General features: G+C 36.5%; 1 protein-coding gene and 2 long non-coding RNA genes across 4 annotated transcripts; 2 read left to right on the top strand and 1 right to left on the bottom strand.

The window, feature by feature from the left end:
• Positions 1–12,729: 12,729 nt before the first annotated feature.
• LOC121421354 lies at positions 12,730–14,071 on the bottom strand. The gene is made up of 2 exons (XR_005970958.1): positions 13,347–14,071; positions 12,730–12,968 (listed from the first exon to the last, which is right to left on the bottom strand). It is a non-coding gene; the product is annotated as an uncharacterized LOC121421354 (long non-coding RNA).
• Positions 14,072–17,940: 3,869 nt separating this feature from the next.
• On the top strand, positions 17,941–20,761 carry LOC121422106. Of its 2 annotated transcripts, none has more exons than XR_005971117.1 (3): positions 17,941–18,170; positions 19,365–19,569; positions 20,590–20,761. It is a non-coding gene; the product is annotated as an uncharacterized LOC121422106 (long non-coding RNA). The 2 variants fall into 2 exon arrangements; XR_005971116.1 differs by lacking the exon at positions 17,941–18,170 and adding an exon at positions 19,054–19,100.
• An 8,259-nt stretch (positions 20,762–29,020) lies between these two features.
• LOC121421294 lies at positions 29,021–44,406 on the top strand. The gene is made up of 10 exons (XM_041615965.1): positions 29,021–29,596; positions 31,121–31,226; positions 31,662–31,745; positions 34,836–34,952; positions 38,022–38,268; positions 39,834–40,107; positions 41,499–41,620; positions 42,041–42,095; positions 43,609–43,771; positions 44,012–44,406. The coding sequence occupies exons 6-9, from the start codon at positions 40,009–40,011 to the stop codon at positions 43,723–43,725; spliced, it is 393 nt and encodes a 130-aa protein (XP_041471899.1). The 5' UTR covers positions 29,021–29,596; positions 31,121–31,226; positions 31,662–31,745; positions 34,836–34,952; positions 38,022–38,268; positions 39,834–40,008; the 3' UTR covers positions 43,726–43,771; positions 44,012–44,406.
• The last annotated feature ends 27,683 nt before the right edge of the window (positions 44,407–72,089 follow it).

The raw sequence follows: 72,089 nt of genomic DNA on the forward strand, positions 1-72,089 counted from the left end.
CCGTCGTCTGCTTACGACCAGCTACTACGTCTGTTCAGTACAGCAACCACGTCTGAATTCCCGTACTGCAACCACGTCTGTTCAGTACGCGACCACGTCTGATACCGCACTGCAACCACGTCTGTTCAGTACCACGACCACGTCTGAGTCCGTACTGCAACCACCGACATCTGTTCAGTACTGCAATTAACCACGTCTGTTCAGTACCACGACCACGTCTGAGTCCGTACTGCAACCACTGACATCTGTTCAGTACTGCAATTAAGCACGTCTGATTCCGTACTGCAACCACGTCTGTTCAGTACCGCAACCTCGTCTGTTACCGTACTGCAACCAGGGACCTCTGTTCAGTACCGGAACGACGTCTGGTTCTTCGACTATATGTATGGGTCCTTCTGCAGTCAGGCTCCCACGACCACACCCATTGGCTCTGCTCTACTTGTAGTTTTCCCCGTTGTCTGCTCCGGACTCCCGACCGTCTGCTTCCAGACCAGCAACCATCCGCCTCAGACCAACCCGTCTGCTCCAGACTCCGAACCGTCCGCCTCCAGACCAACCAGACTACCAAAAGAGCAAGCCCTGGTATAGTCTCTTGCTGGCGTGCAAAAGACCCAACATACAAGGAAATCTAACCACAGTCGTCGCCTAGGATTCTAGGTTTCCCCGTGGAAAGACATGCGAACGATCATATAAATCATTTCGATCGCATCCACCAACTTTATTTATTGGATAGCGATCCAAATCGATCTGCATACTTTACGTGCAATGCACCCCGTGGGCGCCGTATTTCAACAGATCATCGGCAAAGCCTCACGAGTACACTAACTTACTGTACTTATGCATTAATTATACAATATCTGTTATAGTTAACCTCTATAACAATCTTAAAACAGCTATAACTTTACTCTCCGAAACCGGATATGCATGAAGGACATATCAAATTAAAGCTTCCATTTAGATCAAGCTAGTGATAACCATAATAATCAGTTAAGCATCTCCAGAAAATTGTTATTCCACAAAAACGGTTCAAAACATGCATAACTTTCAATGTCTTATCTACGTCATTATTACCGTAGAAACATGCATGTAATATCGCCAGCTACGACAAAATCATTATAAATCAACCAAATATAATTTTCTAACACGAAATAAAACCCATTTCGTGACACAACTCCCTTATTTTTCAAAGCTCGGCCCCCGAGCGTCATTTAACAACATCAGACACTGTAGCACGAAAAGATAACTCTTCAACAATGCGGCATGAAAAATAATGTCCAAAGTACATGGTGACATGCTGTCATATAGTGTCCTTGTATTAACAACATAACTCCAGAGAACACGAGAGATACTGTTCAAGACGACTCCTTCTAGAGTTCCACTGTCATTCTAACAGTTCTCCTTCCTTAGTGATGTATTGCTCCGTGGTACGAACAAAGCTAGGTGACATCTGGTGGAATCTGGAATGTGTCGGTTGACTTGTTCAGGGTCACCTTCTCTTCTGATCTGCAGGCTGTCGTCTCTTGTAAGAATGCCTGAATTCTCTGGCAGGGGTTGTCAGTCTGCATCTCAGCATCCTTACTGGTGCATTCTATCCAGTCACTGGTAGACGGCATTTCCGACACCACTTTCCTAGAAGCGTATCTCAAATCAAGCGGTGAAGGCGGTGTCTCATCATAGTCCAGGTCCTCTGGTTCAGGGGTAGAATTCCGACCATCCCATGGAGATACTTCTGGTCGGTCAGGTTGAGGAGACTTTGGACAATCTGGAATGGATGATTTAGGTATGTCCCTTTGTGGTATCCTGGACCTCCGTCTTGGTGATCGGGAACGGGAGTATCTAGCCAAGCTACCACGTTCTGACCGACGTGGTGACCTCTTCAGAGATCGACTCAGTCGTGGTTCCTTATCTTCCCGGTCCGGTGGCACAGGGTCTATTCGAAGAAGACGGCATGTAGAATCTTCCTTCAGTTCTAAGGCATCCCAATATTCCAGTAGATGTCTAGAAGCCATGGAACACGTGCATGCTTCATCTTGATTAGGCCTGTTGATAAGTTTCTTGGCCGTGTAGACAGGACGTATGTCCTTGTCTTCTTGCCAGTCAGCTTTTTCCTGTGAGCTCCGGTCAGTGATGGTTTCATCCAGTTGTACCTGTTCCTGAACGTTGTCAATTCTAGGCAGCGGATAGGCATCTTTAATCGTCTCTGCATTGAGTTGACGGTAGTCAAAACACAATCTTTGGCTGCCATCTTTCTTTTTGACCAGTACGATGTTGGATGCCCATGGGCTGGTCACTGGCTCAATCAGGCCTTGAGCTAGTAGATTCTTTACTTGCTCGTCTATTTCTTTCCTCTGCGTCAGGGGATGTCTCCTCTGGGCTTGACGTATTGGTTTCGCAGTACCAGTATCTATGCCATGTTGGACAAAACTGGTCTGTCCAAGATCCGAAGGTCCTGTAGAGAAAACATCTGCATTCTCAACCAACAGTTCTTTTATCAAGTCATGGCATTGGGCTGGCACTTCGTCAGTACTGCGAACAAAGAGGTCCTTCAAATGTTCTGGTATGTCTTTGTTGGTATTGGTCTCAGTTGGCTCGGCAAGGTTACACATTTCCATGCTTACTTCTTCCAGCCCTGACAATGAAGCAATGGCAGTGCCTGCCTTTATGATCCTTTGTTCCTTTGTTGGGTTGAAAACCCGTACAGGTAGTACATCTTCGTCTGCCTTCACAACAGATCTGGCGACGATGAGTCCTTTCTTGATTAGTTCTGTTGAATTTACAGGTGGTTCTACTAATCCATCACCTAGTGACACTTCTCTGCCTGTAACTTTACCTGCTAATACCATCTCGTGTCCTGGAGGAATTGAATAATCTTCTCCCGCTACTATCCTCCTGCAGAATGATTCTCCGTTACTATCTAGGCATGGAATTATGCCATAATTGGTCCTCAATTCCATCTTTTGGCAGTCTAATACAGCATTGATTTTGACTAGAAAATCTAGTCCTAAAATGCCCTCATTCTTTAGACTAGCCACTGTAGCCATTGTAGTGACGACTATATCTCCAATCTGCACTTCCAACATTGACTTTCCTCTGATTCTCAATTGAGATCCATCTGCTTGTAGTACAACACTTGTCACTGGTAGTAATTCTGGTCTTCTGATTTCCTCTATCTGGTCAAACACTTTCTCTCCAATGAGAGTGTTGGTAGCTCCAGTGTCGACCAGTAATTTCAATTCTTGTCCATTTACTTTGCCTTGAAGGTAAAGCCCTTTTCTCTTGGTATCTAGAGTCGCTCCGACTCTGGTTTGTTCCTCTTTCTTTTGTCCTCTTTTATTTTGTTCATCTAGAGTCACTCCGACTCTTGTTTGCTCCTCTTTTTCTTGTTCCTTTGTTCCTCTTTTCTCTTGTCCATCTAGAGTAGCTTCGACTCTGATTTGTTCATCTGTTTCTTGTTCTCTTGTTCCTTTCTTGTCTTGTCCATCTAGAGTCGTTCTGACTCTGATTTGTTCCTCTTTTCCTTTTATTTCGTTCATCATTTCCCTTTCGGGTACTTGAAAAGCTGCTGTTCTTCCTTTTATTTTCTTTGGATATGGGCAGTTGTTCCTCCAATGCCCCGATCCATTGCAGTTGAAACATCTTTGTTCCTCTTGTTCATCAATCCTTGATTTATTTGGTTCCTCTCTTTTTCCTTTTGGCTCAAAGCCATCTTTTCTTGATTCCTGATATTTGGTCCTGATTTTTGTTTCCTTTTTCTTGTCTTTTTCATCCAAGGCGTCTATGACAGCCTTTACTATCTTGTCGATAGTTGGATTTCTTGGTTGCTTTTCCTCCACTGCTGCAACCTCACACTCCTGCTCTTCCACAGCTCGGCTGTACCTTATGGCCCGCTTCACTTCATTCCTCTGACCCTCCATTCTCAGAAAGGCCTCTGTGTTTAAAGCAGCTTCCACAGCATCGTCCAATGTGCGAGGTTGAGCACGGAACAATCCCTCTCTTATTTCTGGTGTTACTATGGCATCTAGAAAATGCCCTCGGGCAAGCCGATCTTGCCCCTTTTCGTCGAATTCGGGATATGCCAATCCACACAGCTCCCGTATTCTTTGTCCTAACTCCTGGAGGCTTTCCTTTGGTTGGCGACGACGTTGCCTCAACTCCGCCAGGTATACCTCAGCTTTGCCTCCTAGGCCAAACCTGTTTCTGAGCCTGTATACCAACTCGTCGTATGTCAACACCACTCCAGGTTGTTGGGTCAACAACTTCACAGCAGGGCCCCTTAGACTTGCCGCAAGAAACTGAACTGCTTCCCTTTTTGTCCATCCGTTTACTCCAGCACAGGCCTCAAAGTGATGCAAATAATCTTCGACAGGTGTGCGTCCATCAAATCTGTCCGGTACCAGATGTGGTCGTCTGCCAATCATAGCATCAAAATTTGCCATCCCCGCATCCTGAATATGTGGGGAAAACTGTGGGGGTGTAAATTGAACACCGGGTCTTGCAGTAGATGTTCGTCTCATCTGCTCTCTGGGCGTTGAGCTGAATCCAGCCTGCTGTGCCCCTTCCATCTGTGAGTCATTCCTTGGTCTTCTATCCACTTGTCCACTCACAGTTGGGGGAATATCCTGTCCACTTGATTCTGCACCGGGTGCTTGTCTTATGGACAATCTTAAATGCTCCATCATTTGCTCAATCTCTGTCATGCTCCTCTCTAAGTGCGCCATCATCTCTCCTGGCGTCGGTCGATACTGCATATTTCCTTGTTGTGCCATTGTCACTGGATCCCACTTCTGACACCACTTGTGACGGAACCGCTGGGCGGCGGCGTGGGTTCGGTCCGCCGGCAGCTCGCTCTTGTCAGGATGCCTGCCGCCGGCGGGTGTGTCGCCACGTCGATTTCCAAACTTTAAGTCGTGGATCCGTTTGGCAGAGATATACTGCCGCAGTTGACACTTGCACACGCCTCGATCCTGTCAGTACCACCACCAGGCAACTTCCAGACGGCTACACTCTTTATTATCAGCTCCAACAGCTCACCCGACCATATGCATCTGATTCCTGTAGTTAAGCTCCTACGACCATATGCATCTGATTCCTGTAGTTAAGCTCTCTCGACCATAGGTATGGGTTTCTCTGTAGTTAAACTCATACGACCATACCCATGGACCCTGTTAATTTCCTCCGTCGTCTGCTTACGACCAGCTACTACGTCTGTTCAGTACAGCAACCACGTCTGAATTCCCGTACTGCAACCACGTCTGTTCAGTACGCGACCACGTCTGATACCGCACTGCAACCACGTCTGTTCAGTACCACGACCACGTCTGAGTCCGTACTGCAACCACCGACATCTGTTCAGTACTGCAATTAACCACGTCTGTTCAGTACCACGACCACGTCTGAGTCCGTACTGCAACCACTGACATCTGTTCAGTACTGCAATTAAGCACGTCTGATTCCGTACTGCAACCACGTCTGTTCAGTACCGCAACCTCGTCTGTTACCGTACTGCAACCAGGGACCTCTGTTCAGTACCGGAACGACGTCTGGTTCTTCGACTATATGTATGGGTCCTTCTGCAGTCAGGCTCCCACGACCACACCCATTGGCTCTGCTCTACTTGTAGTTTTCCCCGTTGTCTGCTCCGGACTCCCGACCGTCTGCTTCCAGACCAGCAACCATCCGCCTCAGACCAACCCGTCTGCTCCAGGCCAACCAGACTACCAAAAGAGCAAGCCCTGGTATAGTCTCTTGCTGGCGTGCAAAAGACCCAACATACAAGGAAATCTAACCACAGTCGTCGCCTAGGATTCTAGGTTTCCCCGTGGAAAGACATGCGAACGATCATATAAATCATTTCGATCGCATCCACCAACTTTATTTATTGGATAGCGAATCCAAATCGATCTGCATACTTTACGTGCAATGCACCCCGTGGGCGCCGTATTTCAACAGATCATCGGCAAAGCCTCACGAGTACACTAACTTACTGTACTTATGCATTAATTATACAATATCTGTTATAGTTAACCTCTATAACAATCTTAAAACAGCTATAACTTTACTCTCCGAAACCGGATATGCATGAAGGACATATCAAATTAAAGCTTCCATTTAGATCAAGCTAGTGATAACCATAATAATCAGTTAAGCATCTCCAGAAAATTGTTATTCCACAAAAACGGTTCAAAACATGCATAACTTTCAATGTCTTATCTACGTCATTATTACCGTAGAAACATGCATGTAATATCGCCAGCTACGACAAAATCATTATAAATCAACCAAATATAATTTTCTAACACGAAATAAAACCCATTTCGTGACAGTACTTACATTGTAAAGGTAACACATTTAATACAATTTCATTTATTTCCCTATTCAATTAAAAAACACACATAATCCTCAAATCACAAACAAGAATATATATATATATATATATATATATATATATATATATATATATATATATATATATTGTGACAGAATCGCTCGGCGGGGCGGGTTGTTCCGGTCTGCCGGCAGCTTGCTCTTGTCAGGATGCCTGCCGCCGGCGGGTGTTTCGCCACGTCAATTTCCTAACTTTAAGTCGTGGATCCGTTTGGCAGAGATATACTGCCGCAGTTGACACTTACACAAGCCTTGTTCCTCCCAGTACCACCACCAGGCAACCTCCAGACGGCTATACACTTTGTTATCAGCTCCAACAGCTCACCCAACCATATGCATCTGATTCCTGTAGTTAAGCTCCTACGACCATATGCATCTGATTCCTGTAGTTAAGCTCCTACGACCATATGCATCTGATTCCTGTAGTTAAGCTCTCTCGACCATAGGTATGGGTCTCTGTAATTAAACTCCTACGACCATACCCATGGAATCTGTTAATTTCCTCCGTCGTCTGCTTACGACCAGCTACTACGTATGTTCAGTACAGCAACCACGTCTGCTCCCTACTGCAACCACGTCTGAATTCCTTACTGCAACTACGTCTGTTCAGTACGCGACCACGTCTGATACCGTACTGCAACAACGTCTGTTCAGCACTGCAACCACGTCTGTTCAGTACCACGACCACGTCTGAGTACGTACTGCAACCACTGACATCTGTTCAGTACTGCAACCACGTCTGTTCAGTACCACGACCACGTCTGAGTCAGTACTGCAACCACTGACATCTGTTCAGTACTGCAACCACGTCTGTTCAGTACCACGACCACGTCTGAGTCCGTACTGCAACCACTGACATCTGTTCAGTACTGCAACCAAGCACGTCTGATTCCGTACTGCAGCCACGTCTGTTCAGTACCGCAACCTCGTCTGTTACCGTACTGCAAGCGGGAACATCTGTTCAGTACCGGAAACTACGTCTGGTTTTTCGACCATATGTATGGGTCCTTCTGCAGTCAGGCTCCCACGACCATACCCATTGGCTCTGCTCTACTTGTAGTTTTCCCCGTTGTCTGCTCCGGACCTCCGACCGTCTGCTTCCAGACCAGCAACCATCCGCTTCAGACCAACCCGTCTGCTCCGGACCACCAGCCATCTGCTCCAGACTCCAAACCGTCCGCCTCCAGACCAACCAGACTACTAAAAGAGCAAGCCCTGGTATAGTCTCTTGCTGGCGTGCAAAAGACCCAACATGCGACGAAATCTAACCACAGTCGTCGCCTAAGATTCAAGGTTTCCCCGTGGAAAGACATGCGAATGGTCATATAAATCATTTCGATCGCATCCATCAACTGTATTTATTGGATAGCGAATCCAAATCGATGTGCATACCTTACGTGTAATGCACCCCGTGGGCGCCATAGTTCAATAGACCATTGGCCAAGCCTAATGATTTTACCAACTTTCTGTACTTATTCATTAATTATACAATATCTGTTATAGTTAACCTCTGTTACAATCTTAGAACAGCTATAACTTTGGTCTCCAAAACCGGATATGCATGAATGACATATAAAATTAAAGCATTTATTTAGATCAAGCTAGTGATAACGAATTTAACCAGTTAAAGATCTCCAGGAAATTGTTATTCCAGAAAAACGGTTCAAAACATGCATGTGATATCGCCAGCTACGACAAAATCATTATAAATCAACCAAATATAATTTTCTAACACGAAATAAAACCCATTTCGTGACAATATATATATATATATATATATATATATAAATGTGTGAAGTTATACATGTACTGCAGTTTTGGCAACTCTTTTTATTTGAATATTGTGTGAAAGAAATGGATGAAGAGAACAATGGTAGGCGTAGCATATATCAAACTTCCCAAGAGCTATCTACCCTTAGAAAAAAATTGGTGATGCTGAAAAAATGTCTCTGCCGGGAATCAAACCCGGGCTCCCAGCTTTGAACGCCAGTGCCTTAAGCACTAGACCACAGAAACGGGTTAGTGGCTAGGGCGACCCCGATCCGACTGACCGTCAGATAGATTTTCTACACCATACCAATCATAATTTCCTTTGTCTGGTGAAGGTGGTTTTGAACAATGACAAGCCGCCATGCCTCAGCTGGATCAAAGATATTGCTTTGATACAGTACACGTATGGGAGAAAGTATACAAATGTGCGAAGCTTTGAACGCCGGTGCCTTAACCACTAGACCACAGAGATGGGTTAGTGGCTAGGGCGACCCCGATCCGACTGACCGTCAGATAGACAGATTTTCAACACCATACCAATTATAATTTTGTTTGTCGGGTGAAGGTGGGTTTTGATCAATGACAAGCCGCCATGCCTCAGCTGGATCTCTCCATCAATTTCCTTCACACAATATTTAAATAAAAGAGTTGCCAAAGCTGTAGTACATGTAACAGTAAATCTTTTCAAAATGAATGAATCTTTGTTCATTTTTCTTCAAATATTCATCATGTTCACTCCACAATATTTATTTCACATTTTTGCACGTAACAACCACTTTTATGACTTGTTCTCTCATCTACACATTCTCTCCAATCACTCTATTTAATGACTATTGGCAATTCAATGTATGTTTGCAAGTCTATAACAATAAAAGAAACAAACGGAAACAGCATTTCAATTAATACAACCATTTAATAGGAAAAACAGATCAAATAAATATATCATACAAATCTATTTCAATTGTACGGATTAGTTCATCCTGCTGATACAAGGATTAATTTATCTTCATTTTAAAACTACATTAGGATAAATTTATCTTAATTTCAAGGCCACATGAGGATAAATTTATCTTAATTTCAAGGCTACATGAGGATAAATTTATCCTAATTTCAAGGCTACATGAGGATAAATTTATCTTAATTTCAAACCTACATGAGGATAAATTTATCCTAATTTCAAACCTACATGAGGATAAATTTATCCTAATATCAAGGCTACATGAGGATTAATTCATCCTAATTTAAAACCTACATGAGGATAAATTTATCCTAATTTAAAACCTACATGAGGATAAATTTATCTTAATTTCAAGGCTACACAAGGATAAATTTATCCTAACTTCAAGGCTACACGAGGATAAATTTATCTTAATTTCAAGACTACATGAGGATAAATTTATCTTAATTTCAAACCTACATGAGGATAAATTTATCCTAATTTCAAACCTACATGAGGATAAATTTATCCTAATATCAAGGCTACATGAGGATAAATTTATCTTAATATCAAGGCTACATGAGGATTAATTTATCCTAATTTAAATTCTACATGAGGATAAATTTATCCTAATTTAAAACCTACATGAGGATAAATTTATCTTAATTTCAAGGCTACACGAGGATAAATTTATCCTAATTACAAGGATACACGAGGATAAATTTATCCTAATTACAAGGATACACGAGGATAAATTTATCCTAATTACAAGGATACACGAGGATAAATTTATCCTAATTTCAAACCTACATGAGGATAAATTTATCTTAATATCAAGGCTACATGAGGATTAATTTATCCTAATTTAAAACCTACATGAGGATAAATTTATCTTAATTTCAAGGCTACACGAGGATAAATTTATCCTAACTTCAAGGCTACACGAGGATAAATTTATCTTAATATCAAGGCTGCATGAGGATAAATTTATCCTAATTACAAGGATACACGAGGATAAATTTATCCTAATTACAAGGATACACGAGGATAAATTTATCCTAATTACAAGGATACACGAGGATAAATTTATCCTAATTTCAAGGCTACATGAGGATAAATTTATCCTAATTTAAAACCTACATGAGGATAAATTTATCTTAATTTCAAGGCTACATGAGGATAAATTTATCCTAACTTCAAGGCTACACGAGGATAAATTTATCTTAATATCAAGGCTGCATGAGGATAAATTTATCCTAATTACAAGGATACACGAGGATAAATTTATCCTAATTACAAGGATACACGAGGATAAATTTATCCTAATTCCAAGGATACACGAGGATAAATTTATCCTAATTTCAAGGCTACATGAGGATAAATTTATCCTAATTTAAAACCTACATGAGGATAAATTTATCTTAATTTCAAGGCTACACGAGGATAAATTTATCCTAACTTCAAGGCTACACGAGGATAAATTTATCTTAATTTCAAGACTACATGAGGATAAATTTATCTTAATTTCAAACCTACATGAGGATAAATTTATCCTAATTTCAAACCTACATGAGGATAAATTTATCCTAATATCAAGGCTACATGAGGATAAATATATCCTAATTTAAAACCTACATGAGGATAAATTTATCTTAATTTCAAGGCTATACGAGGATAAATTTATCCTAATTTCAAGGCTACATGAGGATAAATTTATCTTAATATCAAGGCTACATGAGGATAAATTTATCCTAATTTCAAACCTACATGAGGATAAATTTATCTTAATATCAAGGCTACATGAGGATTAATTTATCCTAATTTAAAACCTACATGAGGATAAATTTATCCTAATATCAAACCTACATGAGGATAAATTTATCTTAATTTCAAGGCTACACGAGGATAAATTTATCCTAACTTCAAGGCTACACGAGGATAAATTTATCTTAATATCAAGGCTGCATGAGGATAAATTTATCCTAATTACAAGGATACACGAGGATAAATTTATCCTAATTACAAGGATACACGAGGATAAATTTATCCTAATTACAAGGATACACGAGGATAAATTTATCCTAATTTCAAGGCTACATGAGGATAAATTTATCCTAATTTAAAACCTACATGAGGATAAATTTATCCTTATTTCAAGGCCACATGAGGATAAATTTATCCTAATTTCAAGGCTACATGAGGATAAATTTATCCTAATTTAAAACCTACATGAGGATAAATTTATCCTAATTTCAAGGCTACACAAGGATAAATTTATCCTAATTTCAAGGCTAAACGAGGATAAATTTATCCTAATTACAAGGATACACGAGGATTAATTTATCTTAATTTCAAGGCTGCATGAGGATAAATTTATCCTAATTACAAGGATACACGAGGATAAATTTATCCTAATTACAAGGATACACGAGGATAAATTTATCCTAATTACAAGGATACACGAGGATAAATTTATCCTAATTTCAAGGCTACGCAAGGATAAATTTATCCTAATTTCAAGGCTACACGAGGATAAATTTATCCTAATTACAAGGCTACAGGAGGATAAATTTATCCTTTTTTCAAGGCTACAAAGGATAAATTTATCTTAATTTCAAGGCTATATGAGGATAAATTTATCTTAATTCCAAGGGTACACAAGGATAAATTTATCCTAATTTCAAGGCTACACGAGGATTAATTTATCTTAATTTCAAAACTGCAAGAGGATAAATTTATCCTAATTTCAAAGCTATAGGAGGATAAATTAGCTACACGATAAATTTATCTAAATTTCAAAGCTACACAAGGATAAATTGATCTTAATTTCAAAGCGGCAAGAAGATAAATTAATCTCATTAAAATTTCAAGGCTACACAAGGATAAATTATCTTAATTTCAAAGCCACAGCAATTACACAATTCACCTTAAAATATTTGACAATTGGTTATGTTATTGGGTGGCAACTGACATTTATGATTAAATTTGCATTGGATTTGTAGACAAGAGTAAGTTTTTTATTAAAGGTTAAGTCTAACCCACGAAAAATGCTGACTTGAATCAATAGAGAAAAATCAAACTAGCATAGTGCTGAAAATTTCATAAAAATCGGAAGGAAAATAAGAAATCTATGACATTTAAAGTTTTGCTTATTTTTTACAAAACAGTGATATGCACGACTAGGTGAGTCAGTCGATGATGTCCATCCATTATACAATATTTCTTTTTTTTAGATTTGACAATAAGGACCAACTTGACTGAACCATAAACAGTGCTAATTCCACATGTTGACAATGAGAAAATTAGAATATTTCATATAATAAAATACAAAAGAATAGTGAGTGGATGACATCATGGTCTCCTCACTTGCATACCCGCCAGGATGTGCATATAACTGTTTTTGTGAAATTAAGCTAAACTTTCAAATGTCGTAACTTTTTTTATTTTACATCCAAAAGATGAAATTTTCAATGTTATGCTTGTTGGATTTTTCTCGTTTTATACAAACAACTTAATTCCTCCCTGTAGGGATGGACTTGTCGTTTAACTTGTGGCCTGTGGTGCATGTTCAAAATTATGTAAACAACATGAATGCAGCTAGTTCAGTACCTGGGATAACAAATTTGTAAAATAATATGACAGCTCTCCTGTCCTGGGCGTTGTGGCTTGCACCTGTAATCCAAGCTGTGGGGAAGTTACAAATTGATGCAGAGTTTCGAGCCCTGGTCACGTCTTTCAGATTGTGATGTAAAAGGTCGGTCCCAGACGTAAATAATCTGATTGATACACATCTGACAAAACTCAAATGCACACACATCTCCTGTCCTCCAGAGACTTCTCACTGTCCTTCCCAATTCAGTTGTTGTACTTCTGGGTTCTGCAATGACATTTAAGAAAAAAAAAATATTTTAACTCTATACAGCAATTAGTTTTTGTGTCAAATTTTGAAATGAAAAGGTTTTTCATGATCTGTACTGATGGTAATCAATTTTATTTACATCACATTCACTGTTATTAGTGTTAACCTTAAGATGGGCTCTTGTGGCTACTCCATGGCCAGATGTTTGTATACCCCACCCCCCCCCCCCCCCAAAAGAAATGCAGTTGAACGAGCACAAAATTTCAACAACGGTAGTGTGAGATGAATTCTGCAAAGCGATTTTTATAAACTAAGACAATGCATAATATTAATACAGGCGATTTTGTGTCTCACATTATCATCACACATTATCATTAAAAATGTACAATAACTCACCTCCATGATCTCTTTGTTTCGCCGGACGGAAACGACAGGCCTGTTGTACACTTCCCCAGTCCTCTTCGATTGAGCAAGTTGCCCGTTGACTTGTAGAAACAAAGTGTAGACTCCGAGTTCATTGTCCCTTTATGGTGTACTCGTCGCTTTCACTCGAACTGCTTGGCTGGCTCTGCAGCTGGGACGGCCGCGCCCGGGTCCCGGGCGGGAGCGAGTAACCACGGACAGTGAACGAGTACGGCACTACGTACCACTACCAACTGAAGAAGATGAAACTCCTAGTTTTAACTCGTAATTAAAAATGTCAATAATAACGCGTAAGAGAACTTCTGAAGAGAGAAACACTCAAACAGTAGCCAAAACGTGATCCAAAACAAAAACAATGTCGAGAAGAGCTATTTTGGCTTAAACAAAGACCTGGTTATCGAGAGCGGTTTGTAATGTCACGATCGATGTGAAAAGGCAAACAACGTGTAGCTAGCTAGGCGTTCTTGCGTGACACATCCCCTATTGTTAGAGCGAGAAGGGCTATTATTCTGCTGGTCTCAATAAACTTTTAATCTCCATTCCCTGACTGTGGCTTTTGTTTTGCAATTGCAATGCTACTGCTAGGGTTGCAGCTATTCTACGAACCGAGACCCTTAAGTAATTACAGTATGTCAAATTATTTCTGATATTGCAAAAAATATATACGGTATATACATGTATAGCGATATTCCTTTGCTAATGACTGAGTATATCCCGAAATCATAATGTGATCCAGGGAAAATGAATTAATATAATATCAACTAAACTACAAGTTTGGGTAACAGTTATAGGCTATCGGCCTATAGCATGGTGCGCCAGAAGAAATTAATATAAGAAATTTACCTTTGGAAAATCATGATATAATATATCATTATTTTCCAATTTCCAAAGGGAAATCTAGTACGAGACATGTTTTGCATATGGCATAATTCGCGGGCGCGTTCAAAATTTTGGGGAAAATTTTGCTTTTAACGCCTAGGCTCGATCGAGAACCCATAGTCGTTGTATGATCTGCATCATAAAGATGACATGCGTATATATACGTAGATAGGCCTATGAGCTGTATACATTCTTTGTATTTGAATGTCCGGCTAACTGGCCTACTTTTCACAGTAACATTTTGTTTTACCTAAATACATGCATGAGGCACTAGCGTACCTACGGGGGGGGGGTCGAGCCGGGGGCACTCTGCCACCCTGACGAGTCACAGCCCATGCAAAGGACGTATCCCTGCCCCCCCCCCCCCCATCCTCTGACGGCTTGATCGAAAACCTTTTTGGCCCCCTGACGAGCTTAAAACCTTTTTTTTTTTGCTTGTCAATTTTTTTTTCTGGTACGAAATCCTTTGAAATCCTTTATTTGTGATTGAAGACATTTTTATTTGCTTGTCAACTTTTGTGGCGGACGGTTTTGCCCCCCTGTGGAAAATCCTAGGTACGCCACATGTTTTGTGGATGATCTGGAATAAATAATTTAACGGCAATTCGCTTGTGCTCGAGTATAAATGCGTCTGTGTATACATCATACTACTAGTATTGTCAATGTGCCCCGAACTTGTGTTCATGATAGATAGCATATATGACCGTGAGTATGGAAAATGAAATACTGGGCATTAATATTGACCTGTCCTTGAAAAAAAATGGCACTGGTAAAAAAAAGGGTTGGTTCAAAAGAGTAAATCCGTGGTCTTGTGATGTTTAAGGATGATATCTATCATCTCTGACATTAACGTTTTATCATTTTTTATTGTTATTAAAACAAACCTGTGCCACTATTACTTTAGTCATGCAAATTACATGACATTGTCAATCTTCCATATTTTGCCTTTATTCCTTACAATCGAATGGATAAAACCACGGAGTTGGAGTAGATGAACTGCTATATAGCTAGCCTATACTTTAAAATCTAAATTGTTGACTCGTCCTTCTACATTCAGATCTTTGCATGGGTGTCGATCCCGGAGGTGTGGGTATATTAACCCCCCCCCCGTTGTATATCATATACAACGGGGGGGGGGCTATCTTGTAGTCTTATAAGGATTGCAACCTCTACAGGCGTGCATGATGTTGGGCTATATATTAGGGACCATGGAAGAAAAGGGGTGAATTTGATCAATATAGGCCCTATATGTTTATGTCAAAATTTGTTACAAAATTAAATTCTTGCAGCAAAAAGGTGATGTTTGCTCGCTCGCTTCGCCTTCTCATTGTTTTCTAAAATAGATTTTGCCTCATAATGTTATGTCTGGACCGCGCAAAATTTACGCATCCCCCCCCCCGGCTCTATCAAACTAACAAAAAATCCCTCACAGAGAACAAAAGTTTGGTCTGTCATTCCATTTGCCAGCTAAGCAGTGGAGGGGGGGGGGGGGTACTTCCTCGATCCCTACAAAAATGAATATAGGGCCTACAGAAAATTTTCTACTTAGAAAATTGGAAATTGAAACAAAATCAATCATAATAATGTGAACAAATACCTTCGATTTCTTTTAGACAATGCCAGAGCGCCCCATGGCATGGACCTAGTCTGCTGGGCAAACCCTTCACTTGAGATAAGGGTCTGAATGTGCAGCCTACTCATGCCTTGTGTACTGAAGGCTGTCTCGCCCTGTATTGGAACAGCAAGTTTTGTATGTGCCAGTCTTTGCGTGGGGACACACTTGTTGATCAAAGTTCCAATCAGGGTCTGTGCCTGCAGACTAGCATGGACCTATCCACGGAGGATTATCTATTGTTACTGGGGGTGATGTGACAATGCTCAGCACCCCAGTAACAATAGAATACTCCTCCATGGATAGGTCCATGCCCCGTGGCAAGCTCATTCACTCCCTCTCTTTCGAGTTTGTTAAAAAAAATGTGTACGTTTTTATACCCCTCCCCCGGGAAAAAATATTTACGATCACGGTCATACCACGAACCTTGAACAAAAATCGACACCCAAGACATGGCCCGATTGACAAAACAGCAAAAATTCAAAAGTTTAATGATATCCTGACATTTAAAGATCATCATAAAAAACAAAGAAACATAAGAAAAAAAATAATACAACATAAACATTACATAGTAACAACGAGGTATTAAAAAAATGAAATATACAAAGAAAAAAAACTGCATGCAGTCCTATATGATCCGAAAGTCCGTATGGCCAGGAGGTCCGGGTTCCATCGACCCCCCCCCCTACAAAAATAGGATGAAAAATGTGAAGACAATCGAAGGGAAGGGATTACACTCCCCCTAATGACCCTGCATGGGCCGATCCACAGGTAAGGGAAATTGCCGATCAGCAATTAATAGAAGAGCTATAAAGGTATTTTTTTTATTAAATTAGCTTCGTTTATGCTGTTTTGGCAAGTTTGTTTAGGGAAAGCAGCAATTGAGGGTTGAGCCAGAGTTATCCTGAAACGTTTATCTGATATTCTTTATATTATAACCTTGACGCATTAAATTTTGTAGCGCATTTTATTAATTTTGTATCGCGGATGCTAACTTATTTCATAGGGGGACCTCAGGCTCTTGGTCAGGGGCCGCGGAACGGTTTTCAAAGTGGGGAGGGGGGCTGAGCCAAAAGTGGGAGGGCTGACCATGCAAAAAATCACAATCTTATGGTCATTTTTACATTTGTGTACACAGTTTTGGGAAAAAGTGCCCCCCCCCCGCTTCCGCGGCCCCTGTTGGTATAGCTTTTACATAGCAGGCCTACCTTACGTTATTCAGATGAGACGTGGATGAATTATATTGCTTGCAAATCATATTAAATCATATTTGATCATTAAATCATATTAAAAAAAATATTAGCCATCGAAAAAATTGTGAAAGGCCTCAACTCTCATCACCAAAATACGGGAAGAGATATACGCTGTGTGCATGGTAGGTCACGAATATGTGACTATTCAAATTAAGAATTGCTATTATAGCTTACATGTCATGTTCAGTCAAAATTTACGCCACATATGGGCTGAGTATTCTTTCACGCCCCTTCGCAAAGCATTTTTGTTCGTCCTTTCGATCAGTTCCACAAACTTAACTGAGCGCACATCTTGTCATCAGACTGTCTTCACCTAAGAAATGAGTATTTCCCCCTAAGTAAGGCATTCAATTTTTTGACGCCTGTTTTGACACTAAAATGAGTTAATTATCTTTTGGTTGAAAATGATAGGCCTTGAGGAAGTTCCTTCAAAATGGCTGTGATATCATGAAGAACTTAAATCAGAGCAGAAAAGATATATTAATACTTTGGTTTAGGGAGCAAAAATTGTGTTTCTCGTGTAAAGGGAGACCTTAAAATGCAAAATTTCCATTTGCAGTACTCTAGAAACTTCAGCGCACGTTATTTTTATTGTGCATTTCAGAAAGAGTGGTCATAATGCAAGTCAGTAATCCATTTAGCAAATCAAATACTTTTTTGAGAACTTAATGCCGAAAAAATACTTTTCAATGTTTCTGATGTAAATAGAAAATAGTAAATATTTTCAAAGTGTACTTTGAAGTGGACACTTAGGCCAGAATTCACGAAAAACCTAGCTCCTGGTTTTTGGTGGTTTAAACCCCCTCCTGGTTTAAACCCGAGCTGGGTTTTTCATTTGCGTTTCACAAAAGAGGTTTAAACCCCGAGGGGGTTTAAATGCGTCATAAAACGTCATGAAACGTCATATTTTTTAGTCTGCTCTTAGATGTGGTTTAAACCATGGTTTAATTTTACGAGCATGCGCACTTGAGGAATTTGTGAAAAATCGCTGAAGTGAAGAAAACTTTTCTTGCGGTCCTGGACCTGTCAAGCGGTCTTCTTGATTAGAAATTCGTAAGTATTCTTCTTTGAATTCGTAAAATAAATCCCCGCTTTCCTTCTCTGGAATATATTGATACGTTTTATGCAGTTATATGAAATTGGTAGTGTTGTTTTTCATGACTGCGAACGAGGTTTTGGTATTGACAAGTCCAGACGATGCACTTTATCGTCGCGTGTGTATTGCCACAGTCCCATCCGTGCATTTAAGTGTTGGGATATTTTGACGCTGTGTTGTTGAACGAATTGAAGGTGCTCAGCCGCGGGCCGGGCTTAATTGTTTTATGAGCTTCACAAGGATGTTTATATTATTATGCTATCTATATCATAATTTGTGAATGTCAAGATAAAAATGAAATATCTAAATCTATATAATTTTTGTACTATTTGGTGCATTTTAAGAGGAGAAACTCAGAAAGATTTTTTTTTTAATTTGATTTTGAATTTGCCTTGACTAAAGTAACTTCGTACTAAAAAGCCTAAAATTGCATTTCAAAATGTACATTTGTAGATCGAGACCTACCTTTTTGCTTTCGGCACAGGCCAATTTTTGAGGCTGTAGGAATATTAAAGAGTTGATTACTCAAACTTAAGTTTGGTCTAAAGTCTTTTCACTTGCAAATGAAGAAAATAGAGCCCCCCCCAAAAAAAAAAAACAGATTTATTTTAAGTTAAGTCGTTAGGCCTAGAGGCCTACTTTTGAAAAGCATATTCACAGTTTCAAGCAAATTATTACAATGTTTTTTTTTTATTGCATTCACCGTGTTCACTGTGAGATTTGCATTTAAAAAGTGATAACCAATGAATTTTTTTTTTTAATGAAAAATTATTATTTTTTTTTAATTTGACCATTGTTTCACAGAATTACATTGGCATCAGAGGTACCATACAGTGTAGGCTCTATGGATTATCTCCATCTTCTTCACAGCCTTAAAATACTAAGAGGTATGATTATTAATTTGATTTACATTGTTTTGATTTGTTTAAAAGTATTATTGAAATGATCTGTTAAGATATCGAACATGAAATATAATTAGACTGAAGAAATGAAATGGCTTGAATGTAGTTTTTGTTAATCTCAGGAAGTAAATTAAGATTGCAGTAATTATGTTGGCAGATCAAATCTACATGCACATGTACAGTTTGGAATGATTATAAAGATCACAAAATAAAAGAATTAAAAATAATATTCAACTCTTCTGCATACAGCTACCTTTCCCAAGACATTGTGGGCTACGTGATGCTAAAAAGCCATCGAAATCGTACAAGGATGGGCCATCTCGAGATCAGTATCGACTGTCAAAAGAAACCGTCACCAATATGCTGGAAGCCGAAATGAAGAGGGACATACAGAGGATTGATCAACTTCCTGTTTATTTGCAGGTGTTGACAACTGTCCATTTTTATGCAGTGGGTAAGTAATTTAATTTTTCATAAATGATTATTGAATGTTTTCTTGGAACTGTTAAATCTAAATGACTGAGATTGTTTCTATAATTTAAGGACTCCAGATAAAGCTGATGACAATATCTAGAAATCAGAGAAGGAGCACATAAAAAAAGAGTATCATTTCAGCAAACAGTCACGTACCTATGAATTGCATAATTTAAAAATTCCAAAACTACCACAACAGTAGTGAGGCTCTGCTTTTACAACTGTTATGTCAGGTTAGAGTTATAATTTTGCCATTAACCCATGGTAGAGCTTCATGAGGTAATATCATGAGGTTCACCAAACTTGTACACAAAATTTTGAAATTTTGAGTATAAAATTATGCTAATTTATGCAAAATTTATTCATGCTAATTTATGCGAAATTCATAATCACAAAAAATGCTTCTGTATTTGTAGACCAATTTTGATTTTTTTTTCATCCGTCTGGTAGAGCTACATGTACATGAGGGTCCCTAAATTTCCACACAGACTTAAAATTTTGACTAGAAAATTATTTATGTTAATTTATGCAAAATTTATTCATATATCACCAAAAAAATGCTTCTTCTATGTCACTTCTCTATTAATTTCAATTCTGTTTCCTCAATTTATGTCACAAATATAATTCACTAGTGATGACTTGGCTGAAATTAAAAATTGATGGTACATTGTTCGGGTACTGTACAACCCAATTATTTTTTTTTACTTTTAATCAAAAGATGTGCAAAACTTCAAGGTAAAAAGTCATTAACGCATTGGGCAAAAAAAATTATTCAATAGTTGTTTTTGAAGTCAGCACTGCTGCTATATTGAATCGCATAATGATGGCGAGACTGCCAAAGGCGTTCCACTTGTTAAAATATATTGGAGAAAATTGTATGATATTTGTACAAGATGAATATTCATTGTTTAACATCTGTATGTGCTTCAATGAAATGTTTTAAATTACCTCAAAACAATCACCTCACCCATCAACCATATGGTTTGTTTTTATTTTACAGGATCATTTTAAAAGATGCATGGTGATGAGGCAGCAATATCGCAGTCATCAATGTGTCAGAAGCTAAAGCAAGAGGCAATACATGAAGATTCCTACAACAAGAGAAGAAGTTGAAGCAACTCGAAGACAGTTCTATCTAACTGTTAGATTTCAAGGAGTGAAAGGTGCAATTGATGGGATTGGGCCATATGCTTCTTATATACCCCTTCCAACTTCATGTGGAGAGGAATGCCTATAACAATGGCAAAAGCATTAAGAACATAGAAACACAGAGTTCATTCAAATTTATGAAGAATACTTTACTTCTTTATTTGTTAATAAATTGATTATTATAACCCTGTGATTCCTGCAGCTTAGCTTCAGCAACCTCTCTTTCTTTATTCAAAACGTCCATTCGTAGTTTGTGCTCCTTCAAGCTCATATCGTGTCTTTCAATCTCATTTCATGCTCTTTCAATCTCATATCATGTTCTTTCACTCTCATCTTGTACTCTTTATAAAGTCGAGGCCATGTTTCTTCCATTGAACTTCAATTCTAACGGCATGCACTTCTACCTGCTCAAACTCTTCTGATAGATGATTCTTTTTTCCTTGAGATGGGTAATTCAAATTCCATTTTGCAGAACAAAGGTTTGTGGTATTGCTGCAGGGTTGCATTTAAGTACATAACATATAGTAACAGTACAGTTGTAAAACACATACTATAAATCATGTTGTCAAAGATGTATGTTGTTTAACGTACTGGTAACTCTCTACTTGATAGGTTCAGCTTCTGACACCAATGTACATTGTGTTTTCTGATTGTTCTCGGAACCATAAATTGAATTTTTGAAAACATTAAAGACTTAATTATAAAAATTTCTTTAAAAACAGACAACAATGCAATGTATTCTTTTCAGAGGTATACAATATTCGGTCACAGTTCATTGAATTGCTTGAATCTGTTAACATACATATATTGAAGCCCTTTTCATAGTTCAAATGATTCACCCTCCCAGTTCAGTTTTATAAATCCCTCTTCACCTCTAAATACCTTACTACATATCTAGTATATTCAGATTATTTTGTGTGTACCAGTGTATTGTGCATCCAATTAACATGATCTTGTAAGTACATGTACATGTACTTGATTTGGGGATCATGTTTAATTTGTTACATTATTTAACATCTTTTTAACTACATCTGATTTATGAGTCTGGCCAAAGAGATAATCTGGCAGAAAGGGTTAATGGAAAAGGGAAACAAAGGCATTGTAATTTTAATCAATACTAAATTACCTTGAAGAGGAATGTGATTTTGAAGAAGTTCCATCAGTCTGGGAATGTTTCCTTGATACCTCAGCCAGAAATGAATTTGTAGAATTTGTCCTCGATGTGAAAGAAATAGATGAACTTCTGTTCTTATGCAGGTTTATAAATTTCAACAATGTGTCACATTCATGTCAGTTGGGAGGGTTTTATTATTTTGTTTCAAGGAAAGTGATGAATATTCTTGATAATGTAATTATATGACGATTTGGGAAGTATTTTGAGAGGTCCACTATGTGAGATAGCTTTTATTCAAAATAGCTTAAACTGGACATGGAGTTTTCACATTTGCAATCATTATTTGTGTATTAATTGCAACAAGCATAAAAAAGAAGAAAGAATGACCTTTCATTTTGTGAGGAAGCATTTCCTGATTTAAGAACTGTTTATTTCAATAGATTATTAAACGTATTTTCGTTTCATAAAATATTTAAAAAATAAAAGTTCTTTATACGGTTGATTTATTGAGATATGTCTTCAGTCAATGATGGATTTGAAGTGGGGGGGGGGGTGGGGGACAGGATGTTTGATTACATGTAAGTTTTATTCAAAGTTCTTATATGCAAGAGTAGTTTCTAATCATGCATTACAATAAGGATTAAGAATGCAATTTTATAGGATTTTTGCTAGTAGGAAAATTGTATTCTGCACTTTTGTTATAAGTACCCCCTTGTATATATTATGGGGGGGGGGATGTCAGATATTCACCTAGAATGGGAAAACGAAATCAGAGTAGATGCACTTGGTTGTTTAGGTGGTGTAACTTGAGGCAGTGCTGGATTTGAAGTTGCCGTATTCCATGGTTAAGGGAAATAAAGATGATTGTTTAATTCTGGGAATGCTTGATATTTATATAGATTTTCAACAAAATTAAATGCATAATTGATCTAACCTAACTTATTAACAGAATTTGGTATGTATGAAAATGAATTCATTGGAGAAGTAATAAAAAAAAAATCAATCTAAAAAATAAAATCCATTGTATATTAATGTCAACACAGTTACAAAAAATAAGCGTGAAGCGGGTGAAGTCAAAGAAGATGCACTGACTTTGCTAGGTGTTACTGGAACTTGATCTATACATGACCTGGGGGGGAGAAACATTTATTGGATTAATACATTACATGTACTGAGAATATTATTTGCCTATAGAATGTACACTCTAATGAATTTGACATTTGAAAATATTTCCATTATATTTTTTGCCAAGGTATTTTGTTGTACAATCATTAAAACAGGAAATTATTATTTGATTGAATATTGAAATTTTCATGATTTTTCTATGTACACCGCCTTGAAATATTGAAATAAAAAAATAGATAACTTTAAAATATTTAAACTGCTTCAATTTAAGATGCTTCTTATTACAGGTATTCTGTTGATGGACCTTGGAGACTTCCTGGGAAGTTGATGTTAGTGTTGGTTTGTCGCTGTAAAAAGATAATGAAATTCATAACACAAGATTTTTATGAATATATTTTATAGAGAAATGTGTGGGGAAAAGTTGGTTAAGAATGGTTGTGACCAAGAGCTCAAGAACTTTTCTTTTAGAATGCCAATTTGTAATGCTTATTTATCCATTCAAATACATTTATGTATTTCCGAAAGAGCAAGGGGGGAGGAGGCGGCAGAGAGAAAAAGGTAGTAGAATGGTGAATGTGTGTGCAGTGGCGTACCTAGGATTTTCCACAGGGGGGGGGGGCAAAATCGTCTGCAAAAAAGGGTCTTCAATCACAAAAGGATTTCATACCAGAAAAAAATGGACAAGCAAAAAAAAAAAACTCGTCAGGAGGGGGGGGGGGCAGAATAGGTCCCTTGCATGGGCTGTGACTCGTCAGGGGGGCAGTCTGCCCCCCCCCGTAGGTACGCTAGTGTGTGTGAGAGAGATAGAAAGAAAATGAGCGGGAACAAGAGAAAGATTATGAGAACGAGAAAGAACAGTTCATCAATTTCACTTCAATATTGTTTAACTATTGAGAAAAGTTTCAAATTGAAATGAGAAATAGAAATTAAAATAATTTATTTTGATAAAAAAAATATTCAGAAAATATATATGCTAAATAAAGCCTCTAATATATTAATATTACGAATTCTAGCTACAACTACCCCACCCCAAAAAAGGTTATCTTTCCAAAAGTCGGGTCATCTCATCCCAAATACATGTTTTATTTCGATTTTGAAGGATTTTGTATTTTTTACCATCCTAAAAGACCTAAACTATTTTGAGTAGGGATTTCCGCCAATGTTTCAGGGATCCACAAATATTTATTTTTATGCGTGCTAGACTTATGGGATGCACTTTTGATTACCATTACCAAAATAAAGTCAAGATTTAGGGAATAAACCAGGGCGGTCTCAATTTTAAGAAAGGAAAATAAACAAATTAGAGGATAAAGTTTACTTCAGAAAATTTTGGGGACGTGTTCTTTCTAGAATTTACATTTGAATTTAAATTGTTTGATATTTTTGGCGATGGAACTGGATTCAAAGGTCGTTTCGAATTTTGATTATGACGTAAGAACAACAGCTGATCGACAATCTTTGTTATGATTGTTGTTTTTATACTGAAAATGCATTAGAAGATCCATACTTTTAGAATATTAGTTGCCGGAAGACTGTACGGGCATGCGCGTTGTTAACTCTCAGCTCAGCCTCAGCTAAGCGAAGCGATCGAGATAGACCTTATCGCAAATAGATTCACGCAAAGGATCATGGGATCGCAAAGGGGGCAATAGCGCCGCTGTTGTCCGGATGCGACCATGCGAGCGCAAGCAGCCGACAATAAAGTGTACGATTTCCATAGTGTATCAAAATACGATCGACGCCCGCAGCCAACATTTTGCTAACTTCCAGTAAACGCCTCGTCATATTTGTTTCAGAGTCTAACATCACTTTTCTTCTTAATCATGGGTGGCAGAGATAGATGTGCTGTCTATAGCTGCAAGAATTACCACAGATTTTATGAAGAAAAGTATAATTTTCTTTCATTTTCGCGCACTGTCTGTGCGTGTTTTGAGCTGCGCAGCAGCTGTGCAGTGTGCTTGCATGCATGGACAGTGGGCATGCACTCTCGGCCCGGGGACAGTGTACGTCGGCGAGGCATTGGAGGAAACTAGTCCCTAATTCCAAGCAAAAATAAAATGATGATCAATAAAACAAACTCTGCAGTACATTTGATTACTCTATTCTAGTTATGTATGTTTGTAATATCAATCGATAGTCAAGAATACATGTTTCATAAATAATTATCTCAATCATGATTTTATTCAGTAGGCCTAAAAACCGAGCTGTGTTTTCTTTTTCTCTCCACAGAGTAGGCTACATAATGTCCTGGGAGCTCTAAAGTTGCAGTTATTCAGGATCGTGGTCGGACATTCTGAAGTTTAGTTATTGGCATGCTTAGACAAAATAATGAATGAAATAATGAGAAAAAATGAGAATATTAGATGAAAATATATTGAGAGAAAAATAAGATACAAAAAGAAAGTTAATGAGGAAGGTGATCTGTAAGAGAAGTGACTGAATGCGATGAAATAAATTGAAGATGTAAATGTTGAAATAAGAAATATCATTTATATGAATTAAATATCCATCATCTACTAAGTTTCAGACAAAATAAAATTACAGAGAGTTGGAGGGATGTTTCACATTCAGGGATTTATTTAATCTGCATGTCATCATTTTTATATGTCCTTCATTATGTATATATATATATATATATATATATATATATATATATATATATATATATATATATATATATAAATAAATAGATATACTGCATAGCTTATTTTTTATATACTTTAGATTTGTCTCACCCCCTATATAGAGCTTGTATGATCAAACTAAAAGAGCCCGAGTTGCAAAGGAGGACTATATTTGCCCCCAAATAACAAAAACTATATAACTAAATTATATGGAGATATATACATTATGATTCTCATGAATATTCTTTAATGGAAAAATTTGCTATCTAATTGGGATCGCCGACGTGCTCTTTTCTAAAGTCGATCGACATTGACCCGCAATCACCGTCTCACTTTTCCCACAAAATCTTCCCAAGTTTAGCCCCATAAAACTTCGAAAATACGATGAGTATTGAGTTCATACTTTCACTGGGCAATCATGATACATAGATTGTTTTATAAATCCACATTCAAGTATCCAAAGTAATTTAAATACGAAGAAATCAGACTTTTAAAAAGGCCTGGATTTTGAGTGACACTGCACAAAACATATGGCGTTGTATGGCTTCCCAAAAGCCGATTCTGCGTTTGCCCCCTTTCGCATCCCGTGATCCTCTGCGATGACAGACGCCCTCACGCGACAGACGCTATTTGCGATAAGGTCTATCGTAGACATGCAAAATCAACAGCTGATTTTCATATTAAATGCCGCTTACCACCAAAAATGTAAGTATTATGAGAAAGCGATCTAATAAGATACTACTTATTCTTGAAAATGATGAAGTAATTATATTCATACTTCCAGTGTCATCGGGTAATCTTCATATTACATCTGGTTGTTGTCATTTTATTTTCAGCCGAATTAAATTTATTCAATGATTAAAAACATGACATCGATGTTTACGGATGGGACCAACATGATATTATCGTCGACGCGCAGACGACCGCAATGGTTGAGACAAATCTTCATTTTTATTGCATTTTGTGATGTATCTAAAAATAGCAGATGTACAATACAATTCGACTCATCCAACAATGAATAAGTTTTTAATGTAATTTCATTTCATGTAGTCAATTGAGATTGCAAATTTCGGTAGTTTAAACCCAGACTTTGGATTTTCGATCCCTGTTTGCCGTGGTCAGCAAAGACCGTAGCAGACAACATACGCTCTACTGAGCATGCTCAGAACCGTGGACTAAAATAAAACCATGGTTTAAACCATGGTTTAATTTTAAACCATGGACTAAAGAAACCATCGTTCGTGAAACAGAGAGGGGGTTTAAACCCCCTCGGGGTTTAAACCATGGACTAAAAAACCTAGGAGGGGGTTTAAACCCCCTCGGGGTTTAAACCTCCTTTGTGAATTCGGGCCTTAATGTTTAAATAGAAACCACAAATAATACATAAATTAAGTAGAAATTTTAGCAATAACATAAAATAAGATTTAATTGAAGCAATGCATGTCACAACGTTATATTTGGGGGGTCACCAAAATCATCTACGAAATACAATAATGGCCATACTTTTCATTATTTTTTATGTTATTGCTAATCATTCTTTCTAAGCATAATACTATGTAATGGCTACCAGAAAAAATTCTTTAGAAAGATAATATGGATTCTACACCCAAAAGTCGGTGTTTCCCATGTAAGCCATTTGGGGGACACCAAACCTTACATGGTATATAGTAACAATATCTTTTGTTTGTCATTTTCTCTGAAAAAACGGGTTATTCTGTACCTTTTTCGTATCAATAGGCAAATCATTTTTTAGAATGCTCGTTTGGCCTGATAGCGCCATCATAAAATGATAAAAAGTGTCCCATGACTGACACATACACACCCGATCACGAAAAGAAAAGAAATATAAGTTAGAAATAAAAAATGAAAGTCATGTATTTTATATCAACTGCGTAGACAAGATTTAATTTTGGAGGGGCTGTAAGTGCACGCGAAGCGCACTCTCGAAGGAACTTGAGGGTGTAGGGAGGGGAAAGTTCTTGATATCTCATTAATTTAGTATGAAAAGAAGACGTCTCTTGCATCTCTAGTTTCCTTATCAACTCGCCCCACTTGCTGTGATTAAAACAAATGTATTTGAAAGATACGAGCGTCCCCTAAATGGGCCTTTGAATGAAATAATACCGCACGAAGCGCTGAACGGCTAAAACGTTTTTAAGAACAGATATAGCATAAAATGCCCACCTTATGGTCGCATCATGTTTGATGATAAAAACTTTAGCCACCTTAGATGACTTTAAATCACAGTAGTAGAAGACGGATATGCAAGGCCAGTAAATATTCCTTCCGGCGCGAATGGTTTTGAAGTTCTGAATTGAAACTTTAACCTGCTCTTATTTTGATATTTCTTAGATAATAAATGGATTACGAAGAAAAAGGGAGCTCAAAATGTGAAAGGGCCTGATGCAAGCCAGAAGAGGGACTTTTCATTTCCCTTCCACGCGAAACATGGTAACATCTGTGATTTATTTCGGGAGAAAAAAAGGTGTAATAAAGTCACTCATTATTAAGCGCTTTATTTTGTATGATTTAGAAAGTTCAGTGATATTCAAAATTTCAAATAAATCGTACCAAACAAGATCATAGAAGGGTGTAAAAGCAATACAGAATAAAGTTTCATCGTATATAGCACGGCACGAATTTATAATGCCTCGAGCCCCTTTTGAGCAGATACTTTGCCACAAATTACTCACTGAAAAGTGGAAGATATCTGGGAACTCTGGGAGTGGCAGGAGTGTTGACCCGCTCCGAACAGAAGAGCCGAAATTTTGCGTCAATTATGCAATTTAAAAAAGAATCATCATATTTTTTCTTAAATTCATGTATACTCTACGATTTATGGCACGAATATACAAATCCCATAAATGGGAAGGGGAAAAACCGTATCATAGTTTGGATAGAGCGCGAAAGCAAAATTTTGTATGAATTATAAAAGAACGTCTCATTTAGGTTTTTATTCTTTTGACAAAAAAAAATAAAATAGAAAAAATTAGGGCTGTACCCATCTTCCCTCTCTTCGCTTTTCCTTTTTCTTTCTTCCTCCCTTTCCCCTCTTTCATTTTGGTGCGGTTTTTTTTTTGTTGCCGAGGGCGACCGCCCCCATCGCTTCCCCCTAGCTGGCTACGCGCCTGTTTTATTATGGTGCTCCTCGTTTGAGCTGAATCTTAAACGGAATTCCTCAAACCTTCACCAATTTTTAGTACTACTTTTTACAACAAACTTTTCTTCAGGGTGAACTTTCCCTTCTTTTAACCACCCCGCTCCCATCTATTACGGACATGTATGCCCATACAATACATGAACGGAACCGTACATCGTATAGCTCCATGATGAGCCCGTTGCAGAAAGAGTTGCAATCAAACGTAACTCTAAAAATCATGCGTAACTTGATTTTCAACCAATCAACATCGCGCATTTTTGACTTGCAAATGATTTTTTGACTCTTTCTGCAACGGACCCCAGACCAGTAACATAACAAAGAAAAAAATACGAGACACGATACACAAACGCACCCTTACACACACACCATGGACCTCTATGTCCAGCACACAAAACACACACAGGACCTGTCCAGCATTTACACCCTATGCCGCCCTATGGCTATGCCTACGGCCAGTGCAAGAAATTTGATTTCGCAATCAATCGCACATGTGTGTTGTTTGTACACAAAGCTGACGCTGAGCACGTGTGTAATTCTACCACACATCTCGAACTACACATTTGCAATGTGAACTTAATTTAAACGAAGAAGAATTTCCGATGGCGACGAAGCGCGACAGCTTTTCAAAGCTCTCTATTTTACAGAAGAGGAAAATGCTGCAACAAATGAAGAGGCCACCAGTCTACTACGAGCCGGAGTACGGCTCCAGGCCAGTCCCAGTCTGATTATCATGGTTATTGAGTCGAGTTTTGGCGATTTGACATCAGCTACGGGTTCGAAGATTGCAGCAAGCAACGACGTTGTGTTCGAGCAGATCCCGTTGGTGCAGAGAGAGGTAAGGCGCGCCTAAGGCTAAGCCTAGGCTTTATTTTTAGTTTATACTAAAAACTTTGGTCTCTGTTAAATTGGTTGTTCCGCCACCAATTACTGTTTAGTGTTGGGCCTGTGGCTGTGACAGTGTGAGTGTTGGCTCGATCCACTTACAGAGAAATTAAAAAATATATTTTTACACTTAGTTTCCATTAATTTACACTAGTCACTAGCTATTCATCAAATCAAATTGGCTCTGAACTTCAATTCATTTTGTTTTTGTTTTTTAAATTAGGGGTCATTCTGGCAACAACTTGTTTAGGGCCCAAAATGTGTAAATGATGCCTGTGTAAAACTTGTTTAGGGGGTGTCTGGAAATACATGTAATTTGGTCACGCAGATGTACAGCAATACATTTGACTGCCCCCCCCCCCCTGGTGATATTGTTCATAGACATCAGTTTATTTAGTCTTTAAGGGTTTTGAGTCTAGATTTGTTGAACTAGTCTATGGGCTCATAATTGCATAAAAATACCTCTCACGCTATCAGCACTTCTCGCTAGCATAGCGGGATGAGTTTTTGACTACATTTGGAACGAGTTGAATTAGAGTCCCAAGCAAGGTAAGCAACACTAGCTTTATATTGGGAGGAGAGAGCTACAGGTCACAGTGACTCAGTTCACTGTTAGACTACCAGCAGTACCAGGCATGGCACAGCTAGGTGATGCCAAGCAAATGATAATAACATTAAAAAATCAATAGATAAATCTGAAGTGAATGAACGAGAAGTCTAAATACTTGTTATTTTTGGTGTAGGGTGCATAGGGAACTCTTTCCATTTTTTATTTCAAAAGTGATATTTTAAGGAATGAAAAAAAAAACTGTCATGCGAGTGATCTACACAGGATTTTTATAAACTGGGAGTTTTATACCGGTGAAATAGTTTTAGGCCTAGAGGAATCTATTCTCTACTCTTTGTTCTAATTCTATGACTATGTGTGTCTTAATGAATGAAATAGATTTGTGCAATGGAAAAGTCAAGCAATCAATGTAAAATCTGATAATGTAAAATTAGCATATTTATCAAATAACATTCAAACAATTTTTTAAGATTATATCTGACCTTAACACCACAACTATTTTGGGGGGAAGATAATCTTGTAATGATATGAAATGGGGTCTAGAGGCATTCCCTTTGGGGAGATGAACCAAGCTGAAGATAAGCTTTACATGCTTTTCCTTTGTTTATCATATTTAGAAAGTTACACATTACGTACAGGTTTTAATTACCTACCACATGCATGCAAAAGTGAATGCATGGTTAGAATTACATTAACTATATCCCAGGTAAATCAAGTTATCGCCTTATATTAACTGGAATGAACCTATAGCCTGAATATTTGCATACTTTTATACACAGGTAAGCATAGTATTAAAAGAAAGAAGAAGGTTAGCCTTGGTCCTACCTAGGCTACATGTACCGGTACATTGTATGATGTAATTATTCTAATTTTCCTTTCTGAAGTCTGGATTTTTTTATCTTTTGTCAGGTGGAACTTGAAGTGTTCAGTGAAAGCAGTGTTGTTCAAAGAGAGAAAGTACATCCATGTACACTACAACATGAACCCCATGCAAGTGAAGTTGAGATTCAAGCAGGTATATTATATGTTTTGAGTAATGTTTACAAATCCATATAAAATTGCCTCCTGAAATGTGGCATCAAGGGCAAGCAAACTCAAACAAAAATCGATTTTAAAAAGACAGGGGAGGTTGATATTAGGTAATTTTAACATGTTGTAAACATTGTATTTATGGAAGCAGTTTAGTTGTTTTTATATGGTCTTAAGTGAAGTTGAAGGATTTAGATGATTTCTTTTCCCCTTTAAACTTTTATTAAACAAAAGGTACTGATGCAATTATTTGCATATTATAGAGCCCTCTCTGATTTATATTCTTTATGATGTTCCACCTCTTTAAAATTCTGCTAACATTTATTGGAGGACTATCTCTAAATGAATGATGGGTGAAAGGTTTGATCTAAAAATGATTGAATTTGTTGTTTAATTTTTTGTTCTTTAAACATGCTTACAGGTGGCTACTCAACAGAAGTAGATTTCCCTTTCAAAAAGTCGGATTGTTACATTTCTGAAGTCGATATTAACTTTAATTCACCAGGTATGTCTTTGAAAACTTTTTCATGAAGATCGATACAATTACAAAGTACATTTGCATATACATGCAGTGATTGCAGTCTATAGTTTGCATGATATATGTGTATGAATTTGTATCTCATTTTTGGAGCCTGCCAATTTCCTGAAGACTCTTGTAAACATGAGTTTCTCCCATTGGTACCCACCACTATCTTCAGGGAAAAAATTAGTTCATATTTTATCTTCGCCGGATATTTTTTGAAGAAATTCGAAAATTAAAGGAAAGGTTAGAATAATAAAGTTTCCATGTGCACTGTGACCTATATAGCTGCCATCTAGGATTTTTCAAAATGGTCGCCCAAAACAGAGTTTTTTACTACCGGTATATCTCAGCTTCTGAGTAACCTAGAATCATGATTTTGACACCAAATCCATAGATCTATTATGAGGTTTAAGAAATCTATTCATATAGAAATAATCAACTTAATTCAAGAAAGAAAATCATTTTCATGATATTTTCTGCCTTTTCTATGTAGCTGCATGAGGTTCACAAACTTCAACAAAGAATTTGACTAGAAAATTACTTAAAATTGGTAATTCAAAATTTATTCATTATCACCAAGAAATGCTTTATTAGTTGGTCAACTTTTTATTTTTTTTCCTACATCTGGTGGAGCTACATGAGAGTCACCAAACTTCCACACAGAATTTTAAAATGTTGACTAGAAAATAATGCTAGTTTACGTGATATTTATGCAAAATTTAATAATAAATTTACAAAAAACACTTATTTCTCCTTCATTTGTCAATTTCAATTTTGTTTGCTTTATATGATAGCTCTAGGTGGGGGATGCAACATTAGAAACTCATTAAATATGCTACATGTTTTTCATGCATGTTTTTCATAACTCAAGAAACCGAATGTGATTTTTTTTGTTCCATCTGAGAGCTACATGGGGTTCACCAAGGTTTTACACAGAATTCAAAAATTTTGACTAAAAAATTATTTATGCTTTATTTACAATTTTTTTTCACAAATCACAAAAAATGTTTTTTTCATTTATTCATCAATTTCAATTCTGTTTCCTCAATTTATGTTGCCAATACAGTGACGTACCTAGGATTTTCCACAGGGGGGGGGGGGGGCAAAACCGTCCGCCAAAAAATTTGACAAGCAAAAAAAAGGTCTTCAATTACAAATAAAGGATTTCGTACCAGAAAAAAATTGACAGGCAAAAAAAAAAAGAGATCTTCAAGTTCATCAGGGGGGCAAGGATACGTCCTTTGCATGGGTTGTGGCTTGTAGGTACATGTATGCTAGTGCACCAATATAATTCACTACATTGTCAACTGGGCTGAAGTTAAAAATTGCGTTAAATTTCTTTGCGAGTTGGCGGATGAGCTCCACATCATTGATGTGCTAGTATTGTATTAATTTACCTTTTTAAAGTCAATGATTAAGCCCACCAGTTGCTGAAGTAACCTTATTTTATGATTTGGCCTGATAACTTGTAATACAACTACTACTACTACTAGCATCATTAGTGTATGAAAAGTAGGAATGGAAATATTTCCAAAAAAAATAAGGGAATAGTCTTGTGTATCATTTGACAGAAACCCAGATTCATTCAGTTGTGTATGTGGTATTAATAACCATGTGCCATCCATTGACCACCCATTAACAAAATAGATGTATCAAATAAACCCATATTGATAATCTGAAAGTATTATTTAGACAGATATTTGTCTCTAAATTATTTTGGAATTTGTGCTTCCTGAAATGCAAAACAAGAGTATTTTCCTAATTTTGTATTCAAGGAAATTTAAAACTTGATAAAACCTTTCATTGATACTTCTCTGCAATCAAGACAGGAAGTGCCTAATTACTGTGTCAAAGTTGCTCTAAGCTGATTTGAATGAGTTCTAATCCTCTTTTTGTCACCTTGTACAATAGTGTGAGGGTAAGTGTGCCTCAATAGACTCCCAAATTTAATCCCTCTTTTGTCAAAAGTAAACATCTGTGGGAGTCAAAGTTCTTCTCTTGGTAATGAGGTTGAAAACATCCAATACTCATGAATCATATATTCAGATTCAGATTCATTTATTATTGATCCATGATAATTGGCTCCACTTTATATGTTTGTCATTTTGCCTCCGAAGAAGATTCTGCTAGGATCGAAAGTTTAGGCCCCTTTTGACTCTCCATGATAAATTACATAGAAATTTGGCCTCCACTGGCTGTACATACAAATGATATAAATTATACAAACACAAATGATAAAGTGGGCGAATATATTGAAAAAAAAATACACATAAACAATTCAAACATATATTGCAATACGACATAGAAGGGAGATGTCAAATATATATATATATATCATTATGAAGCTAAGTTCATAATAAATGAAGTTAATAATAAATAATAATAAAGGAATTGAATTGAAAAAATAATAAATTAATTGAATTGAATTGAAAAAATTGAATTAAGTTTCCCCTATTTCTGTTGGCATATTCAACTGAAAATTTATTTCTGGTGATTTTTGTGGGGTTTGTACTTTGTAGCAATGTCAAAATTGATATTTCCCCAAATATTACCATTTCACTAAGCTACATAAATTTAAATTGAGTGTAAGGATATTACTTAATTTCATACACTTATTTGTATGATTAATTCTTAGAAAATATTTGGTTATATTTCTCCATTTTATAGCACCTTCCAGAATTCCAGGGGTGCTGCCTGTGGAGAATAATAAATGAATCACTCCAAGGCAAATCTAGCACCTCTGCTTCCCAGGGCCATGGCATCATAATGCTTTTTTTGTTCAGTAGAAAAATGCTCTTTGAGAGGTTTGAAGGCAAGGGGGTTAAGATCAGTGCAAATACAAATGATATCTATCCTTAAATTGTTTAAGGCAGGTTTTTAGAATGCTTAGTTAATAGGTTACCAAAACCTAGTTGATATCATAGGGATCTCTGAATGAATGATTAAGCCTACTAAACCATACAGTAGATCTGAAGCTTTAGGCAATAATTTTGTTAGACTTCTTTCAACAGTTCTGCGATCTACTGAAGTATTAATATTAAGTGATTTTGATTTGTATTTTATCTATTCAAGATCAACCCTGAGGAAGAAAACGTCAGATGGTATGTTTTGCTGACATAGAGACAGAGTCTGACTCCTCTCATTGCTCTGAAGCTGTATCATGTACGTGTAGAAGGAACTTCAGCAAAAGTAAGCTATTTTTAAGTTAAAATTTCACATAATGATCATTTTATGTTACATTTTGCCCTTTTTTTACCTGTACAAACCACAATGTAACTTGTAAGGTAATGACGATAACAGCAGGGCCCGCAGGGAGATCAGGTTTTGGAACTGCATGAGAGGCTACCCTACATGTAGTTATTAAATGAGCTACTATGGGCTAAGGAACGAATGAGAGCATTTGTCGTTTGATAAATCAATTGGAATCTTAATTTGTAACTGTCAATCTAGATTTAACCGTATGTTAGACTGACAAGAGTAATCTTGATTTGGTAGTCATTGCATTTTCATATTTCTGTTGTCACAACACTTGGGAAATTAATTTTAAACTATGTCCATGTCACAATATCACAATTTAAGGTCATTTCAGGTTAACTCGCATTTAACGGGGGGGGGGGGGACTTGGAGGGTGTCCCCAACAAATTTTTATCACTATGCAATTTTTTTACTGCGCTGCTCCCTGACTTTTTCTTTTAAATATTGCACATCTTTTGTGATGCCTGGGTATGCGGTTGAGAAATAACACAACATTTTGAAAGCACATACATGTAAGACCTTCAATTGCTTCAAAATATTCTGTATACAATGCAATCTCTGTTTCTCAACCAAAAATCATAAATGTATGCACATTTTTCTTTTGTTAATGTTTTCTTCTATTATTGATTGTGAAAGGGTCAGGGTTGGCTAATTTAAATCACTTTGATTTAAATCATGATTTAAATTCACATCCATTGAAACGTGTACAAATGATTGACAATTTTTTTTATTTGTGGCTATTTTATTTTTACCGGTAATCAAAATTGAAAGATTTTATCAACTTCATATCATCAAGACATGAATAAATCCTTCATATCTACTCTCCAAACAATTGAAATCATGTCATTAAAATCAGGATAATATTGCATTTTATAAAACGGGTTCAAGGATGTAGCCAATGGTGAGTGCGTATTCAAGTCACGTGTTCATGCTTTAATTATGCGCAACCTTCAAGTCGTGCATTTTTCGTGCAGCACTGTGCATTTTTTGTGCAGCACTGTGCATTTTTTGTGCAGCATTAGTTCCAATAGCATGTAAAAACTGATACGCGTTCAGTAAAAGAGGCTGGCTAGGATTTTGACGCGCTTACTTAGGCGCGCATAGTAGATACGCCTGTGATGTCATAATTGACAGTCTTGTGATCTCTTTGTCTGTGCGATCGTACACAAGTTGGAGGGATTTGAACAAGATTTCCATGAAAAAAATTCATTTTGCCGACCCGTTTTATAAAACAATTAATGCACATTTTAAGATTCGTGATGTTAGTGACGATGCGAGCAACTCTCGGGCATTCACAATATTATGCAAAAGCACTCGGCGCAAGCGCCTCTTGCTTTCGCATAATTGTAAATACCCTCGAGTGTGCTGCATCGTCATAACACACTCATAAATGTGCATTAATTGTATAATAGCCTATTAAGTGATGAACACTCGCCCCTACTCCACTTGCACTATGATTTTAAAAAAATCATTGATTTTAAATAACTTACATTGAAACATGTACAGATGATTGACATGTGGCAGTAATATTTTTTTTACTCAAATTAGAAAGATTTTATCAACGTTATATCATCAAAACAAAATCCTTCATATCTACTCAAAACAATTGAAATCATATGTTTAAGACTGGTTGATCATGCAATATAGCCTATATTGGTTAAAGGACAAGTCCACCCCAACAAAAACTTGATTTGAATAAAAAGAGAAAAATTGAACAAGCATAACACTGAAAATTTCATCAAAATTGGATGTAAAATAAGAAAGTTATGGCATTTTAAGTTTCGCTTCATTTCACAAAAACCTGCTTTTCTGGTCGGTATGCAAATGAGGAACTGATGACGTCACTCACTATTTCTTTTGTATTTTATTATATGAATATGAAATATTTTAATTTTCTTGTCATTGTCATGTGAAATGAAGTTTCATTCCTCCCTGAACATGTGGAATTCCGTTATTTTAACATTTTGTGCTTCAGGCAAGGAGGTCCTTATCGTTAAATTCGTACAAATCAAAATATTGTATAATTCAAACAATAAAAAACAAAAGAAATAGTGAGTGACATCATCGACTCTCTTATTTTGATGTAACTGGCTCGTTCATATAACTATTTTGTTAAAAATAAGCGAAACTTTGAAATGTCATAACTTTCTTATTTTACATCCGATTTTGATGAAATTTTCAGCATAGTGCTTGTCTGATATTTCTCTATTGATTCAAATCAACATTTTTCTGAGGTGGACTTGACCTTTTACACTTTATACGCAGCTGTACACCCACAGCAATAATGGTACTCCAGAACAAAAAAAAAAATATAAAAAAAAGGAATTCAAAATAGTAAAAACTTAATGTATACTATCCTGCCTGAATAGCCAAGGCCTGTTCAGACTTTCTGTACAATTGTGCTCATTCAGCAGGTACACTGAGAAAGGTTCAATAATGCACAGAAAATGCTCCTGCCAATCTTCAAAATCATGGCAACAACCATATAGATCTATTGCCCTTTGCCACAAATGAGCATTTACTTTTATACATTTCTCATTGAATGTGTTGAATTGAGTGCAATTATACACAAAATCTGCATTGTCCTTGGTTTTTGTCTCACCTGCATAGCAGAGTGAGACTATAGGCGCCGCTTTTCCGACTGCGGCGGCGGCGTCAACATCAAATCTTAACCTGAGGTTAAGTTTTTGAAATGACATCATAACTTAGAAAGTATATGGACCTAGTTCATGAAACTTGGCCATAAGGTCAATCAAGTATTACTGAACATCCTATTAGAGTTTCATGTCACATGACCAAGGTCAAAGGTCATTTAGGGTCAATGAACTTAGACCATGATGGGGGAATCAACATCAAAATCTTAACCTGAGGTTAAGTTTTTGAAATGTCATCATAACTTAGAAAATATATGGACCTAGTTCATGAAACTTGGACATAAGGTGGATAAAGTATTACTGAACATCCTGGTACATTCATGCCCTGATGTTTTTGATGATTTTACAGAGTGAAATGCAGCCTGTCTGGAATTAGCGGCAATACTGATAATGAAATGCTGCAGAAGTTATTGTCTTCATAAGATATAAAGAATAGATGCAAGGCCCGCAGAGGATTTCAGAACAAGACTCTAGCAGATCAGAGGCTATGGATTTTGCAGTACCTTATTGTACATCACAACTTTGTAAACATGGATGGAGACTCATCCTTGGGATTACTATGACCCGCTTATGGAAGATGGAGTCAGGGTTAGCAGGTAAATGTTTCAAGAGGTATCCTTAAAAGGTCAAGTCCATCTCAGAAAAATGTTGATTTGAATCAATAGAGAAAAATCAGACAAACACAATGCTGAAAATTTCATCAAAATCGGATGTAAAAGAAGAAAGTTATGACATTTTAAATTTTCGCTTTTTTTTCAAAAAAATAGTTATATGAACGAGCCAGTTACATCCAAATGAGAGAGTCGATGATGTCACTATTTCTTTTGTTTTTTATTGTTTGAATTATACAATATTTCAATTTTTACGAATTTGACAATTAGGACCTCCTTGCCTGAAGCACAAAATGTTAAAATAATGGAATTCCACGTGTTCAGGGAGGAATGAAACTTCATTTCACATGACAATGATGAGAAAATCAAAATATTTCATTTTTCATATAATAAAATACAAAAGAAATAGTGAGTGAGTGATGTCATCAGTTCCCTCAATTGCATACTGACCGAGATATGCATATAACTGTTTTGTGAAATGAAGCGAAACTTTAAAGTGTCATTGCTTTCTTATTTTACATCCGATTTTGATGAAATTTTCAGTGTTTGATTGTGGATTTTCTCTTTTTATTCAAATCAAGTTTTTATTGGGGTGGACTTGTCCTTTAACATGACTAGTACCATTCTTGTAAAATTAAATCATCATACGTAGTTTAAACTTTCTTTTTTTTCACTTAATTTATTCATAAGGGATTATAGTTTTACATGTTGTCTCTTAGGATCTGGTTCTGCTATTATCATTGGTGCAGGAGCTAAACCCAGCAAGCTTATAGAGGACAATTTTTTGGTTCACTTGATAGTCACAGATGTCTTTTTTCCAAACATTACAATTATTCATGCACAAATTCAATGTGAAAAATGGGTCTCTGTGCTCATTTAGGAGATGGGGAAGGGGAGTCTGCTTGTTTTAATCTCAAACAAGTCCTTAAGTTATTGTTATATGTGCATGCTGGAAAGAAAGATACATGTACATGTAATGAAGAGGAGTGCTGATATGATAAGACAACTGCAGGAGGCTTGATTGTGGGGATACAGAAAGTCAAAATCCTCCTTACAATGAAAGGTGCATTAATATCAATTTTTTCGACAAATACTGGTCTAAAAAATGGACTTTAAAGCATTAAAATTGGACATATATAAGACCTTGGATATCAAAATTTAGTACACCCAACATTTCACCACCAGAAATGTGGTCACCTATTTCTTAACTCAGTCTTTCCATTGCTTGGCTTGGAATTTAGAACGTAGATAATTCACCCAAATAGAATTTCAAAGGGTAAAAATGACCAAGTACATGTACAAGTGTTACCAAGTTCAAATACCTGGAGGCAGGGTATGATTGAAGGATCAAAGGTAATCAGAATTAATTGATTACATTTTAAAGTGATCACAATTTTAAAGCGATAGTGATTGTTGTACATGTGACCAGTGTAAATTTAGCTCAGGAAATAATATGATTATGTTTCTATTGATAATAATATTGTAGAAGATACATATTTATAGTTTCCTTTGCTTTAAATGTACCACCTCGGTATTCATTTAACCTTCAGAAGGATTGGTGACATCTCGTCCATCAAATCACCATCGTAAAGGACTTTGTTCTTTGTCTGTGATGATGTCAATGGTGTGGCTTAGTGAATTTGTCGATAAGTTTGGAGAGAAACTGCCAACCAACAACAAAATCCATCTTCTTCATGCCTTATACATGGAAATGTGTATCGGATTATGAAGGAGGAAGTAGAAGAGCAAGGAGGTTCTGTTTGTAGTCAGCAATACTTCTTCCGCAAATGGAGAATGGAAATGTCTCATGTTACCATTCCAAAGGTAGGTGATTCTCGTGAGTATTTGCACTGTATATTTACTAATATTAACTATTATACCTTTAAAGAGAAATTCCAGTAGTTGCAGTTAACACTGATTTCATGAGAAAGTCTGTAAAACAAGGCTTAATTGCCAGTATATCATCGAGGATCTAGATCTGGTACAGTTACATCAACTGGACTTTGTGAAATCTTGAAATCTACGCTGAAAAATATTCACACCGAAAATCCCCAACACAGATAAGCGCACGTGGGACAATGTATAATTATTGCTCAGGGCGTCGGGCCCGACGCCCTACCCGAATCCAGTGCTTATTTGCTGATTTCCCAGCAATTACACAATTTCTTCCAGAATCCTTTGGCACATGCGTTTTATTTATACAAACAGACACTTTAGTGGTCATTTCATTGGATTCTGTACGAACTCATTTTGATATCGTTACCAAAACTAGCATTTACCTTTAACCATAAATAACTGGGCTATTTCGATACCTAAGAAGACTGGGGTGGGGCTGATTCAGCCACTCCCCCCATATGATCTTGGCCATTGATCGCAATGAAAATCTGCACTCACATTACACATGGCATAATCTAAAAAATTGGTAAAATCTAATTTTCATTATGCTAATTTATGCATAAAATAAAAACCTTTCTTCTAACTATCTAAATAAGGCCCTTAAATTTTGCTAAAAATTATTGAATATCGCAATTATTTTGTATATATCATTTCCAGAATTCTGATTGATTTCTTTGTTTTTTATTGATTTTTTTGATGGAAATCTTTATTACACTGACCATAGACAACATGATATTTATTATGTTTAATCAGTGAAAGGAAAGTTGGTAATACATTTTTATAAATTTGGGCTAAAAACACTATTTGCATTGGATTTGAACAAAAATTCATGTTTTGGGGTTTGTATGCACAAGTTTACAAAATATTGGGTAATTTTGGAACCATGTATTCAGGGGTTGCAAGTTTATTCTCAAAAGTTGTGTGAGACTTTCAAATAAAAATTTAGTCAATGGCGCAGTCAGAAAATTTCGCATGGCAGATATATCACAAAAAAATGTTGAGGGGAAATCTGTATCATAGGGTTAATCATAAAACCAGAGATTTTGCATTTTATTGAAAAATTTGAAATAACTTCCTATTTCTATCACATTCAATGAAGCTATTTTGAGACCAAGTAGATTTGATATACTTGACTAAGTATTCCCCAACATAAACACAGGTCTTTAGGTGATCTACAATAATAGAGCATACTTGGCTGGCTTTAGCAGTGCAGCTGCTACAATGGTATAGCACCCAACTATGATGATGTTAACTACTGTTCCTCGAAAAACTAAGAAAATATACATTGTGTAATTTTTCTCTTTATTTGTTCATTCCAGGTGAACCGGTTTTTGAAATGCGACATATGCACCAAACTGAAATCTTGCCTAGAGAAGACAACTGGCAGAGAAGAGAGACAAACTTTACTGCAAGAAAGAGAGTCACACCTTTTCCAGCAAAAGTAAGTTTCAATGAAATATTTAATAGTGTATATGTACATGTATTTAGATTTAATCATCTGTCTTCCAGGATAAGTATCATTTATATGTCATGGATGTCAGCCCGGAAGACTAGCCTCCACAATTATCAATCTTTATTCACTTGCCATCTTTCTTCCCTCTTCTTTTGTGTAAATGTGGTATTTTCAAAGTATATGCAGAGATACAATGTTGAGGCAATTTAAATTCACATTTCAGTGGTACGCAAAAGTTGCAGGGATGAGAACATTCAACACCATATGTAATCCTGGATGTCCATCATGTAATCTAACAGAATGTATTCTAGAATTTGCAATTCCTATTTCTATCAGAAATTTCATGAAGCTTTTTTGTTTTAATAAGTAGAGAATGATTATCTTTTCTAATTTTGAAAACAAATACAGTTTGGAAGCAACATTGCATAGAGAACCATGTGATCTATGTATCAGTATTGTGCAGGTTAAACGGAAAAAAGTCATACAGTCACAGCGAAAGCAACTTTCCTTTCTTTCCAGTCATTGTTGTAGCTAGAAAATTGGTACTGTAAACAGCAAAGGATATATTAACAGGCAAAGAGTTATGAGCTAAAAGTTGATATTAAATTTTTTTCTGATGTCTTTTTTAAATTTATTATGTAAAATCTTTGTTTTTTTCAACTTTTTGTTTTGCATCTTCGATGGACATCATCTGCAATTTATTCAGAATATAAAGAAAATATTATCACTTACTTTTACTGGTAATCAGAAAATGTAGAAATGGTGATATATTTATTAATTTGGCATTACATCACAATTTGCATTGGATCTGTAGAGGAAATCTTGTTTTGGAGCAGTTTTGGGCCTGATGCACACTTTACAAATGTTGTGCGCTGACTAAGGGGTTGCAAATTTGGTTTCAAAAGTTTAGCGAGACTTTCTTAGAATGAGTCAGCACCAGCTTTTCATGTTACAGATATAATGTAAAATTGTCTGGGAAAGCCCCCCCCCCCTTTAGGATTAAGTTTTTGCATTTTCAATACAAAAAAAGTGTACATTCTTATTCCATGAATTATAGAAAAACAAATAGTTATCAAGTATCACTGAAAATATGACATATGAATTTCAGGACAATATTTTTCTCAATATTGGGCCGCTATTCTTTGACAATGTTCCATTTAATTATGTTTATTATCTTAACCCTATTTCGCCTGGGCTAATTTAGAATGGCATAGCCCGGGGAGACAGACCTGTTTTTGCTTTCCCCCTTCAAACCTCGGATGTTCATTCCACTTGATCGCGACAAGAAGTAATCTCCACAATTCGATTGTCATTTGTACTAAACTTAATTCAAATTTATGTTTAATCAATTAAATATGTTACCGTAATTAATACATTTAATCATAAGTTGGCTGTGAATCTTTAAAAATACCCACGAAACTGCTAAATTTTGATCTGGGCAGTCTAGACAGGATTATTATGAAATGGTTTAAAAATGGAAATTTTTAAAACTACTGTTTTTCATTGTTTTTCATTGGAAATCATCTGCAATTTTTTTCAGTCATAACTAACATGAATTCTATTGCTTTTAATCAGTAAAAATAAAAATCGTGATACATTTATTAATGTTAGCTGCATGCAGAATTTGCATTTGATTTGTACATGAAATCACATTTTTAAGCAAATTTTGTTCTTACATACACTTAATGTTTACGTAACATCGTAATTTTGTCTTAAAAGTTGCATGAGGCTTATTAAAGGAAATAAGTCATGAAACATCGCAGCACAATATTTTCTAGTAACAGATTTATCATGAAAGATGTTGAGAGGGCAAAAACAGCCCCCCTCCACCCCCCCCCCTGGCTGGATAGGGTTAAGCTCTGAATAGATATTTAATTTATCATTTCGCAGAAGAATGTGTATCCCGAGAAAGTGTTTTAAAATAATCTGCCTTAATTTTACTTGTTATATTCTTTTTCTTATCATTTTCAATGCAGGTAAAGGTAGGATTTTTAATGAAGGGCCACACACACGAGGACATTGACCAGCTATTCACCCGGGTTTCAACATGCATAACACGGCAAAACATACCAACGCTTTCATCTCTGCTTTGATCCAACTTCGGAGTTCTCAAATTATGAACAACAACCTATTCAAGCGGTAAGTAAATGTGTAAAAGTAGCCAAATTAATCCTGCCAGTACCCACTTTCCTTAATTTGGGTTGATTGCAGCATAATGTGGTTCAATTTCTTGCTGAAGAAAGTTAACCCATAGCTGGGATTCCAAACACTCAGAATTAATCACTTGTATCCCATAATATGTTCATGTGCACTATACCACTGTTAACTTGTATTGCCTTTGTAATAAATATTTAGACTTTTCTCATTGTAATATTTCAGGTCCATCTAGGTACTAAGCAGAAAAGGCCTCAACATCCATTATTAAAACTGGGAGATACGGTTGCAGTCTACTTAGAAGAGTTCAGTAATGAGTGGCCGCGAGTGAGCAAAGTGTTAGAAATGACTGGAGACAGTGTGAAGCTGCATTAGTACTCAGGATCAGAAACGTCCACGTGGATATCGCCTACCACATCAGTTCGAGGACAGAAGGGTCAGCCGTACACGGGAGAAGTCTCTCTTCAAGAGGTCATTTCTTTCCCCTACAGTCTCACTAAAACAAACAAATTACCATAGGATATCCAGCGTCACGTGAAGAATACTTTGCATGTTAGGTCTGTATGAACATACACTGTATTCATACCAATTTGGAATGAGTTTGTTTGTCCAGGACTCAAAAGCTGTTTGTCTATATGGAAGCCACTTGAATTATGTATTTTTGTGATATTACAATGTACCTATATTTTTCAACATTGGATATGGTGATAATTTCCAGGGTTTATCTTCACATGAGTTTGATCACCTACATGTATCTACATTTAGAAGAGATAAATGCACAATGATTGATAGAGAGTTGGTACCTGAAGTAGGTAATGATTTAACCCTAAATAGACTGGGCTATTTCTACGCCTAAGAAGACTCGGGGGGGGGGGGGCTGATTCAGCCCCCCTTATGATCTCGGCGGTCGATCGCGCGATCGCGACGAAAATTGGCACACGCGTTACCCATGGCATTATCTACAAAACTATAACATCAAATTCTGCCAAAAAACTCATGTCTCATTAATTATGCTAATTTATGCGTAAAATCATAAGTTTGCTCTAATTAATAAAATAATGCCCCTGAAATCCAAATTTTTGTTTCACATACTCGAGATAGGCATCTGATCAAATTTATTTTTAAAAAATTTCAACATCACATTTATTTTCTTATGTATTCTATTGTTTTCTAAATTTCTTATGTATTTCTTTGTTTTTCGACTTTTTGTTTTTTATTGTTTTTTCAATGGAAATTTTCGGGGATGTTATTTTGACCATAAAAAAGATGAAATTGATTTATTTTAAGCAGTAAAAGGAAAAATAATGATATATTTATGAATTTGGCTTAAAACACTATTTGCATTGGATTTGTACACAAATTCACGTTTTTTGAGTAATTTTGGGTCTGCATGCACTTACAAAATGTTGCATAATTTGGGAACCGTATACGTGGGGGTCACAATTTTCAGTGAGTGAGCGCAACTTTTGAGACCAATTTTGCGTCATCCGGGTTCACGGTTCTGAAATTACGCAACGTTATGTAAGTGCCTGTCAGACCAAAAATTGCTCAAAAACATGATTTCGTGTACAAAGTTAATGTATATTGTGTTTTCAACCAAAAATCATAAATGTAGGATTAATTTTAGTTTTGCTGGCCTAAATGTATGTATTTTATGCTGTTTATGATCTTAGAAGAGTCCCCAATGAATTTCATTGAAAAAAACAATGAAAAACAAAGGGTCCAAAAAACAAAGAAATACATAAGAAATTGCAAAAAACATAATACATAAGAAATTGATCTGATATCAAATTCTTTTCATGTACATTTGCTAAGAACATCACAAAGAGTTTCTATGCCAAAAATTAGAACATTTGGAGCTTTATTTATGGAGTTCGAGGAAAAAGTATGATTTCGCATACTAATTACGCATAAATTAGCATGATTACGTAATAACAATTCACATGAAATAAATTGCTATACAATTTTGTAGATTATATCCTAGACAACCTGCGTGCGGTCGACGGCCTCAAGGAGATCTCAAGGGGGGGGGCCTGGGAGGCCCCCCCCCCGGCCATATGAACTCCCAAAATACCCCAGCCTAGATAGGGTTAAAGAGAAATTCCAGTAGTTGCAGTAAACACTGATTTCATGAGAAAGTCTGTAAAACAAGGCTTAATTGTCAGTATATCATCGAGGATCTAGATCTGGTACAGTTACATTAACTGAACTTTGTGAAATCTTGAAATCTATGCTGAAAAATGTTCACACTGAAGATCCCCAACACAGATAAGCCCACGTGGGACAATGTATAATTATTGCTTAGGGCGTCGGGCCCGACGCCCTACCCGATTCCTGTGCTTATTTGCTGATTTCTCAGCAATTACACAATTTCTTCCAGAATTCTTTGGCACATGCGTTTTATTTATACAAACAGACACTTTGGTGGTCATTTCATTGGATTCTGTACGAACTCATTTTGATATCGTTACCAAAACTAGCATTTACCTTTAAGGGTCAATGAAATTAGACCATGTTGGGGGAATCAATATCGAAATTTTAACCAAGGTCCAGTTTTTGAAATGTTGTCATAACTTGACCTAGGTCATAAAACTTAGACATAAGGGTAATAGTGTATCACTGAAGATCTTCCTTGAGTTTCAGGTCACATGATTAAGGTCAAAGGTCACTTAGGGTCAAACTATGGCCATGTTGGGGTTATTTGAGGAATTATCATCATAACTTTAACCCTAAATCTCCCGGGGTATTTTGATTCTTGTCATTCCGGGGGGGGGGCCATTATGGCCCCCCCTTAAGATCTCGGCCGCCGATCGCGCGAGCGACGCAAAAATTTGCACGCTGGTAGTGTGCGATGTAATCTACAAGGCTGTATGGTAAAATTTTCCAAAATAATGAGATTTTATTTTCTATGAATTAATTATGCTAATTTATGCATAAATCATACTTTTTGCTCTAATTCACTAAATAAAGCTCCTAGAATGCTAATTTTTGGTAAAATATTTTTTTGTAGCATTCTTAACAATCGTAATTCAAAAAAACTTTGGTTTGGAAATAAATTTCTTATGTATTTTATTGTTTCATGAATTTCTTATGTATTTCTTTGTTTTTTACTTTTTGTTTTTTATTGTTTTTTCAATGGAAATTGTTCCAGATATAATTCTGATCATAAACAAGGCAAAATTAATTAAGTTTAATCAGTAAAAGTAGAAATAATGATACATTTATGAATTTTGGCTAAATACGCAATTTGCATTGGATTTGTACATGAAATCACGTTTATGAGCAATTTTGGGTCTGACATGCACTTGCATAATGTTGCGTAATGTCGTAACCGCGTACCCGGGCGTCACAACTTTGGTCTCAAAATTTGCGCGAGACTTGAATGTAAAAAGTCAGTGAGCTGCGAGGTGAAAAAATTTCGCGCAGCAGATATATCGCGAAAATTGTTGAGGGGGGGGGCCATTATGGCCCCCCCCCCCCGGGAGAATTTGGGTTAAAACTTTATAGATCTAGTTAATGAAACTTGGACGTAAGAGCAACCGTGTATCCCTGAATATTATGTGTGAGTTTCAGGTCACATGACCAAGGTCAAAGGTCACTTAGGGTCAACAAACTTTGGCCATATTGGGGGTATAGGAGGAATTGCCATCATCCTAAGAAGACGGGGGGGGGGGGCTGATTCACCCCCTCGACATTTTTCGCGATAAATCCCTCACTCGAAATTTTTTGACCACGTCGTTCACTGACTTTTTACTTTCAAGTCTCGTGCAACTTTTGAGACCAAAATTGTGACCCCCGGGAACGCGGTTCCGAAATTACGCAAGATTTCGTAAGTGCATGCAGGCCCAAAATTACTTAAAACGTGAATTTGTGTACAAATCCAATGCAAATAATGTTTTTAGCCCAAAATTCACAAAATGTATCATTATTTTTCCTTTTACTGCTTAAAATCAATTAATTTTATCTTGTTTATGGTCAAAATAAAGTCCCCGATAATTTCCATTGACAAAACAATAAAAAATAAAAAGTCGAAAAACAAAAAATACATAAGAAATTTAGAAAACAATAGAATATATGTGTATATATATATAAGACAAAAAAATACATAAGAAAATAAATGTGATGTTGAAATTTTTGAAAAATAAATTTGATCAGATGCCTATCTAGAGTCTATGAAACAAAAATTAGAATTTTAGGGGAATTATTTTATTAATTAGAGCAAACTTATGATTTTGAATTAGCATAATTAATGAGCAGTGAGATTTTTGCCAGAATTTGATATTAGTTTTGTAGATAAAGCCATGGGTAATGCGCGTGCTAATTTGCATTCCGATCGCGCGTTCGGCGGCTGAGATCATAAGGGGGGCTGGATGAGCCTCCCCCGTCTTCTTAGGCGTCGAAATAGCCAAGTCTATTTAGGGTTAAAAGTCTATGGATCTAATTCATGAAACTTTGTGTGTGTTCCAGGAACATGGCCAAGATCAAAGGTCATTCAAAGGTTAATGAACTCTGGCCGTGTTGGGAGTATGTGTTGAATTGGCATCATAACTTAGGAAATTTATGTATCTAGCTCATGAAACATCGACAGAAGGGTAATCAAGTATGAATGATTGTTTTGCACATGTCTTATGTCACATGATCATGGTCAAATGTCATTTTGGGTCAATGGACATAGTGTTTTTATATAATTTTGGTTTTTTCTTCTGTGAATAACTATTCATTAGCTGTTTTCAAAGGAAGAACTGCTGCTATATCGAATTGCGATGCAGGCGAGACTGCCAGAGGCATTCCACTCGTTGAAATGTCATCATAACTTACAAAGTGTGTAGACCCAGTTCATGAAACTTGGATATAAGGGCAATCAAGTATTACTGAGCATCCTGACTGAGTTTCAGGTCACATGACCAGGGTCAAAGGTCATTTAGTGTCAATGAACTTAGACCATGGTGGGGGAATCAATATCGAAATCTTAACCTCAAGTATTTAAATATTAATTAAATTTATTTATTTCTTCTGTTTTTCATTGTTATTGATGTAGATGATGTGATGGTGTAGCTTTGAAATTAAGATAAATTTATCCTCGAGTAGCTTTGAAATTAAGATAAATTTATCCTCGTGTAGCTTTGAAATGAAGATAAATGTATCCTTGTGTAGTTTTCAAGTCAAGATTAATTTATCATGTAGCCTTGAAATTAAGATAAATTTATCCTCGTGTATCCTTGAAATTAGGATAAATTTATCCTTGTGTATTCTTGTAATTAGGATAAATTTATCCTCGTGTAGCCTTGAAATTAGGATAAATTTATCCTTGTGTAGCCTTGAAATTAGGATAAATTTATCCTCGTGTATCCTTGTAATTAGGATAAATTTATCCTCGTGTATCTTTGTAATTAGGATAAATTTATCCTCATACAGCCTTGAAATTAAGATAAATTTATCCTCATGTAGCCTTGAAATTAAGATAAATTTATCCTCATGTAACCTTGAAATTAGGATAAATTTATCCTCATCCAGCCTTGAAATTAAGATAAATTTATCCTCATGTAGCCTTGAAATTAAGATGAATTTATCCTCATGTAACCTTGAAATTAGGATAAATTTATCCTCATGCAGCCTTGAAATTAAGATAAATTAATCCTCGTGTATCCTTGTAATTAGGATAAATTTATCCTCGTGTAGCCTTGAAATTAGGATAAATTTATCCTCATGCAGCCTTGAAATTAAGATAAATTTATCCTCATGTAGCCTTGAAATTAAGATAAATTTATCCTCATGTAACCTTGAAATTAGGATAAATTTATCCTCATGCAGCCTTGAAATTAAGATAAATTAATCCTCGTGTATCCTTGTAATTAGGATAAATTTATCCTCATGTAGCGTTGAAATTAGGATAAATTTATCCTTGTATATCCTTGTAATTAGGATAAATTTATCCTCGTGTATCCTTGTAATTAGGATAAATTTATCCTCGTGTATCCTTGTAATTAGGATAATTTTATCCTCATGCAGCCTTGAAATTAAGATAAATTAATCCTCGTGTATCCTTGTAATTAGGATAAATTTATCCTCGTGTAGCCTTGAAATTAGGATAAATTTATCCTCGTGTATCCTTGTAATTAGGATAAATTTATCCTCGTGTATCCTTGTAATTAGGATAAATTTATCCTCATGCAGCCTTGATATTAAGATAAATTTATCCTCGTGTAGCCTTGAAGTTAGGATAAATTTATCCTCGTGTATCCTTGTAATTAGGATAAATTTATCCTCATGCAGCCTTGATATTAAGATAAATTTATCCTCGTGTAGCCTTGAAGTTAGGATAAATTTATCCTCGTGTAGCCTTGAAATTAAGATAAATTTATCCTCATGTAGGTTTTAAATTAGGATAAATTTATCCTCATGTACGTTTTAAATTAGGATAAATTAATCCTCATGTAGCCTTGATATTAAGATGAATTTATCCTCATGTAGTCTTGAAATTAAGATAAATTTATCCTCGTGTAGCCTTGAAGTTAGGATAAATTTATCCTCGTGTAGCCTTGAAGTTAGGATAAATTTATCCTCGTGTAGCCTTGAAATTAAGATAAATTTATCCTCGTGTAGGTTTGAAATTAAGATAAATTTATCCTCATGTAGCCTTGAAATTAGGATAAATTTATCCTCATGAAGCCTTGAAATTAAGATAAATTTATCCTCATGTAGCCTTGAAATTAAGATAAATTTATCCTCGTGTAGCCTTGAAGTTAGGATAAATTTATCCTCGTGTGGCCTTGAAATAAGGATAAATTTATCCTCATGTAGGTTTTAAATTAGGATAAATTTATCCTCATGTAGCCTTGAAATTAGGATAAATTTATCCTCGTGTAGCCTTGAAATTAGGATAAATTTATCCTCGTGTATCCTTGTAATTAGGATAAATTTATCCTCGTGTATCCTTGTAATTAGGATAAATTTATCCTCATGCAGCCTTGATATTAAGATAAATTTATCCTCATGTAGGTTTTAAATTAGGATAAATTAATCCTCATGTAGCCTTGATATTAAGATAAATTTATCCTCATGTAGGTTTGAAATTAGGATAAATTTATCCTCATGTAGCCTTGATATTAGGATAAATTTATCCTCATGTAGGTTTGAAATTAAGATAAATTTATCCTCATGTAGTCTTGAAATTAAGATAAATTTATCCTCATGTAGCTTTGAAATTAGGATAAATTTATCCTCGTGTATCCTTGTAATTAGGATAAATTTATCCTCATGTAGCCTTGAAATTAAGATAAATTTATCCTCATGTAGGTTTTAAATTAGGATAAATTTATCCTCATGTAGGTTTTAAATTAGGATAAATTAATCCTCATGTAGCCTTGATATTAAGATAAATTTATCCTCATGTAGGTTTGAAATTAGGATAAATTTATCCTCATGTAGCCTTGATATTAGGATAAATTTATCCTCATGTAGGTTTGAAATTAGGATAAATTTATCCTCATGTAGGTTTGAAATTAAGATAAATTTATCCTCATGTAGTCTTGAAATTAAGATAAATTTATCCTCGTGTAGCCTTGAAGTTAGGATAAATTTATCCTCGTGTAGCCTTGAAATTAAGATAAATTTATCCTCATGTAGGTTTTAAATTAGGATAAATTTATCCTCATGTAGGTTTTAAATTAGGATGAATTAATCCTCATGTAGCCTTGATATTAAGATAAATTTATCCTCATGTAGGTTTGAAATTAGGATAAATTTATCCTCATGTAGGTTTGAAATTAGGATAAATTTATCCTCATGTAGGTTTGAAATTAGGATGAATTTATCCTCATGTAGGTTTGAAATTAAGATAAATTTATCCTCATGTAGCCTTGAAATTAGGATAAATTTATCCTCATGTAGCCTTGAAATTAAGATAAATTTATCCTCATGTAGCCTTGAAGTTAGGATAAATTTATCCTCGTGTAGCCTTGAAATTAAGATAAATTTATCCTCATGTAGGTTTTAAATTAGGATAAATTTATCCTCATGTAGGTTTTAAATTAGGATGAATTAATCCTCATGTAGCCTTGATATTAAGATAAATTTATCCTTATGTATGTTTGAAATTAGGATAAATTTATCCTCATGTAGCCTTGATATTAGGATAAATTTATCCTCATGTAGGTTTGAAATTAGGATAAATTTATCCTCATGTAGGTTTGAAATTAAGATAAATTTATCCTCATGTAGCCTTGAAATTAGGATAAATTTATCCTCATGTAGCCTTGAAATTAAGATAAATTTATCCTCATGTGGCCTTGAAATTAAGATAAATTTATCCTAATGTAGTTTTAAAATGAAGATAAATTAATCCTTGTATCAGCAGGATGAACTAATCCGTACAATTGAAATAGATTTGTATGATATATTTATTTGATCTGTTTTTCCTATTAAATGGTTGTATTAATTGAAATGCTGTTTCCGTTTGTTTCTTTTATTGTTATAGACTTGCAAACATACATTGAATTGCCAATAGTCATTAAATAGAGTGATTGGAGAGAATGTGTAGATGAGAGAACAAGTCATAAAAGTGGTTGTTACGTGCAAAAATGTGAAATAAATATTGTGGAGTGAACATGATGAATATTTGAAGAAAAATGAACAAAGATTCATTCATTTTGAAAAGATTTACTGTTATGTATAACTTCACACATTTGTATACTTTCTCCCATACGTGTACTGTACCAAAGCAATAGCTTTGATCCAGCTGAGGCATGGCGGCTTGGCATTGTTCAAAACCCACCTTTACCCAGCTACCATTGTTCTCTTCTTCCATTTCTTTCACACAATATATATATATATATATATATGAAGAGTTTAGTTGCAAAAAGAGTAAGTCCACTTTTTACCATTCCGAGAAAAACCATGGTTTTTAATATCACTTAATGCAATATTCTTGTGAGAAACTTAATTGTCATGATGTACTACCTTATAATGTGAACATAAAATTGGGTATAAAAGAAATCTACCTGTCCTCAATTTTTTTTTCTATATATTCTTTTAAAAATTATCATCGTGGACCTAACCCCTTTTGCAACTAAACTGAAATGAATCTGATCTATTTTGATTAATAAAGTGATTTTTCTTTGCCACTTTTATTCACGTTTTCATGGGAATTTCAATTTTTTGTTGTTTTCATCAGAATGACTAAAAATTTAGAGGTTTTGGGACATAATACAAGAAAAAAGTATAAACAATGGACCTAACCCCTTTTGAAAAAATTAGCTCTACAGAACAGTTTGTTTTCAAAAGGGGTTAGGTCCACTCCAAGAAAATCTTTTTTTTTCATTTGGCAATATTCTTATGGGAAACTAAATTCTTATGAAACCTTTCCATGAGAACATAAAATTGGGTATAAAAGAAATCTACCTGTCTTCATATTTTTTAAAATATTCTTTTCCAAAAAAATGCTGTGTGGCCTTTACCCCTTTTTTTTGCCATTTTTGATCACTTTTTAATGATAATTTTAACTTTTCTTTGGTATCGTCCTATAGACATGATAGAGCTACTAAAAATATATACATTGATACAAAAAAAATCTAATTTGATGAAAAATGGACCTAACCCCTTTTGCAAGTGAGCTCTTCGTATATATATATATATATATATATAGTTATGTATATATACATATACATATATATATATATATATATATATATATATATATATATATAATATATTATACAGTGCGTATAAAAAAAGAGTTTACACTTAGAAGAGATCCTGTAAAATTATATTTTTGTAATAATCTGAAGACTTTTCCACATTTTAACATTAGCACAGTTCCATTTAAGAAAATGACGATATAACTGTTTAGCTAGTAAATTGATTGAAGATATCTTTTACCTTTCTTAACTAAATTCCTTCCCCTAAACACTTCGAAGAGTGCATTGCGGCCCACCCCATTCCCTCACACACCGAGGCCATCGTGACGACATTTGCTTTACACTAAGCTGTGATTTACAATTACATGGCTTAGGCTTGATTTTTATTATGTTAATTATTGTCAAGCTTGGGAAAAGTGTGGAGAAACAATTATTTAATGAAAAATGAAATGTAAACCCTCTTTAAATGATATAAAGTCAGTGGAAAAATGCTGGAGATGTCTGAAAGAAACTTTTGTTCAGATTCGGTTTTGTCCTCAGATCCACCTGGCACAAAAAGGGTAAAGGTTGTGCTTACCCAAGTGTTGAAATTTCAATCTGGGTGGTGATATTGTCACAAAATGCTTGAATGTATCCATTTGATTTCAATTGACTAAAGGTGCAAGTGAAATGTATGATAAATGTTTCACAGGGGAAGTTTGATTTCGCCCTTTCCCCTTGACAAAGCGTGAAAACGAGCATTTCTGCGCAAACAGATTTCTGCGAGCTTTACAGAAATGGACAGTGCTCACTCAAGTGTAACATTCTGTCAAAAGTTTTACTTTGATTGGATAGATGAGATCCAAAGCCAAGATTATATGTGAAAAAAAATTACCCACATGTTGTATATTTTTTAATCCCCGGGGCTTTTTCAAAGTTTACACTTTGAAAGAACCCTGGGAATTAAAATATATACAACATGTGGGTAATTTTTTCACGTATAATATTGGGTTTGGGTCTCGTCTATCCAATGAAAGTAAAAGTTTTGACAGAATGTTACACTTGAGTGAGCTCTGTCTATTTTTTGTAAAGCTCGCAGAAATGCTCGTTTTCACGCTGTATCAAGGGGAAAGGGCGATATCAAACTTACTCTGCGAAACATTTCTCGTACATTTTCCTTGCACTTTCAGTCAATTTAGATCAAACGGATACATTCAAGCATTTTGTAGCAATTTTGCCACCCAAATTGAAATTTCAGCACGTAGTAAACAATACCCTTTTTGTGGCAGCTGGATCTGAGGACATAACTGAATAAGAACAAAAGTTTATATCAGACATCTTCAGCATTTTTTCACTACATTACGTTTTTATCATTTAAAGTGGGTTTACAATTCATTTTTCATTTAATACTTGTTTCTCCACACTTTTTCAAAGCTTGGCAATGATTAACAAAATGAAAATCGAGCCTTAGCCATTACATGTAAATCACAGGTCAGTGTAAAGCAAATATCATCACGATGGCTTTGGTGTGTGGGGGAGTGGGGTGGGCGCAATGCACTCTTCGAAGTGTTTTGGGCAAGGAAACAAGCTTAAAAGGGTAAAAGATATCTTCAAATAAATTTTACTAGGTAAATTCTACATGTTTTTCATGATTAAGGCCAACTTTTGTTCGCATAACAATTTCAAGGTTCTGCGCAAATCATTTTTCACCAACTTTTCAAAAGTAAGTGGTGCTCACTCAAGCGGAAATATTTCTCGACAGTTTTATCGTCATTTACTTAAATGGATCTGTACCAATGTTAACATGTGGAAAAGTCTTCAGAACATGATAAATGTATAATTTTACAGGGTTTTTTTCTAAGTGTAAACTTTTTTTTGATACGCACTGTATAGGTAAGCAAGTGGGTAGTGATATACTGCAAAATCTAATAGTGCTCGACTGTGTAGGAGCTGAGTATAAATAATGTATTGGTTGGATGCTTAACTTAAGCTGGTCGTACAGACTGTTTCACCCGAAGGATCATCAGCGACAGTCGCTGATGATCCTTCGGGTGAAACAGTCTGTACGACCAGCTTAAGTTAAGCATCCAACCAATAAATTATCTATCTATATATATATTTAATATATATATATATATATATATATATATATATATATATATATATATATATATATATATATTGTCACGAAATGAGTTTTTTTTTTTTCGTGTTAGGAAATTATCTTTGGTTGGTTTATAATGTTTTTGTCGTAGCTGGCGATATTACAAGCATGTTTCTAATAGTAATAACGACGTAGATATGACATTGAAAGTTATGCATGTTTTGAACCTTTTTTGTAGAATAACAATTTCCTGGAGATGCTTAACTGATTACTATGGTTAACACTAGCTTGATCTAAATGAAAGCTTTAATTTGATATGTCATTCATGCATATCCGGTTTTGGAGACCAAAGTTATAGCTGTTCTAAGATTGTAACAGAGGTTAACTATAACAGATTTCGTATAATTAATGCATAAGTACAGTAAGTTGTTTTCTCGTGAGGCTTTGCCGATGATCTGTTGAAATACGGCGCCTACGGGGTGCATTGCAAGTAAAGTATGCAGATCGATTTGGATTCGCTATCCATTCGCTATTGGTGGATGCGATCGAAATGATTGATATGATCGTTCGCATGTCTTTCCACGGGGGAACCTAGAATCCTAGGCGACGACTGTGGTTAGATTTTATTGTATGTTGGGTCTTTTGCACGCCAGCAAGAGACTATACCAGGGCTTGCTCTTTTGGTAGTCTGGTTGGTCTGGAAGCGGACGGTTCGGAGTCTGAAGCAGACGGCTGGTGGTCCGGAGCAGACGGGTTGGTCTGAAGCGGATGGTTGCTGGTCTGGAAGCAGACGGTCGGAGGTCCGGAGCAGACAACGGGGAAAACTACAAGTAGAGCAGAGCCAATGGGTGTGGTCGTGGGAGCCTGACTGCAGAATGACCCATACATATGGTCGAAGAACCAGACGTCATTCCGGTACTGAACAGAGGTCACTGGTTGCAGTACGGTAACAGACGAGGTTGCGGTACTGAACAGACGTGATGCAGTTACGGAATCAGACGTGGTCGTGGTACTAAACAGATGTGGTTGCAGTACTGAACAGATGACAGTGGTTGCAGTACGGACTCAGACGTGGTCGTGGTACTGAACAGATGTGGTTGCAGTACTGAACAGATGACAGTGGTTGCAGTACGGACTCAGACGTGGTCGTGGTACTGAACAGACGTGGTTGCAGTGCTGAACAGACGTTGTTGCAGTACGGTATCAGACGTGGTCGCGTACTGAACAGACGTGGTTGCAGTACGATAATTTAGACGTGGTTGCAGTACGGAGCAGACCTGGTTGCTGTACTGAACAGACGTAGTAGCTGGTCGTAAAGCAGACGACGGATGAAATTACCAGAGTCCATGGGAATGGTCGTGGGAGCTTGACTACAGAGAAACCCATACCTATGGTCGTAAAAGATTAACTACAGGAATCAGATGCATATGGTCGTAGGAGCTTAATTACAGGAATCAGATGCATATGGTCGGGTGAGCTGTTGGAGCTGACAACAAAGAGTGTAGCCGTCTGGAGGTTGCCTGGTGGTGATACTGACAGGACCAAGGCGTGTGCAAGTGTCAACTGCGGCAGTATATCTCTGCCAAACGGATCCACAACTAAAAATTTGGAAATCGACGTGGCGAAACACCCGCCGGCGGCAGGCATCCTGACAAGAGCGAGCTTTCGGCGGACCGAACCACCCGCCCAGCCGAGCGATTCCATCACAATATATATATATATATATGTGTGTGTGTGTGTGTGTGTGTGTATTTATACATAACAAACAGTTAACATTGAAAATGAAAGAAAGTGAGAAAGCTATATTACATACATGTAAAGACTACATAACACATTGAAATATGGAGGAAACACCAAAAGCCACGAGGGCTTATCGAGGGTATTCCCATACAGTTGACAAAACATATAAAACTCTGTTAATAAAGAGATGTCAAAGCCAAAGATAGAGAGAGAAAAGAGAAGAGAGGAGGAGAAAAGACAGTTAAGAAATGAAAGGAGATTGGATACACTGCAAAAAATCTGGTGTTGATTTAGCACCAGCCCGGAAGATATTTATGTCCACACTAGAGAATTATTCAACCATACCAGTTTTGTTTTGGTCTAGTATTAAAACAGCATCGGTTTTATTCCAAATTGTTGTTTTTTCAATACATGCATTTCTCGGATGTGGACATATATAGATTCCGGGCTGGTGTTAAATCAACACCGGAGTTTTCGCAGTGTAGCAGACAGAATGAGAGATTGAAAAAATAGTATGTTTCTAAATATTGTATTAATATTATAATTATCATTATAGTATTTGTATTTTATTTTAAATGATGAAAGAGTTGGAGATGATTGTAAATACATTTGCAAAGTAGGATACATAATCTTGTGTAACATTTTTGACATATCTATTATATAGGAGGCCTTCGTACTGACTTGAATACTCGTGACGCTCTAGTCAGTATATTTATTTCGAGAAATGTTCTCGGATGTTAGTGTGTGATGAACTTCAATTTTATTATTCATGACACCCTTTCTCACTGGCATTCTCTTTTATTCTCTTAAATCTTTTTAGGCAGTTGCAACGTTCAGGCGATACCCTTTTCAGACTTTTTCGATGGTCGGACAATCGACCATGGGAAAAATTTCAAAGTAACATGCATAACTGGCTACTCTACGGGTGTATCAACGTCTCCAGAGTACATTTGTGATAATGGTACCCTCACTCCTGCTACACTTCCAACGTGTTACAGTAAGAACCTGTTACATTCTAAATTTCGTCGATTTAAAATCAATCGAGACCGGCTGTCTAAACCTACGAGGAAAAAAACAGAGCAGCATTTTTTTTCTTGCTGGATTCCACTTTCCGCTATATTTTTACTGGTTTTCAATAATTTGTTTGACTGGGCCAGTCGATTATTAACTAGACAATTAAAAAGTCAACCGCATGGAAACCAGTTCCATCAGATTTATACTGTAGCGATAAAAGGAAACTTATGTAATGTAAATTTTTAGTCTAATTTTGTTTTGTTAAAGACACTCTTTTTTCTCTCTTGCCGCCGATTGGAATACGTCACAAAGCATATACAAAACTATTACTTATTTACCCCCCCCCCTAAATATTCCGGTTACTATTTCATTTATTAAATACTTATGAATGGCCTGGAAATACTTGTATTCATGAAAAATATTCCAAGTCATGTTGGATTGTTTTAATATGTTTTTGTAATGCATTTTTATCCAAAAGCGCTAATTCGCTCAATCTTAGTTAACAAGTTCCCCATGTGCAAATTAGCGTGTGTGTGTGTATTTGAGTTTTGTCAGACATGTATCAATCAGATTTGATTATTTACGTCTGGGACCGACCTTTAACGTCACCATCCGAAAGACGTGACCAGGGTTTGAACCTTCAACCTCTGCGTCAATTTGTAACTTCCCAACGTAGCTTGGATTACAGGCGCACGCCACAACACCCAGTTTAACTACACTGTATGACCACCTTATTTCTCTGAGTTCTTTGCTGAACCCATCATCACTCCATGCTTAAGATCTCAACCTGGAGTCTACCACGGGTTCTTGTTGAGCTTGGCGGACCACGACGTGGGGCCAACCCGTAGACCAGAATTTATCCGCAGCCCATAGCTTAACGTTAGGCTGTGACTCATAGCTATTCTTTATTAATAAAGAACTAGAAGCGATGCCAATGGGTATATAATAAAATTGATCCACATTTGTTTTCATTTCTTTTCAGCATTTCCCAAAACGTTTAAATCTAGATCTACATCCAATCATTAATAGATCAAGTAAAGTCTACAGGTAACTTAGATCTAGATCTAACTTGATATTTCTAGTCTAACTAATAGAGCGGATAAGCCGAACAATTGTGCAGTTATGACTAAAGCATGGAAGTTTCACAAGTATTGGTCTATGCCGTTAGATTTATTTTAAAGATGGGAGGTAAATTTATAAATGCCATTTTCGGCCTTTGCCATGGCAACGGATTGATTTCTCCAATATAACAAACATTTCCTTGTAAATGGTAAATAAACATGATATAGATGAAGAAAATAATAATTTTCAGGCTTCAAGTTGAATACCTATGAAGATAATAAATATTCAAGATTACTAGGAAAGTTCCAATTGGTCCTTTGCCATGGCAACGGCTTGTTTTCCCCCAGAAAAATAAAAAAAATGATTTAAAAAAAGTTGTAGAATATGATTTATCGGGGTCCGACCACTTGACCGAAGACCCGCGAGACCGACTTTTTTTCTTTCATTATGTGCCGAGTGGTTTAAGGCGCCTCGTTGCAGCGGGTTATGCCTGTTATCAGAGGGAGAAGGGGCAGAGCCAAATACTTCCCGATAACTCCAGTCTAGAATTAGTGACATAGCTAGGATTTCAGTTTAAGGGCGATAGTGAGCACGGGACGCGTGCTCCGAGGGGGGGGGGTGCAAGGAGGGGGAATGTCCCCCGCAAGAAGCGTGGAAGCTCCGACATTTCTGTGAATCGTTCCTTGCCTGCTCCCGCTCATCTTAATACGTCCTCTGCCTATTTCCGGGGGGGGGTAGAGTCAAAATATTTCCAGGTTAAAAAAAAAAAGATAAGGGGGGGGGGGGCGGGGACGTGATCAAGAAAATAAAAAGGTATAGGAAAACGTAAGACGAGCGAGAGCAGACGAGGAATAGTTCAAGGGATTGTCACGTACAGCTTCTCCCTCCATGCTTCCCCCGGAACGCGTTTTGCGCGCTTTGTAAGTGCTTCGCGTGCTGACTACCGCCCTCTTGAATTAAATCCTAGCTTCGCCACTAATTTTAGACCTAGTTAACGGGAAGTTTCTGGCTGTGCCCCTCCTCATTTCAAACAGAATACGTAAGAAGAGCGGATACAGACAAGGAACGATTCAAAGAAACGTTGGAGCTTCCGCGCTTCTCGCAGGGGGGGGGCTACACTCCCCTCCCTGCACCCCCCCCCCCTCCTCTAGAACGCGTTTCCTGTGCTCACTATACTGCCACCTGAACTGAAATCCTAGTTATGCCACTAATCCTTGACGGAATAACTGGGAAATATTTTTATTGTAATGAGTAGGTCAAGCCTTATGTATGTAGATTAAGTTAATTTTGATTGTATTTCCACCTGTCTATTATCTTGCCATCCATGTTTTTTTAATTAGATAGTAATAAGTTGCCATGGCAATGGTTTAACCCTAAATCTCCCGGGGTATTTTGATTCTTGTCATTTCCGGGGGGTGGGGCCATTATGGCCCCCCCCCTAAGATCTCGGCCGCCGATCGCGCGAGCGATGCAAAAATTTGCACGCTGGTAGTGTGCGATGTAATCTACAAGGCTGTATGGTAAAATTTTCCAAAATAATGAGATTTTATTTTATATGAATTAATTATGCTAATTTATGCATAAATCATACTTTTTGCTCTAATTCACTAAATAAAGCTACTAGAATGCTAATTTTTGGTAAAAATTTTCTTTGTAGCATTTTTAACAATCGTAATTCAAAAAACTTTGGTTTGGAAATAAATTTCTTATGTATTTTATTGTTTTATGAATTTCTTATGTATTTCTTTGTTTTTTTACTTTTTGTTTTTTATTGTTTTTCAATGGAAATTGTTCCAAACATAATTCTGATCATAAACAAGGCAAAATTAATTAAGTTTAATCAGTAAAAGTAGAAATAATGATACATTTATGAATTTTGGCTAAATACGCAATTTGCATTGGATTTGTACAGGAAATCACGTTTATGAGCAATTTGGGGTCTGACATGCACTTGCATAATGTTGCGTAATGTCGTAAACGCGTACCCGGGCGTCACAAATTTGGTCTCAAAATTTGCGCGAGACTTGAATGTAAAAAGTCAGTGAGCTGCGAGGTGAAAAAATTTCGCGCAGCAGATATATCGCGAAAATTGTTGAGGGGGGGCCATTACGGCCCCCCCCGGGAGAATTAGGGTTAAGTAGTTATTTTCACATTTAGCCACAAACATATCTTCGTATTGCACCATGAAATTAGACAAATGGAATGATGGTCATATTCTACATTTTTAACAATATTTGACTATTTGAAATACATGTAAGCTGCTGCCATGGCAACGGGCCCTTTAGAACATTGAATTTTTTAAATTTAATTCAAGCATTAACAAGGTAACATATTTTTTTTTATTTCTTTCTTTTGAATTGTGATGACATTGAAAATAAGGATTTTGAAATGCTTCGTAAAATTTAAGCTTTATTTTTTCATAGTTTGGCATATTGTATCACTCATCAAAATGACTGGTAATTCAAAATCTTACCCAGACTTGCTGGTAAGTTCGGTAGAAGTTTGTACAACAATAGTCAATGTAAAGGATAAGCATTCATAGCCTTACTGAATTTCGACAGTTCTATTAGTTTTTAGGATTTTAATATCGCAAACATTATGGAGAGTGAGCAAAACGATGCTAACAGGCGTTGCTAACAAGGTTGCTAGGCGCGAAAATCCGATTTCGCTCTGCCCACTTTTTACCCCGAGTTGGAGGAATTATCGTACGTGGGCGATCGCAAGAATCCAGAGATAACACATCTCTCCCGGTATCTCGCCATGTTGACGTATAACTTTTGTATAAGTCGACTTGGCGATATACCATATCTCGCCATGTTGACTTGGCAAGATAATGTATTTCGCCATGTCGACATAACTAGGTTATTAAGTTGACTTAGCAAGATAAAAGTATCTCGCCACCTCGTCAAGTAAATGGCACTTTAAAGGCTCCGTAGATATCCACAAACATCAGGGGCTGCGGAACGATTTACAAAGTGGGAGGGGTGATTTTTTACGATTTTGTACACGGTTTTAGAAAAAAAACCTTAACCCATTTCTGCGGCCCCTGATTCTGGCTCAGTTTTTCCTATCCGTCAGATCGGCCATCTAGCTAAAGCCAAGTCCTAGTCTAACGTTATTTCTCAAATACCGAAATTATCTGGTCCAGTATCAAGCCATGTATATTTCACGGGTCTTGCCTTGTGAATTATCAAGGTGCAAAGCTCTATGTCGCAGCTACTATTTTCATTATATAATTTTATGGCAAGTTCCCCCAAGTCTGCACAGCCCCCCCCCCCCCCCCCTCTGCGCACACGCGCATCTGTGCGATTCTAGTAAAAGAAGATACGCAACGACGAACACGAACCTTACACATGCAATACATAGAAATATATTCATTAAAGAATCCGACTCAAAATAGTTAAAAAATAATACATTTTGGGCATTCCATGTGACGGCCTCGAAATGCAGCCTTTCTCATACAAATTCTCAAATTGTGTGTGTGCAAAGTGATTTGGTGCGAAGACATGGGGTAACATTTTTTTTTCAATCTGAAAATGAATGCCCGAGGTTTTTTCGAAGAAAATCCTATATTTCTTTCATTTTAATGAGATATTTGGTACACTTACTCGTAATAAAATAAGAAACATAATCTGAAAGATTTTGAGAAAAAAAATATTTTAAATCTTAACTCAAATTGTTAGGTGCGCAGACTTGGGACCACAATCAATCACAAATATGTGCTAGCCAATGCATGCAGATGCCAGCCAACCATATCTTACATCCGCACCGACCAGGCCGGGCACCGGCGCAGTGGTCCTAGAGTCGGTTAGTCTAATAATCGTAAGTCACTTTTGAACCAAACTTTGGCTGTGTCTTCACTAGGAGAACTACATGTTATTGTGATCAGAGGTCACATGGTATGGTCGAATGTAATTTTGAGGTCAACGTTAAAGTTTACGTGCAAGACTCTTATGACAAATGTTATTCAATTCCAGGTATTTTACAATGACCTTTGATCCAATTCTGTTGCGTGCCCTCGCAAATCACGATATTTCTGGTTTTACAAGTGGGCGAGACACAACATCGCTTATACTTTGTTTACCTCAGGAAAAAATCACCAGTCGTTCTTAAAGCCGCTCTTAACTTGCGATCAGCTTTATGAAACGGCCCGAGGTTCATGCAAATTATTTATCAGTTAAATTGTTTTTCATCAAATTGGTGTATACATTGTTTCCGCTATAGATTCAACACACTTATATCTCAATCGAATGACTAGAAATTTTAACCCTGGATTTTACCATATCCTAAATCTAACTCTAGACATAACATAAAACCCTAACCTTATAACCCAACAACTTATATCAAATAAAGCCCAGAATAATTTGTCGCAGGTGCAGATGTCGTGTCACCCTCTAAACAAAACTAGTAGCGTCGGGGCGAAATCTTTTCGTGATAAATTTGTGGTGCGAAAATTTGACCGAGATAAGCTTTCATCAGGTTGCGCTTTAATTTGATCCAAATTTCTCTATTTTTCCCAATCTCTTTTACTCTTCAGAAAAATGCTTCGTTGCAGTTCCTTTCTCAGATTATGCAGCGAATGTTTCTGTCAACCATGAAGAAATTTTCAACGTAACATGTAGCAGTGGTTACTCTACTGGTGTATCCTTGTTTACAGAGCTTAGTTGTAATGATGGAACATTATCTCCCGCCGAGCTTCCTACCTGCTATGGTAAGGTCATTGCACTTTATAGTGAAAGTTTGAAATGTACCCAGTAAGGCCAGGTCCCCTTCATTATAGTGGATCCTTTTATTTAAATAGACAGTTCGTGATACCTTCAAGTCTAGTTTTGAATTGTGCATGACAAGGTCATGTCACTTTATTGTCAAGTTTTGAAATGTGTAAGTTCAGGTATTGTCACGTTAAAGTCAAATTGTGACATGTTTACGGTAAGGATTGTATTAAAGTTTTAAAAGTAGATGGTAAATAAGGCCATGTACTCTGTAGTCATTTTTTAAGGTAGACGGTAAAGTTCATGTTACCTTATATCTAAGATTTGAAATGTATGTGGTGATTATTTAACGTTATAGTCATGTTTTGACAAATAGACGGTAATTTCCTGTCAGGCTATAATCAAAGTTTTGAAAAGCAGACGGTAAGGTCCTGCCACTTTATGAATAAGGTTAAGTTTTTGAAATTTCATCATAACTTAGAAAAGATGTAGACCTAGTTCATGAACCTTTAACATAAGATTAATCAACTATTACTAAATATCCTGCTTGAGTTTCACGTCACATGATCAAGGTCAAGTGTCATTAAGGGTCAATGAACTTTGGCCGAATTCTGTTGAATTTCCTTCATAACTTCAAAAGTTCATGGATCTGATTCATGAGACTTGGACATAATAGTAATCAAGTATCACTGAACATCCTGTGCGAGTTTCAGGTCACATGATTAAAGGTCAAAGGTAATGGAATTGGGCCATGTTGGTGGCATTTGTTGAATTACCATCATATCTGTAATTATTTTGGTCTAGTTCATTAAAACTTGGGCATAAGAGTTATCACGTATCACTGAACATCTCATCTGAGTTTCAGGTCACATGACGAAAGTCAAAGGTCATTTAAGGTGATTGAACTTTGGCCATTTTAGAGGTAATTATTAGATGGCTGTCATAACTTTCAAAGTCTATAAATATAGTGTATAAAATGTGGAAATGTGGATTTAGTGGTAATAAAGTATCACTGACAAATTTTAGGTCACATGATCCAGGTCAAATATCAATGAACATAGTATTGTATCATTATATGAATGGTGTTTGTTTGAATTAGTTATTTTATAGTAGTTTTCAAAGTCAGCACTGCTGCTACATTGAATCACGTGATGCAGGTGAGACCGCCAGAGACGATTCACTTTTTTTGTGGGACGCACTTTATATGCATATGTTTATTATATATTGTGAAAAAATCGCTGGCGGAGAGGGGTGGTTGTAGTCCGCCAGCAGCTCGCTCTTGTCAGGATGCCTTCCGCCGGCGGGTGCTTTACAACGTTGACTTCCAAACTTTAGTCGCAGATCCGTTTGGCAGAGATATACTGCCGCAGATGACACTTCCACAAGCCTCGATCCTGCCAGTACCACCACCAGGTAACCTCCAGACGGCTACACTCTTTAATGTCAGCTCCAGCAACTAACCCTACCATCTGCATCTAGCTTGTGTACTTAAGCTCTCTAGACCATATGCATCTGATTCCTGTAGGTTTAAGATCTCTCGACCATTGGCATGGGTTCCTCTGTAGTCAAGCTCCCATGGACTCTGCTCTACATTTAATTTCCTCCGTCGTCTGCTCTAGACTACCGTATGTCAGACCAGTAACCACTTCTGCTCCGTACCACGACCACGTCTGAGTACCTACTGCAACCACTAACATCTGTTCGCATCAAGCTTTGTTCATTGGATAGCGAGTCCAAACCAATCTGCATACTTCACGTGCAATTCACCCAACGGGCGCCGTAATTCAACAGATTATCGGCAAAGCCCCACATTTTACTAACTAAACGTACTTGTACATTAATTATACTATTTCAGATTTAAGTTACTGTTACTTCTGCCACAATGTTATATCAGCATTAACTTTGCTCTCCGAAATCGGATAGGCATGGACGATATATCAAATTAAAGCAATTATTTTGCTTCAGCTAGTGATAGCCAAATAAATCAGTTACAATTCTTCAGGAAATAATCATTCCACAAAAACAGTACAAAACATGCAAAACTTTCATGTTCGTATATACGTCATAATTAGTATAGAAGCATGCATGGAATATCGCCGGCTACGGTAAAAATGTTATAAATCAACCAAAAGTAAATTTCTAAACACGAAATAAAACACATTTCGTGACAATAGCCTCCTTTCGCAAACCTCTACAACGCGACATTAGAGTCCGGTAACACAAAAGTTAACAATTAATCAAAGACTGGATTTTCTAGATTGATTGTATATCTAGTCAATACAATCGAACGTAGAAAACTATTCTACAATCATTGCTAAGCTTTGTGTTAAAGACCATATAGATCTTGCTTTTCGTTTGCAAAATTCTTTCATAGTCATGCCATGCCTTTTGCCTGCCTGGGCTCGCGGCGGGACTGTACTATCATGACTATTTTGACTCTAGTTGGCTCGAGACATGCGAAATGTAGATTGTGACATGGATAAGCAAGTGGTTTTTCAATCGAATCGAGTTCATATTGAGTGAGGAAAAGCTTACTGAATTCAGATTTAGAAATAAATCATTATAGTCCATCGAATCGATGCTGTATCTAATGTGGATTATTGGTGGATCACTGGCAATTGATTCTATGGGTCAGATAACCTCTCCAGCTGAACCATTTCGCATGCGCTGATATGTACACAGCATATGCAATAGGCTTATTCGTCTGAAACTCCCCAACTTTACGTCGTCCCCCCCTTCCCTGCTCCTCCTACACAAACGATATTCCTCTAGCACACAATAAATATGGGCATTACGTATTACTTTCCCCCGAAATGGATGATTAGATTCAAATTTTCGGGGGAATCACTTCCATTGACGAGTGGATACCACGGGGGTTTCGAAAAGCACCCTAAACAAGGGAAGCAAGTCTTTTCCAGATTATGAAAATGCAAAAAAAAAAGAAACCGGGATGCCGAGATATTTTGTGGCAACTCTCTTGTAAATAATTAACATTTAAAGAAATGAAAATGAGAGAAAAATAGATGCGTAGCTTCACTGAAGGTCTCACAGTGCTGTCATGTACATGTATGTACATTATAATCTCCTCAAAAAAAGTTCGGAAATCTGAATTTGATCGATAATCCCTCTTCGTTTTTTTGTAAATATCAATGTGTAATTAATATCAATGAATAGAGCATTTAATTTTCTTTATAACGATACCCTAAATGATATGATTTTGGTTCACTTGGAGGTGCAGTTCCTTGAAATGTGGGGCAAGGTCAAAATTCAAAAGCTGCCAATGGCACAATATTGAAAGTAACTGTTCTTTTTTTCCGTGGTGATGAGTGAGTTTCTCAGTGGTTTTGTTTTTACTTTGACCGAAAATCCCTCAACGGCTTTAGTAAATGTCAATGTGTTATTAATATCAATGAATAGATCATTCAATTTTCTTTAAAATGATAGCCTATATCATATGATTATCATTCACATGGAGGTGCAGCGCCTTGAAATGGTGGGCAATGTCAAAATTCCAAAGTTGCAAAATGACGGAATATTGACAGTCACTGTTCTTTTTCCGTGGTGATGAGTGAGTTTTTTCAGTAATTTCTTTTTGTTTTCATGCACCTTAACATCAACATCAACATGGAATCAAACACACCTTTGCACAAGCAAAAACGTAACAAACATGCATGGGTATTTCAAACAAAAACACAAATCATGTTATCTCACAGAACCATCACTTGAAACATGACAGAGGCAGGGGCTTGGCCTGAATTGATTTTCATCTCTACCATGTCTACTGACACAGACAAAAGAACCACGTTCTGTATTGACCCTTCATGACTATTTCTGCTCGTTTTGCAGCTTTTCAATTCAGACCTCAGCCAACACTTTTGAATCCTGCACTTTTCGTGATGGCATGTTCATAACAAGCATGGTATCACCTTAAAGAAGATTAAATGATCTTTTGAGTGATATCAAATATGCTTTGTGTAAAATTAGGAGTTGGGAGAAAGGAATGGTCAATATTCAGATTTCCAAACCCTTTTTTGCTCGTGCTGCAGCTTTTCAATTCAGACCTCATCCAACACATTTGAATCCTGCTCTTTTCGTGATGACATGATCATAACAAGCATGGTATCATTTCAAAGAAAATTAAATTATCTTTTGAATGATGTAAAATATGCATTGTTTAAAATTGGGAGTAGGAAGAAATAAATGGCCAAACACATATTTCTAAACTTTTTTGAGAGGTTTATATACAGTGCGTCCCAGAAATAAACGAAACCGAGATTTAGCGATGACTTATCATCACTAAATCATAAATAAAATAGGCAAATGACTTACCAATGTACAGCTTAGAATCTCTTCTTTCATCTGGTATTACTGAAACTATTCCTCATTCACGCAGGGGTGAGCAAAAACAATTCAAAGAAAGGATGTCAAAAACTCATTTGGCATTTGAATTTCAAAACGAAAATCACATGACTAAGAAATTTAATATGTACTCTTTTCTTTCATACCTCAATCACAGAAAATGGCCAAGAAGTAAAAAAGTTATGATTCCTTGAAACAATGCTTGTTTTTCCATAATTTCATTAAACAAACGTGTATTCACCGGGTTCCCACAGAGGTTATCGCACGGTAACAAAAGACTTAATGCATGGCTGATCGTTAACAAAACTGAGTGTAGAGTGAGTTTGAACGCAAGCCTGTAAAGCCTCTTCATTTTATCGAAATCATTGAAAGTCAATTAGCCTTATTTCAAATAACCAGAACTTTGTTATTTCTCGACCATTTCCTGTAATTGAGGTATCAAATTAAAGAGCAGATATTGAATTTTCAAAAATTGTGGTTTCTTTTTAAAACCCAGATACGGCCCGCCAAGTGACTTTTTGTATCCCCTTTTCAATTTGTTTTTGCTTACTCATGCATGAATGAGAAATAATCTAAGTAATTTCAGATGAAGGAGGAGATTCTACGCTTTAAAATGATAGGTCATCTGTCAATTTTATTTGTGATTAAGTTATGATAAATCATCTATAAACTCCTTTAGAAAGTTGGGAAATCGGACTTTTATCGATAATCCCTCTGAGTTTTAATAGATACAATGTATCAATGTTTAATTGATATCAATAAATAGATCATTTAACTCCCTTAAAGATGACCACCGACATGATATGATTATGGTTTAACATGGATTTGCAGTGCTTTGAAATGTGGGGCAAGGTCAAAAATCAAAAGTTTCAAAATGACACAACATTGAAAGTCATGGTCCTCTTTTCCGTGGTGATGAGTCAATTTCTCAGCGGTTTATTTTAATTGTTTTCAAGCACCTTAACATGAACCATCACTATATAAACCACAGCAAAACAGAAAGAATGAAGAAGCAGTGGCTTGATTTTAATGGATTTTCATCTCTTATCATGTCTACTAACACAGACAAGAATTATTTTATAATATTGACCGGCTTTGAGGGAGATACCAAATATATTTCCCAAACTAGTCTCATATTGCCCCGAGTCGAAGACGAGGACAATATGGGTCTAGTGAGGGAAATATTTTGGTATCTCCCGATAGTAACGCCAGTCAATATTATTATTATTACCTGTTCAACTCTTTCTGGTACATTAAATAAACATATTGATAGATTATATAACTAAATTGTTGGACTTATCTTGGTCAAGCCTCTAGTGTCAATTCTTGTCATGTCTGCAATGTATTTCCGTTTTATGATCTCCACAAATAGTGCTGAAAATGTTTTTTCAAAGGCTGGTAAATATGCTCGTACATGTATGTCTATGCAACAACAAACTGTTAATGGCAATGGCAAGCTGAAAGAATAGCTAGTTAATATTTTTATTATCATCCAAATGAGATATCTAGAGCAAAAATCATGATCATGGGGATATTTCTTTTAAAAGTAGAGTTCTATTGTATTATGTTAATATCGGTCTAGGCTCTGCACTTTACCATTATGACATACTTGCAAGTGCTCGGATCCATCGTTGTCTTTATGACGTAAATTGTTGGTGCACGTATCCTTATGAAGCGTATCTCTTTATACGCATCCACAAATGCGCTGGGGATTGATGAGCTCGTAATACGGATATTATGGACCGCTAATTATTGTACGTAGGTGCAATAGGAAAATTACTCTTTTCGGGGAGGAGGGGTTTACGAATATTATGGTCACTCGTCATTCAGCTGATCGCTGACCGAGCCATTGTGACGTAGTTTATGTTGAGTTTAATCAGTTAGACAGACAAAATACGCGTTTATATCATGTCTCCAAAATGCCTCATTCAGGTAATAATGTTCTGTATCGACCATTCATTACTTTCTGATCGTTTTGCAGCTTTTCAATTTAGGCCTCATCCAACACATTTTATTCCTTGTCTTTTCATGATGGCATTATCATAACAAGCATGGTATCATTATAAAGAGGATCAAACGATTATTGATGGCCAAACTCAAATTTCTAAAATTGTTGTGGGGTTTATATGTAGTATTTATATTATACACGTTTATATAAAAAATGTGAAAAATATAAATCAAAAGTAAGTAAAAACAATCATATCAATTTGTTTGCGCTCCTTTTTTGCAGTGCGTAGCGTGTTAAATTATTTCCCTGTGGGGAATAATAGAAAATACGCTTTTTTTTAGGCAATTGCTAAGATATCTCCCAAACGCGTCAACAAGGTGATCTATCAAAACAGAATAGAATAGAGCAGATTCTCACCTTGAACATGATATGATTTTCATTTAATTTTAGTCAAATTAAGTTCTGTCACTTTTGAGGTTTTTGGAACCTTTCTTGATGATTTTGGAAATCCATTTGTACATGAGCCAATGGGCAAGTGCGGGAAACGAAACGTTTGGTGCGACTTCACATTGTTGTAAAAAAATATATACGTCACAATAGACCCTATCAAAAAAAGACATTTTGCAGAAAATGCTGTAGATTGCGAATACCTAGGAATGATTTTGATTGGATAAAAAAAACCTCTGTCACTTTTCACATTTGCAAAAGCTTTTGTAATAATTGGTCACTATAGTTTGGCAGGTTCAGCCGATGGCATTGTGTGTACACAGTACACACGCATAGCTAGGCAACGCAGCGCGTAAAGAATTCTGCACGTTTTCATTATTCGTACAGCGACGACTTGAGTGTATGTTGGATAGGACCGTACCATTTTTGACCGGGGGGTGTGCCAATGAATGCAAGTGATCAAGAAGAGTTGCAAAACTGAAGGGAGTGAGAAAACAAGGAAAGTGAGAGAAAATTTATGAAAACAAGTAATGCGAGGAAAAATGACAAGAAAAGGAGAGAATGGAGAAGAAGTGAAAACACGCAGCTGTGTGCGCTCACGATATGTAAGTTGAACACCTCTGCACCGCAATGTAGCAGCCCGCCACTATACACGTAGACTGCCTGCACGATGCGAAGACAGCGGCCCGTATTAGTGACTTTGCGTTAAACGTCCCATTTCTATGCCTTATAAGAGGAGCGTTTTTTGTACACAACAAATTGATATGAATAGATAAATAGTTTGATTAATGATAAGAATTGTGTAATGAATTTCCTCTTTGTTTAAGCCTTCATTTGATTTTATAATAAAGCAAAGTGTTTATTCATTTTAAATAGTAATTCTTTTTAACTCGGTGATTTTCCCCTGACCAATTTGCCTTAATAATTAATAATAATTGCTACATATCAACGCCATTTTAATGGGCTATCTATACATGTACAACTATTTATATTAGTTTCTTTCTTGTCTCCCTACAGAAAATTGCAATGTTTCTGCAATAGATTTTTCAGATTATTCAACGAGCGTTCAAGTTAAACACAGTGCGCTTTTCAATGTGACATGCAACCAAGGCTACTCCACAGGAGTCTCGAGGTTTTCAGAGTTCAGTTGCAATGATGGTATACTGTCCTCTGCTCCCCCTACATGTTATGGTATGTTACTTTACGCTCTGTAAACAAATTGGAAACTGGTAACTTTGTAATCGAACTTAGAACTACATCACACGATTACCTCATAACTTTATTTAATGTATATGCCTTAAAG

Source organism: Lytechinus variegatus, chromosome 9 (genome assembly GCF_018143015.1).
Source record: "Lytechinus variegatus isolate NC3 chromosome 9, Lvar_3.0, whole genome shotgun sequence".
Classification (NCBI taxonomy): Eukaryota; Metazoa; Echinodermata; class Echinoidea; order Temnopleuroida; family Toxopneustidae; genus Lytechinus; species Lytechinus variegatus.

Bases quoted from the DNA above. Each gene is read 5' to 3' on its own strand.
- LOC121421294 (XM_041615965.1), top strand. From the start codon at position 40,009: ATGAAGGAGGAAGTAGAAGAGCAAGGAGGTTCTGTTTGTAGTCAGCAA. The intron at 40,108-41,498 runs GTAGGTGATTCT...TGTTCATTCCAG, and splicing joins CTCATGTTACCATTCCAAAG to GTGAACCGGTTTTTGAAATG. The intron at 41,621-42,040 runs GTAAGTTTCAAT...AAACAAATACAG, and splicing joins TCACACCTTTTCCAGCAAAA to TTTGGAAGCAACATTGCATA.